Source organism: Miscanthus floridulus, chromosome 12 (assembly GCF_019320115.1).
Source record: "Miscanthus floridulus cultivar M001 chromosome 12, ASM1932011v1, whole genome shotgun sequence".
Taxonomy (NCBI): Eukaryota; Viridiplantae; Streptophyta; class Magnoliopsida; order Poales; family Poaceae; genus Miscanthus; species Miscanthus floridulus.
The window spans coordinates 867,942-940,030 of record NC_089591.1 but is presented as its reverse complement, the minus strand read 5'-3'; the positions used below and the strand labels follow the sequence as shown (position 1 = coordinate 940,030).

The window sequence follows — 72,089 nt, the reverse complement described above, 5'->3', positions numbered from 1 at the left end:
TATGGTCGGATAAATGTCAGACAAACTTTGAAGAGCTAAAGAAGAGATTGACTACAGCTCCAGTATTAATCTTGCCCGATTTAAGCAAGAACTTCTCTATATATTGTGATGCATCCCGTTTGGGTCTTGGATGTGTGCTTATGCAAGAAGGAAGAGTGGTTGCATATGCATCTAGACAACTAAGGAAGCATGAGTTGAATTATCCTACTCATGACTTGGAATTGGCAGCTATGGTTCATGCTTTGAAGATCTAGAGACATTATCTAATTGGACATAAGAGTGATATCTATACTGATCATAAGAGTTTGAAGTATATCTTCACCCAATCAGATCTGAATCTGAGACAACGTCGTTGGTTGGAATTGATCAAAGACTATGATTTGAAAGTGCATTATCACCCGGGAAAGGCAAACGTCGTAGCAGATGCACTTAGCAGAAAGAGCTATGCTAATGGACTTTAGATGACATCTATGTCAGTAGAGTTGTGTGCTGAAATGGAGTATCTCAATTTGAGCCTTGTCACTAATGCAATGGAAATGGTGATAGAGCCTACATTGGAGCAAGAGATATGCAAAGGTCAATTGGAGGATGAAAAACTTAAGGAGATAGCAGAGAATGTAGTGCTTGGAAAGGCACCAGGATTCAGAATGGATGAGAATGGCACTCTTTGGTTCGGAAAAAGGATATGTGTACCTGAAGTGAAGGCTATCCATGATGCAATTCTATAAGAGGCCCATGAGTCTGCTTATTCTATACATCCCAGAAGTACCAAGATGTACTTGGATCTCAAGGAGAAGTATTGGTGGTATGGTTTGAAGAGAGATGTGGCAGAATATGTGGCTTTGTGTGACATTTGTCAAAGAGTGAAAGCTGAGTATCAAAGACCTGCAGGGTTACTACAACCAATGAAAATTCCTGAATGGAAATGGGAAGAAGTTGGTATGGACTTTGTCATAGGATTGCCCCACACTCAAAGAGGCTATGATTCAATATGGGTAATAGTGGATCGACTCACAAAGGTTGCCCACTTTTTACCAGTCAAGACTACCTATACTGGTGCAAGACTAGCAGAGTTGTACATGGAAAGAATAGTGTGCTTACATGGTGTTCCCAAAAAAATTGTGTTGGATAGAGGCACTTAGTTTACATCGCAATTTTGGCATAAAGTACATAGATCTTTGGGGACAAAGTTGAATTTTAGTTCTGCTTACCACCCGCAAACTGATGGACAGACTGAAAGGATCAACCAGATTTTGGAAGATATGTTGAGAGCTTGTGCCCTTCAGTATGGTGATAGTTGGGATAAGAGTCTGCCATACGCAGAGTTTTTGTACAACAACAGTTATCAGAAGAGTCTCAAAATGGCACCTTTCAAGGCGTTGTATGGGCGTAAGTGTAGAACGCCTTTGTTCTAGAATCAGACTAGAGAAACTCAAGTGTTTGGACCCGATGTCCTTAGAGATGCGGAAGAACAAGTGAGAATGATTAGAGACAATTTGAGAGTAGCTTAGTCCCGACAGAAGAGTTATGCTGATACTCGCAGAAGAGAGCTGACTTTCGAAGTTGGTGATTATGTGTATTTGAAGGTGTCACCAATGAGAAGTGTGAGAAGATTCAATATGAAGGGAAAGTTAGCACCAAGGTATATTGGACCTTTTAAGATCCTAGAGAGACGTGGAGAAGTAGCTTATCAGTTGGAACTGCCTGAGAGTTTGTCAGGTGTGCACGACGTGTTCCATGTTTCCTAATTGAAGAAGTGTTTGAGGGTACCGGAAGAGCAAATTCCTTTGGAAGAACTTGCTATCAAGGAAGATCTTACTTATGAAGAGTATCCGATAAAGATCTTGGAAACTGCCGAAAGAGTTACAAGAAGCCAAACTGTAAAGATGTGCAAGGTGCAGTGGAATCGATATACAGAAGATGAGGCTACTTGGGAAAGAGAAGAGGATCTGAGAAAGACTTATCCCCAACTGTTTGAGTAAGCAATCACCCAAATCTCGAGGACGAGATTCATCTTAAGGGGGGTAGAATTGTAACATCCTAAAATTTGCATTCTTTTAAAATTAGTAAAAATGATTTATTTATGCAAATCTGTGTGCATTAAAAGATAGGGAAATAATAAATTTTGTGGAATTAAAATTTAAAAATAAGGTTAGAAACTTTTTGATGCATACATGCTGCTGCATATCATTTTGTGAATGTTTGGAATTTATTAAAGATTTCAAAAAGAATTGAAATTTGAATTTAAAAGGGATTTGGAAAATTGTAGAAAAAAAGAAAAAAGAAAAGAATCATTTTTCCCTCCCTTCTTGAATTTCGGCCCGCAGGCCTTCTCTCCTCACCGTGCCAGCCCAGCTTCCCCCGTAGCCCAGCGCTAGCCACCAGCCCAGCACCGCTGCCGGCCCAGCACTGCTGCCGGCCCAGCACAGCCGCCAGCCTAGCCACCGCGCCTTCCTCGCGCCCGCAGCCGCTGACCGCCTGGCCCCACATGTCGGCGCCGTACCCTTCCCCGCGTGGCTCGGCAACCGCCCGTGCCCAGCGTCTGAGCAACCGCCGCCCACGACGGGCGTCGTGGGAGCATCCACCCCCCCCCCCCGCTCCTCGGCCTTGATAAATAGCAGCCGAGCCCCCCGCGCGCCCCCTGCTGCTCCCCCACACCGTTTTCTCTCGCGTTCACGCCTCGGAAGCCCCACAACCGCCACACGGAAGAGCTCGACCGGCCACCGTCCTCGCCGTCCACGTCGCCGCCTTCTCTGAGCCTCCCCGTCCTCATTTTTCCCCACGGTGAGAACCCCCTATCCTCCCTCTACCTTCCGGTACCGTTAGTTTTGATTTTCTTGGCTTCTAGAGCCCTGGCCGCATGCGTCCGCAAGCTTTGGCCGCCGGCCATGGCGTCCACCATGCTACCCGCGTCCTCTGGCCGCCGTATTGGCTTGGGCGAGTTCCCCTCCTCCCTAGCTTTCTCCCGGTGCCTCCGGATTTCCGAACCGTGGCCCGTAGGCCTCTGGCCGCGTGCTCCGGTGACCTCCATGCCGCCGGCAATGGAGTCTGCCATCGGCGTCACTGTTCCGGCCGGCCACCTCCTTCTCTCTTCCCCCGGATCCATTCCTGGCCACTCGTTTCTAATCCAACGGCCGAGAACATCCGATACCCCTTCGCGGGTTATTTTTCTAAAGAGACCCTCAGTTTTGGATGAATAGAACCTGCAGTCCAATGCGTAGTTCCCCGAATGCGCATTCTCGTTTTGAAAACGTAAACTTCACTGCTTAAGTCAAAAATACGTTTTCAGTATTTACAGAAATGCCATTTGAACTGTTTCGCTTATAAAATTGTCGTTTTAGCTCCGAATTGATCCATTCAAATCGCGTTAGCTTCGTAATTCCATAAGCTACATGTTAGAACCACTGTTAGTCAAGTTTGGAACATTTTAATTTCCTGGTTAGATTTAATTAAATATATGGCTATAGGAAAACCCGTTTAAATCATAACTTTCGCATTTTAGCTCCGTTTTTCGTGAACTTCGCGTTGACGTGATCGTAGCGAGACATAGATTATTTTCACAAACATTTTATCTTGTTTTCAATACTGTTGGTGTACTGTTCTAATGATAGGAATGTTTGCCTTGCATGAATGCTTTTGGAATGTTGTATGTTGTCGTGTTGGTCGCGTTCAGACGGTGAGGAGAACGTTGGAGATCAAGAATTGTTCGATGACCAGCAGGACTAGCACTGAGTTTGTGAACCAAGGCAAGTATATCATGGGCCTACCTTGATGTCCTATTTCACTTTAATCAATTACTCATTTGCATGTGTCTAATTTTGATACCCGTAAGGACATTCTAGTGATTGATTATCCTGTTCCTTGTCTCCTATGGGTTAAATGCATATGGGTAGATTGCTAGTGCTCTAACTAAACTTGATATACATGATGATGAATGATTCTATGGAACTAAGTGTTTAACATGATTTATAATAACTGTTCCATAGGGCGAAGGTGCAAATGACCTTTCTTCATGTTGCTCTCGGCCCTCCATAAGGACTTATCTGTCATCAAAAGCTGGGACTGACAGTGCAACCGGGAGAGTCATATGGCTCTAACTTTAGCTCAGTAATAGGACCTTTTCTAGCTAGTTAGAGGTTACCTTTTTGGCGCAGAAGGGGCTTGCCACGTTGGGTATAGGGCTGCCTCTGTTCCTATGTGTATAGCCGCGATGGATGTGTGCCATAGGAAAGGGGGGTTCCTACATCTGCCTACCAAGGAAACCTAGCGGCCCTAACTTGTTAGTGAAACCTATGAAATGGCTTCATAGTGTACCCTGCCCGCTCACCTTGGCAGTGACATGGGAGTAATTAACCCGGGCATATGGGGATCACGACTCGCGGTGAATGTGCACCACCTCTGTAGAGGGTAACAAACTGTTATAACAGCCGTGCTCACGGTTACGAGCGGCCCGGAAAACTCACAGAATAACTGGATACTTGTTGATGATCATTTAAGATGTTCTATGATATTATACGATGCACTTTACCCTGATATATGTTCTTATGGGATTAAATGGGAGCTTAAGCATAATTTGATAATATCTGATAATAAAAGCTTGTCATACTAAAAATGCTAACTGCAGTAAACTAGAGTCAACCCTTTTTGAGCTTCATAACCCCATGTTAGCTTGTTAAGTACGGGATGTACTTACACTTGTTTATTTTCTTTATTTGGATAAAAATCCTGGATGGGTAACAGATGACAACGGGTACGAGGAATTCCCGGAGGATTTTTAGGCTTGTGGTCAACCAGTTGACCTTCCCTGTGATGAAGCCCATGTGAGTTTATTATCTTTTTATTTTCCACTGTGTGATGTAAGACTAAGTTGTATTATAACTCTGATGTATGAGACACCGTGATGATACTTTATGTAATTTGTTAGCTTGTGTGTGTGATTGATCCCTAGGCACACACGAGTTTCGTGCATTCAATTTTATCCTTAAAATTGGGTGACATTTCTCCAAATCGCCGAGCATGTTTTCCCCACATCGCCAAAACATTCTTTGATCGGAGAGCAACATCCTTTCTTTTATGTTCTCTTCGAAGATGACCCAGTCTCCGATTTCTCCCTACACGTGCTATGGGCTTCGTGCTCTGCGTTATGGGTGGTCGGCTGTGGTCCCTTGGTCACACCTATTTTTCCTACATGTCTATGGGCTCCGCGCTCGATGTTATGGACTATGGGTTAGCCAAGGCCAAGAGTTCAACATAGAATACATTGCTCGGACGCCGCTTATGTTGCTTTTATCTCCAAGTTCGTATAACAACTGCTGACCAGAACACGTTCTGCGCTATTTTTTATGGAAAAGACTCAGCCACTGATTTTTCCCTACACGTGCCACGGGCTCTGCGCTCTATGTCATGGGTGGTTGGCTGCGGTTCCTGGGTCACGTCTGTTACTCCTACACGTGCACGGGCTCTGCGCTCGATGTTATGAACTATGGGTTGGCCAAGGCCATAGGGATCAGTAGCAGACCAACTGGTCAGATGTTATTTGAACTATGCATAATCGTGTTAGGTTTGAAACTATGAAGATTATTTCGCCGAACTACAAGCAAACTGCATATATTACATATACATGCACCTTATAGCATTTATTCGACGAATAATTGTTTCTTGCGCTTTCGCGCTTTCTAATTACACTGTTAGGCCTTTACAGATGATAATCTATGAGTTGCTTACTGAGCCTCACCGTTACCATCCATTTCACCAAATAGGTCTATATCGCCGGCCAGCATCTTCGCCGCGTCCTCCACTTCGTCCGCCAGCTGCTATGTCCCCACGTCGTCCAGTCCTTCAACGAACCCACCCCTATCGACTGAAGGTCGATGGTAGGGTAATGGGACCGAACAACCACGAGGACATGGGTAGCGACGGTCATAATGGCATCGTGGTTGAAAGTCTTGAAGTTCTCCCATGCTGCGTTGCACCTCTGGATTATGGTGTCGGGACATTGACGCCTGTCGTCGTGCTGAGTAGCCGTTTCTAGATCGACGCAGTCAAGCACCGGCTTAATTACGGTGATTACAGCATCGAAATTCTCCTTTTGGACCTTGGCCTCCTGCACCAGCACGTCAAACTGTGCTTTGGCTTTATGACGATAGCCTACGAGAATAATAATGATCCATTATACAAGGAAGCTACTCCAACAATAATTCCGACTAGGAGGAATTCACCTTTCAGCTCCTCAGCAAGTTTGTCCGCCCGCTCTGCTTCTTTTGCTTTCTCTTGGCGAAGTTGATTGATGGCCTGGCGCATCTGTCCGAGCTCAGCGTCTTGCTCTACAAGAACAACAGTTGTTAACAGAAGTGCGGCTGTTCAGCAATGCCAAAGTACATTCGTTGATGTACCTGCTTTTTGTTTGGATACACTATTGAGCTATTCACTTTTCCTCTCCAGCTGCTTGGAAGCACTTCTTAGTTGGTCAGAGACAGCGGCCAGCTGCTTGGACTGGCTCCGCACTTGGTCGGACATGGCCTCTAGCTTTTCAGTAAGAACCCCATTCTGGTATTCCAGGTCCCGCGCGTTCGACTCTGCAAGATCTCGTTCGTGTTGGGCCCTCTAGATATTTTTCTCTGAGAGGTTCCTGGCCTCTTTGAGTTTTTCGTTCTCCACAGCAAGGGGCTCCATTCGCTTTATCAGCTGGCGGCGCTGCTCGGCAACTTGAGATATCTCCTGCAAAATGAATGATGACATTATAGTTAACCAATTCCAATAAACAACCAGGATCTTTCTAGATGAAGTATTCACCTTAATCTGTTTCATCACACCACTAATAGAAGTCTCCAGTCTCCTGAACTCCTTGGTGGTGTCCTCTTCGACAACAACTATTTCATCGCCGTGCTTTCGAAGAATTCGGACTGCTTGGGGTCGAGGTTCGTCACACACAATCTCCTCCACCTCGTCTTCTTCCATTGTAGCTAGCGGGACCACCTTGGGGCTCGGTGGTCGGATAGCAGGTCCGACCACACCCTCCGAAGTATTGGGGATTGCCGTTTGCTCCTTTGGCACTGGAAGCTCTTCCACTATTGATTCCACTATTGCCGAAGGCGCTGTCGCCGACTCGTTCGCCGTAGTAGGCATTCGCTTGCAGTTATCAAGCCCACCAGGGGCAGCAATTGGCTCCCCCATGTGCTCCCGAACACTCGGGGACTCCTAGATGTGGTCTACTGGCGTCTCCACCTCTCTAGGGCCAGTTTCTGGTTACTGCTCAGTCTGAGTGGGCAGGGCTATATCAGTTGTTGGCTTTGCACTATACCAAATCAGTTATTCAGTCACAATAGAAGTAAGGGAAATACAACAAAGTAACATCAACACAAGGACACTTACGGTTTGGTCTGACGGTTCAATTTCTTGAACCGACGGTGTCGGCCTGAGCCTCCGAGCACAGCTGCGGGGTCGACTCCTGTGCTTGGCGAGGGAATTCTTAGCTCTTCCTCGGTCGGCCTTGGTTCCGCCTGCTACTCCAGGGCTGTTGCCATTCGTTGCACCGGGATCTCCGTTGCCCGCTCTGCGGGGATTTCTAACGTCTACTGCATAGCAATTCCCTCCGCTTGATGCTTAGGGGCTCTCCTTGTCGGAGCCTCACGGACTTCTTCGCCTACCTCGGTTTGTTGCTCCACGCATGGGTCGCACGGAGGCTTTTTTGTGCTCGGGAGAGGGTTCGTGAGAGTCTCATCATCATCAGACCAATCGAACACTGTGGTTCTTTGTGTTCGATTGGTCTAGTCATCATCCAAAGAGATCCCGCCTGGTTTGCGGGGAGCAGTCGTGGCTGTTTTCCTCTTCTTCTGGGCCAGCTCATCTTCCGCCGGCCTCTTTCCCTTAGTTTTCGCCAACACTAGGGGAGGACTCTCCGTCCGACCAGTGTCCATTCCTCTGAATTCCGAGGAGACACCGACAGAGCTTTCTTCAATTTGAATAGGTCATCGTGCATCTACTGACGGCGGACAATCGTTTCTCGGCACGCCCAAGAAATACACCGCCCTATCCTGCGAATGGATCTTCACATAAGTAGGATCAGTTTATTGCTCGGCAGTATAAATAAACTTCTCAGAAACATATAGTTAGGACATTCACCTGAGGAGGCAGATTCTTGCAATTGAAGGGCTTCATGTACCCTGACAGCCTGAAGGAGGATAGCGAAGTGAACAGCTCGACAGTTCGCTCTTTGACGTCGCTCTTGGATAGTATTTCTGGCCTCTCTCGAGTCCCGTCGGTCTCCCCTTTGAATTCAAAGCCTGTGTGCGCCCTCTCTTTACAGGGTTGTATGAGGCGCACTATGAAACTCACCGCTACCAATCTACCATTGGTCTTCACACCCTTTATCAAGCCAAGGAGTTCATTCACTTGCTCCATGTTGTCCTTGCTCGGTAGCTCCGACCAACTCCTCTGGCTTTCTAGGATGTGGTCGGCATTACAACGCACTGCTGGGTGGCTTTGTCTCATGTAGAACCATCTGGTGTTCCACCCCTTCAATGACGTGTTCAGTGGTATGGTAAGATATTCACTCGCCATCCCATCCTAAAGCTGGAGATACACCCTGCCGACCACCTTGGAACCAGCGCCGCCTCTCTTCTTTAGCCAGAATAGGTGATGGAAAAGGTTGAAGTGGGGTAGGATGCCAAGGTATGCCTCACAAAAGTGGATGAAGATTGAGATGTGCAGAATGGTATTGGGGTGGAGATTGCACAGAGTAACCCCCCAGAGCTCCAACAGATCCCTTAGAAATGGATGCACATGAAACCCTAACCCACGCCAGAAATAGTCTTCGAATACTACTGCTTCGTTAGTGTGAGGCATGGGAAAGGACTCACCAGAAGCTGGCCGCCATCCAGCGGTCGCACAGTCGGGGAGAACACCGGCTTCCACCAATCGGTTCAGCTCAGCTTCTCCTATTCATGACGGCACCCACTCCTCGTCGCGTCTTCTTTGGTTTCATAGCTCCTCTCTTTGGCGCCATCTCTCAGATTTGGTTAGCTTTTCGGCGGTGGAGGAAACTATGGTTGAGGATTCAGTGGCGCGAGAGATGAGGAGGAAGATGAAGTGGAAAAGGTGGGAATGGGGTCTGCGGCGGCACTATTATATAGGATCTTCCCCACCATTCCACATTCAAGGGTTTTTTGGGAACTGTTCCCACGATCTGCGCCGCTGCGATTTCTCCGATGCGGTAAATGGGCCATTACCTAGGCTTCCGCGTAACCGCAGCCCATGGCGCTCATTTATCGCTGCCTTTAGTTGCTCCTCGCTGAAATATCGCCGACATCTCCGCCATTTGTTGAGGCTAAGTAACCGACATTATGTGGCTGTTACGCCAGTTTTTCCTCCATGATTCATTTTCTCCGATAACTTCACCTGCAGCTTGGGGACTGGCGGTCTGTTCCATTGGTCTTTGATTGTTTTTATGTTTCTGACCCTGGCACCATGTGACTACACCACCTACTGTCAGGCTCGGGGACTAAGTGGGCACACTTCACCTTGCGGTGAATGTGCTTTTGTCTCTTTCTGGGACACACCTGGGGACTGGCTTCTTGCTCGGCTAGTTTTCTACTATTCTTCAAGTTTCTGACCCTGGCACCACATGACTACATCATCTGCTGTCAGGCTTGGGGACTAAGTGGGCACACTTCACCTCGCGGTGAGTGTGCGGGGTTTTTCTCGAAGACTACATGCTTATAGAGGAAGATTGACTCCTACACCTTTCTTTTGACCCTAAGTGGGCACATTTGGTACACTACGGAGAAATTTTTGATTCTAAACTTGAGCTCCTTACACCCTTATGGCAAGCCATACTTTGGTCACTCTGCTCGGCGATGGTTCATGGTGCTCGGCGATAGGTCGCGCTGCTCGGCGATAGGTTATGCTGCTCGGCAACGGTTCACACTGCTTGGTGACAGCTCACGCAGCTTGGCAGTTCAGCATGGTGGTTGGACCATGAGCTTGACTACTCGATGTTGTTCGCACCTACTCGGACAAGCTTAATACGACATTGCACAATGGGTACAAGGCGCTTGGGGACTAGCTGTGGGGTGTATGACCCTGGATACCCATGGTAGACCACATGGGCTACGCCCCTAGGGGTGGCCCAGCCCATAATAAGAAGCCTTGCAGGGCACGAGTCTGCTTGGCGCCTTTCGTAAGACATTGGGAAGATATCCTAAAGATACTACGAGATCTGTTAGGATATGTATGATCCCAAGATTCCTATAATTAGTTATTACTTTCTGGTTATCTCTCAGATCTAACCAACTTGTAACCCTGCCTCCCGAACTATATAAGGCGGGCAGGGACACCCTCTAAAATCATGGCATATCATACGATAGCTAATACAAACCAACAGACTATAGGAGTAAGGTATTACATCGTACTGACGGCCTGAACCTGTATAACTCGTGTGTCTCTATTGCCTTCTTGTTCTTGATCACGCGCTCCTCTGCTGATCAATCTACCTTCATGGGATACCCCTCGGAGGACTACCGACGATATTCTATCAATAGTTAGTTATAATAAAATTCAAAGATTACATTCATATCATATCAGGAGGACAAGGACTTACAGGCACCATGTGTGAATTAGATTTATCTCCATTGCTCTGAGGTGAAAGCATGTCTGCATGTCATTGAAGTCAAAGACAATTTTCCTGGCTAGGCTTCCAAATGTGCCGGTGGGGAAGCATGCTTGTATGAGGTCTATGCTCGTTGGGAGAACATGCAAGTACTAATCATGGAACCTTCTCATTCCAAGTGGTAGGCGCTAGATGTCCTAGTTTAGTAGGAAGGGCTTGCCTCTTTCATATGTTTTCGGGCAATCCTTTGACCATTTGATGGCATCAACATTTGGATACTGCTTTGCTATTTGGTGGAGTTTGCTAGTGATGGCCTCCTCAGAACCCCGTGATGTGACTTTTTTAACTTGGTTCTTAGGCTTGAACTGTTCATGGGAATACCACTTGGACACCGATGAGACGTCTTTCATTGGAACATAAATTGGTCTTATGGTGATTGGATGCTTCTTTCGAAGTTCCCATTCAGGCACGTCCTCGTCTTCTTGTGCATCACCTTCTTTAGGAGGCACTCATTGTTCATGTATCGGCTGTGCTTGTTGAGAAGACTATGGCATCTCATCATGCACTTGCTCGGTATGAGCTGGAGAAGGTTGTGGCTTATTAGGCACATGCTCGCTAGGAGCTAGGGAAGAATGTGGCATCTTAGGAATGTGGTGGTCACGAGACGGTGAAAATATCTCCCTGACCTCAACAACTCGCTCCAAATTTGGGGAGAGGGGGATGCGGCGAAGAAGTAGTCAATATAATGTCCCATTTGTGCTAGAGGATGAACTGCCCCATAACGTCTCTGAGTAACACTAGCCCCTCTAGAGTTGCGTAGTCTATCCTCCACTGCATGAACTTGGGCTTCACGATATGCACCTCAACCCTAGTGTAGTCCGGTGGTCTCTTATTATTGTGGTATAAGCCACCGGGAGGATGTGCCACACCCGTTGCCACCTCCATCACAATGTTCTGCCGGCCACTGAGAAACACCAAGGTGCAACTAGTTGGTTCCCATATGCGATCGATGGGGGTTGTGGCTGCAGTGGAACCTTGGTTGCTAGGAACTTTCGGAGGGCTACCAACTAATGCCAGTTCTCCCGGTGGCGTCATTAATATCCATGGCTCCGTAGATAGTCCTTGCTCCTCCAGTGCCTTCGCAACTAGAGCCTTCACTTGGAGCTTAAGACTAGTCTCCCAGTCTCTGCCATGTTTCTTGTACATGTGCCTGTCCTCTTTGAATCCTTGCTTCCAGGTCGTCCTTTTCCCTAGCCCCCTGGTGCGGCCTATGTGCTCCTTGTTTCCCAAGCCAAGGCTAAGCTCGTTCCTCTCTTTGGAAGGATTGAATGAGCCCTTCTCCTTGTCTTTAGCATATTTCAGTATCCTTAATACTGCCTCTTGGGTCTCTGGCTTATCAAACTTAAGATTACCGCCGGATGATTCTGTACTCCTCACATATATCCAATTCCTTGAGCGTACCTTCAAATTCATCACATTGATATTCCCAACAGCTACGACCTCTTCATCCATCTTCCTAAACTACTCTTCCTTGGCATAGTAGCCACCGGGGCCTAGATGATGGTGGTGTTTGTTCCTCTTCGCCAGCTCGGTGTTATGGGCACTAAGCTCCAATGCCTTTGGTGAAGTCTTCTGAGCCACGAGCTCCTCCCATTCACTAGGAGTTATGTTGTCAAACTCGTTGAAGGGAGTTAACCCCTTTTGGATATACTTCTTATTAAGCTCTGACCTCCAACGTCGGAATGACTCTCCCATCATCCTGAAAGCATTTTTTTACCAGTTCTTGCTTACCCTCCGGAAATCTAAAATTGAGCTTCAGCTACCTATCCCATAGTTCATTCTTTTTGTTCTCTGGTTCCTCTTTCTAGTTAGGGATTGCTAGGTTCAATTTATCTCTTACTAGGGCCCCAATCCCATTACGAAATCGTCCTCTTAATTCCTTCGTCTCTAGGATCTTTCCTGCTGGCCCGACCTCCATTATCACATAGCATGCCTTATTTGGATATTGATTTTCTTTTCTATCCCCTCGTTTCCTCTTAGGCTTGGTAGTTGTGGTTGTGTCTTGAGGTTGTGGAGTAGAGGCATCGTGATCTATCTCTGTGGCTATTGCCTCTGCTTTCATTTCCTCTACTCTGTCTTGTCCAGCGAGATGTCAAAGTGTTAACAGAGGTAACAAAGCCAAAGTGTTAGCAGAGGTAACACAGCCAAAGCTTTAGCAAAATTTACAAGCTAAGGCTTTTTCCCTACCTCCTCGTTCGGGTCAAAATCCTTGTCCAAATCTTCCTCCGTTGGCCTCCTTCTGGCTTCACATGGGAAAGGATCCTTGGCACTTACATATCCCTCTTCTGAGTCATCATCATCATCATCCTCTTCTTCTTCACCTTCAGCAGCCTCTCCTACTCTTCCTTTTGCTCCCCTTCCTCCTCGTCACACTACTCCTGAGTAAGCATCACTTCTAGATCCTTTTCTAACTCATTATCGAACTACTCCTAAGTAAGCTAGTCCTCTAGTGCTTGCTCCTCATAGGTTGGCTGCTCATCATGCTCGGGGCATTGGGCTACACTGTCTGGTGTCCATGACATTATTTTGCGCTTTGTTCTAATAGATGCAAGAAAGTGTGCTTTAGGTATGCGAGAAGGTATAAGAAATAAAAAAGGTCTATAAACCAAAGTAGTCCTATAAAACAACAATATATAAAAAAAGAGTAGTAGCAGTAGTAGAGGCCTCAGAAACATGTCAATCATCATCTGATCTTGAACTTGGAGCATCAAGGTATCATAACAGAGAAGAGAGGAGAAGGTAATGTAGGGGCGGCTGCTAATGATGCCAAGTTCCTCACAAGTTCTTGATCATCAGCTCATATTCCATATAATCTATGGACTTGGACAATTACATCATCGGCAAAACAAAGGAGAGGAGAGGAGAGGGGAGATTTGGCAAAAAAAAGCAACAGCTGTTTAACAAACATAGAGAGGAAAAGGTGTAAACAAAGCAGCTACTGCTTCCCAAACATAGAGGATAGGAAAGCAGGAGGACCCATTCGATCATCATGCCAATTTTGGTCCTATTGCATAGTGGGACTAGAAAAGAGCAGCCTTGTCCTAGAAACATGACAGTGACTCAACTGTCTTAGCTAGCAGGAAAATAAGAAATATCAAAATAGTATTAGTAAAGAAGTAGTAGACAGAAGTAGAAGTAGTTGACATAAGATAGAAGTAGTAGATAGTAGTAGTAATGAAGTAGTAGAATTAGTTGAGAGAAGATAGAAGTAGTAGACAGTAGTAGTAGGGAAGTAGTAGACAGAAGTAGAAGTAGTTGACAGAAGACAGAAGTAGTAGACAGTAGTAGTAGGGAAGTAGTAGAAGTAGTTGACCAAAGTAGAAGTAGTTGACAGAAGATAGAAGTAGTAGTAGACAGTAGTAGTAGGGAAGTAGTAGAAGTAGTAGACAGAAGTAGAAGTAGTTGACAGAAGACAGAAGTAGTAGAAGTAGTAACAGTAGTAGTAGGGAAGTAGTAGAAGTAGTTATCATGATAATAGAAAACAGAGTAGTCCAAGAAAATATCACAAATATAGTTATCATGAAAACCATAAACTGTATACATTTGAAGATGGAAATGAAAAAGGTCAGTGACAAGATTAAGGGCAAGCAGCAGCATATAGCACATTTAGAAAGGCAGATTAAGGGGAAGCTTGACCAGTTAGAACATAAACCGGAATATTATTTGCAGTCAATTAGTTTTCAATTACTTTGTCTTTGAATTGGTACATATTAACTGTTGCAATGATTTTCTAGTCTCACACTAAGCTACTAGAGCAGGTCAATGAGAAAGCATTTGAACTTGAGGTACTGAAACTCTTCTCAGAGCATGCATTTTCTTATGTATTTTTATATTGGTTTATTAGGAAATTGGATCTAGAACGATAGAGTGTCAGGCATTACAAGAAGCAGTTGCCCACTTACACGAACAACTTTCCCAAGCTCTCAAAGCTAATGACTTATTGTTAGAAAGCATCATATTTCAGCAGTACACAGACATCAGCCTTCAAAATGGATCACAAGTTCACAAAGAAAATCCAGCATCTATAGATGTCTCTGATGAGCTGCATCAAAAAGTAGAGCAGGTTTGCCTTCTCTCTGCACTATGGTTCAAAATCATTTTGGTCAACTATCGTTTTTTGTTGTAGTAGCTATTGTGCTAGACTTGAGGAATTTGAATTGGTCCAACATGACTATGTGAGACAGTGAGAGTATTAGTATTATAAGTTTGGGACAATTGGCCACAGGACATGCCAAATGAGCACCGACGGTTGGTGGACACCGCAAATGCGCCAATTTCCTGTTGGCCACTGTGTTTCCACTTTGAGTTGCCAGAAGACACCGCGCCCCGGTTTGAGCCAAGAGAGGAGAGAGAAATATTCATTTTGGACATGTGGTGCCCTCGAGCCAAAACGGCAACCTGGTCTAGTTCGACCACATTTAACCGGCCCGACCCGGCAGTTAGGGTATCGACGCCCTCCTGCCTTCCCTCTCTTCCCCATCCCCTTCTCCAAGTCGGCGGCGGTGGCGATTTGGTTGACGGCGGCGGTGGTGCAGGCTTGGTGGGCGCGGGATTGTCAAGCGGCCTGGTGGGGGCAAGCAGAGGCCTGAAGATGGCGACGGGCTCCAGCGCTTCCTCCTCGACAGGTTCACGCGGACCGAGTCGACAGCCGCCGACGGGTGGGCAGCCGCTGTGCCCTTTCTGCCGGACGGCCACCATTGTGGAGCGGACCTCTAGAACCACAAACAACCCAGATAAGCAGTTCTACACTTGCAAGAATCAGGACTGGGTGAGTTTTTTGTACTTCATGTTGTTCATTTTTGTCAATGCCAACTCCAGATCTAGGGTTCATCCGAAATCTCTGCTTGAACAGGGCAACAGCAAGTGCACTTTCTTCATGTGGAAGCTGGTGAGTGATGGCATCGATGCTGCATCATTGACGGCCGGAGTCCAGGCATTGGAGAAGTCTCTGTTAGCCCTAGGCAATTTTGTTGAAGCTCAGAGTCTCCATGTTAGTAGAATAGCTGGGCAGCAGAGAGTGGATAGGTGGTTGAATGTGGCCAGTGTGTTTGTAGGAGTTGTGTGCTTTGTTGTCTTGTGCAGTTGTCTTGTGCATCTTAATGCAGAAGCAAGATTAACTTTGTAATGGCTTGAGAAATGAATGGAAGACAGTTATCTTGCAATCCCAAGTTTAATACAAGGAAACTGAGCCTCAGATGGCCATAATACAATACCAAGTGTCATAATACAATACCAGTCCAAGTGGAGCCTCATATGGCCACAATACAATACCAGTTTACACATTACATAGTTCATTTGCCAGAATTCAATACCAGGTGTCATACATAACCTAGACCAAGTTTATATGGCCATAGCATCCTTAAACTGACAGAGAAGTTCACAAAATCACATAAATCCATCATAAAGAGGAAGCCATGTTGCTTGCACACTCCTAGACTTCCATCAACCTCTTCTTGCTCCTAGTGCTAGCGCTGGGACTTGCTGATGATGTACTTAGGCTCCTTGTCACTGCTCCTTGGCTGGCCTGCTTCCTTGTCACCAGGGAGTTTGAAACCCTGCATAGTTATACACATGTTAACATGTAGTCCCTAAACTAACATAAAAACTGAAGGTAACAGATGGATCACATACTGTTTAGCAGGTGTGGGCTCTGCAGGTGTGGGCTCTGCAGCTGTAGGAGTTGCCTTCTTTTTCTTGTTGGGTTGTTTCCCCTTGGTGGAGGCCTTCCTCTTCTTCTTAGTACAAGGATCTTCTGGGTTTTCTGTAACCCTGATCACTTTTGGCTTGGAAGTCCTCTTCCTCTTCTTGGATGGATCTATCGTGGTTTCTATGATCTCCACCACTTTTGGCTTGTAAGTCCTCCTCCTCTTTGGTGGTGCAGGTGGTGGGGCATCAGGATCATGGATAGTTTCATTGCAGGTTTTCTATAGGTGACCAAATCCACCACACCTTTTACACCTTCTCTTACCTCTACTGCTTGTCCCACCTTCTTCAGAGCCAACTATCCTTCTCTTTCTTGGCCTACCTACTGCTCTATAGCATAAAGGAGGAAGTAGCTTGAAGCCAAGGTCCACCTTCTCCCATTCTTCCTTGTCTGGCATTGGAGGCACAGCAGATGCATATGCTGTTATGAACTTTTGCACAGAGTAGTAAGGGTGCACAAAATCCTCCAATAGGACCCTTCTTGTGCCAATGAAAGCTATGGCATGCACACAGGGGAGTCCAGTGAGCTGCCATCCTCTGCATATGCACTCATGGTTGTCCAGATCAATAATGAATCTCCAAGGAACTAGGTCTTTATTCACTCCTCCTACTTCTCCAACCATTGGGCCACTCCTATGTATGCTATAGTTAAGGGATCTGCTTTTCTCATGCAGAACCTTCATGACATGAGGCAAAATCTTGAAGCCTGACAACTTTGAGGCCAGGTCTCTCCTAGTGTAGAACCTCTCCATGATCAACTGCCTTATCTTATCCATGAGGTCTAGAATAGGTAAGGACTTGTGTTCCCTGATCCAACTATTGAATGTCTCAGCAATGTTGTTGGTGACATAATCACATTTGCTTATTGTGTTGAATTTGGCCCTTGCCCATAGCTGCTTGTGGTTCTCCAGCAGCCAGTTAGTTGCCTTTGGGCATGCTTTGTGCATCTCATTCCAATGCCTCTCATGTGTTGTCATTCTGTAGCACCTTGATGCAGGCCACAAGTTCTTCTCAAATACTTCTCCTCTAAACCTCTTCTAGAAATTCTTGACAAGATGCCTCATGCATTCTCTGTGTTCTACACCATTGCTGAAGATTTTGGTAACTGCCTTATCAATTCCTTTGCCTGTCATTAGGAAACAAGAAAAGAACCAGAAAACACTGTCAGTCATTAAGAAACAAGAAAAGAACAAGGTCTGCTGAAATATGTTGAAATAAGAAAACTAACCTGCATCTGTTGAAATAACTAGACCATGTGGAGAACCAATTGCCTTGTGCAGCATCTTCATGAACCATTCCCAGTTCTCCATGGTCTCATTGCCAAAGACTCCATAGGCCACTGGGAACATCTAGTTATGGCCATCAACACATATAGCTGAAGCTAACTGACCCTTCCACCTTGCTGTCAAAACTATAGAATCAATCCCTAGGTACGGTCTATAACCATTAAGGAAGCCATCAATGCATGGCTTCAGTGCTACAAACATCCTACAAAACCTTCTCTTCTCATTCACAAGCTCCCATTCAATCTCTACAACTCTACAGTGTCATGAGCATTAACATCTACAGTGTCATCAGGCTTAGTATTTCCAGAAGGACACTCAGCAGTAGGAGCTTGTAAATTATCAGGGTAAATCACATCTAAAGGCATAGCAACTTCAACATTTTCATCATCAGCAAGATTATCATGCTCAATAGGATTAGCATGCTGAACAGGATTAGCATCAACACGAGCCGTGTTCCAAGGAGTTGTGTCAATAACATCTACAGTTAGTGGCAGCTTCCTACTATCCAAATAAACATCAAATGCATGCAGCAGAGCACTATCAGAATTTATGTGGACTGTCTCATTCTTGGTTGTGTCAAAGAAGGAGACATGGAGATCTTGATCCTAACCATGAACTATCTCCTCACTGAGCAGCTGACGAAAACCCATCTAGTTGAAAATATCCTTATCCACCACACGCATGTAACTCTGAGTAACATGATAGTCACCGAGCCATCTGGTCTTTGCTCTACATAAGCAGGAACTCTAATCGCCAATCTACACGCTGAGCTCGGATCCATGCTAAATCAAAACAAAGTGAAACCAAAATCAACTCTAATCTAAATCTGCCACGTTTCTAACGCATCCGTAGGCAAACAAATCGATCGACAAGCAGAGAAGATAGATATCATACCCTTTTTGAAGCCATTTCAATTGAGAAACCCTAGGCGGAGACCCAGGGCACTGCGCGGTCTTCCGGGTTGGGGATGGCATCTTCGGGTTCCTGATGGGGGATGACATCCTCCTCAACTCCACATGGCGGATGACGCCTTCGGCTCGAGGTATAAGCGGCGGGGCTCAATGGATTGGACGGCGGCGCGGCGACGAACAATGGAGTGAACGGCGGTGGCAGGCGAGAAGGGGATGGGAAAGAGAGGGAAGGCGGGAGGGCATCGATACCCTAACTGCCGGGTCGGGCCTGTTAAATGTGGTCGAACCAGACCAGGTTGCCGTTTTGGCTCGAGGGCACCACATGTCCAAAATGAATATTTCTCTCTCCTCTCTTGGCTCAAACCAGGGCGCGGTGTCTTCTGGCAACTCAAAGTGGAAACACAGTGGCCAGCCGCAAATTGGCGCATTTGCGGTGTCCACCAGCCGTCGGTGCTCATTTGGCATGTCCTGTGGCCAATTGTCCCTATAAGTTTTTACATGTAACTAGCTTAATTTTTATGTGTTGCTAATGGGAAGCTGTAGCCACTAGGTAGGTATTTGGCACATAATTGGATTTGTACTGTATCTTATGATAAGAATTGTCTGAGATGTTGATCATAAAATTTTGGTTTAGGATTACAAACTAATTTTATTTGGCTTATGAGTGTTATTGTTTTAAGCATTTGTGTCCTGTAATAATTTTGGTCTGATTTCTCGCTTGTGAGGATAAAGCTGGTCTTCCATTATCTAAAAAAGTTGTCTTGCCAATTGAAAATTTTGCTAAGCATGTTTTTTCATGATCCATTTATCTAATATCATCACCCCAGTTGACTGATTTGTTCAATTATATCACTTATTTTGGTATTTTAACTAACTAGATTAACATTATCTATTCTCTCGTCAGTCAGATATTGATGAACTGAAGCAAAGATTGTGTGAGCTCACTGAGGCCAAAGCTCAACTAGAGGCCCACAATCAGAAGTTGCAAGAGGAAAGCATGTATGCAAAAGGCCTGGCCTCGGCTGTAGGTGTGGAACTGAAAGCACAGTCTAGGGAGGTCACCAAACTCATGGACCACAATGAGAGGCTCACGAACGAATTAGCTTTAGCAAGAAATTCAACACAATGATATAACAGATAGCGGAGGCATACCTAGAGCAGAGAGCGGGGGCGTTCAGATCAGCTCGCTTCACCAGGAAGTCATGGACTGAGACAGGACGTGGTCACTAGGGGAGTTCACGCCACTGGGAAGTTGCAGGGGCCAGGCTAGTCCACGCCGCTAGGGGAAGTCACGCCGAAGACAGCAGGAGGGGATGCTACCAGCCCGTCTTCCTCAGTGCCGAGAAGGAGAAGCCAGAGGGGAAGGCGGCGGGCGACCTTCACTGCCATCGCGGATTGTGAGCTCTCGTGCAAACCCAAGCTGCCGTGGCGGCCAACCTAGGAAGGCGGCATTTGGGGGAGGAAGCGTGGTGGGCGACGGAGGCTGTCATAGGAGGACGGTGGAGGTGAGAGGAAGTAGCGCAAAGAGAGCGGTGGCTAGGGCACGGAGACGGTGGCGGCGACGAGACACAGTTGGGCAGCCTGACGACGTCAGGAGGAAGAAGAGAGCGCCCAACACTTGTTCACCCGAGCGCCCGTGGTTTTATACCCAGGATGATTTGTAGGGGCGGTTCCTGATCCAGTCGCCCCTACAAATGCATTTCTAAGGGCGGTTCCTCATCCAGCCGCCCCTACAAATGCATTTGTAGGGGCGGTTCCTGATCTAGCCGCCCCTATAAATATTTTCTATTTTATTAAATTATTAATTCTATATTTTTTATATCACAAAAACACAAAGTAAATGTATATAATATTTTGTATTATTCTATATATGCACAAATGTATATAAAAATAATTGTAGTCATAAAATTTATAAACATAACTCAATCTTGTCATGTGACTACAATTTGAATTTTAAAATTTTGAATTTTAAAACTTCGACTATAATTTTAGGACATTAAATGACCTAAAATGAAAATGTTGTAAACATAAAAGTTGTATAACTCATCAACATATACAACTTTTATTTTGGTCATCTTGTCATAAAACTTTGTTTGAACGATTCAAAATTTAAAATTCAAACAATTTCAACTTGAAACAATATTTTGAAAGAGTAAATGATTTCAGTTGAAAAACTCATGAATACCAAAGTTGTAGAACTCATCAATATGTACAACTTTTATTTTGATCATCTTTTCATTTGACCAAATTTGAACAGTTGAAATTTTGAATTTCAATAAATGGCAACTTCAAACAAGATTTTGAAACCTTAAATGATTTCAACAATAAAACTCGTGAACATAAAAGTTGTTGAACTCATCACCATCTACAACTTTTATTTTGGTCACTTCTTCATGTGCCAAAGTATTAGTAAACATTGTTTACAAATTCACATATAACTCATAGTTTCATGAACTATACGAGAGACATGTTGATTTGTGAACAATGTTTACTATCACTTTGTTAGATGAAGAAATGACCAAAATAAAAGTTGTAGACCTTGATGAGTTATACAACTTTGGTATTCATCACTTTTTCAGCTGAAATCATTTAATGGTTGAAAATCTCATTAGAACTTGTCATTTTTTAAATTTGAAAATTTGAATTGCTCAAACTTTGTCAAATGAAAAGAATGACCAAATCAACACAGTAACTTGATAGGGCATGATTTTAGAAAATTATAGGAAAAAAATCATCACATTTGGAGTTAGTATGAGGGAGAAAGACTAGTTACAAATTTGACCCAGAGATTAAAAAGAAAATTCACAACTATTCATGATGATCAATGATGAACAAGTGTGATTTCTCTTTCTAATCTGTGGCTGAAACTTATAACTAGTTTTTCTTCCTCATACTACAAATTTGATGGTTTTTTTCTAAAATTTTCTAAAATCATGCTCTATCATTTTAGTCTAGTCATCTATCTTTGTCACTAATTTTGAACAATTCAAAATTCTGAATTTCAGAAAATGATAGCTTTAAACCTGATTTTCAACAACTAAATAATTTTAGCTGTAAAGGTGATGAATATAAAAGTTGTTGAACACATCACTATCTATAACTTTTATTTTGGTCATCTTTTTATTTGACAAAATTTAAACGGTTCAAATTTTGAATTTCAGAAAATGACACCTTCAAACCTGATTTTCAACCACTAAATGATTTTAGCTGTAAAGGTGATGAATATGAAAGTTGTTGAAATACATCACTATCTCCTACTTTTATTTTGGCCATTTCTTCATTTCATAAAGTGTTAAGTGATTTCATGAAGTTTTAGTAGTAATAGAGTGGATGTTGAAATAGATTCATCTGGATATTGCAAAGGGTAGTCTCACACACATGCATAAATGTAGTCTCACACACATACATAAATATATAGTCTTACACACATACATAAATATATAGTCTCACACGCATGCATAAATGAAGTCTTACAAACACACACTTACACAAACACTCCACGTTCAACAACTAGCTAGCCCGCTGTAACGACTTTCCCCTTGACACCTTTTCATTCCCATTGCAATGTGTCTTTGGGTAGGTTCTTTTCCACAACACTGATCTTCTTAGGAAAGTCTATGAATAGCGGTATCTCATCGTAGTTATTGTAAGCTTCAACATTGTCCATGCCATCAACTCTGATAATGTGCTGTTTCCCGGAGGCAACCACGTGCTTTGTCTTCTTCTTTGGGGGGAGGTTACTTTGTGGGTTAGACATATAGAAAACTTGTGCGACACATGAAGCGAGCACCTAAGGGTCATCTTGATAGCCTAGATTCTCGAGGTCTAGGACTCTCAATCCGATCTCGTTCAGTTGGTGTCATTTGATCCAGCGACATCGAAACAGGGCCACCGTTATATCCCTACCATAGTCAAGTTCCCATATCTCTTCAATGATGCCAAAGTATTGGATCTTTCACCCCAATCCATCGAGAGCCTCTATTCAAACGCCGCTGTTTTGGTTCACATATTTACTATCCTTTGAGTGGGTATAGTACATATACCCATTGATGTCATAAGCATTCCAAGATGTCACTTGTCTCGATGGCCCCTTCGCTAACCTACTGATGGTAATAGTCTATGGTTTCTCTAGGCGGTATGTTTTGGTCCTTCAACCATGTAGTTAGTCGTTGCTTATGCTGTTTCATGACCCAATCATCCGAACGACCATTTCTCTCTGCCATAATGATAGCCAAGTGTTCACCAATGTACGATTGCATCAGTTGTGTACTCTGCAAGACACTGTAATACGCCTGACTCACCTCTTTGTAATCATGGTCGATGAACACTTTTCTACCACTAGTGCCCTTCCCAGCTAGCCTACCCTTGTGATGAGAATCGAGTTTACCAATCCCTTTTTGTACTTTTAGATACTCTTGACAGCACTCGGCGACTTCTTCAGTACTGTAACCCTCTATCATGGAGCCCTCTGGGTATGCTCGATTATGCACGTATCGACTTAGAACCGACATGAACCACTCATAGGACCACATTTCATGCAAGTAGCAAGGGCCCAACGCCTGTATCTGATGAACCATGTGAATCATGAGATGTGGCATTATATAAAAAAAGCAGGAGGTAAACACATCTCTAGTTGGTTTTGTGTCTCTACCACAAATTCATGTAGGTCACTCAACTCTTGCTTGCCAAACGTCTTATGTGAGATCGTCAAAAAGAAGTAGCACATGTGGGTGATGGCCATTTTCAAGAACTCTGGCTTTATAGCCCTGATTGCAATAGGTAGAAACACTGTCAGCATCACATGACAATCATGAGCCTTGCAGTGTGTTATTGACAAGTCCTTCATCGGTACTAGCTTCTTCACATTTGCTGAAAACCTAGTCGGGACTTTGACCCCCCTCGGGAAAGTGCATATAGCTCTCTTCTCGTCTGGTGTTAGGTTGAAGCATGCCGTGGGCAGAGTGTATTTTCCATTAGCCTCAGGTACCAGGTGAAGCTGTGGCATCATGTTTAGCTACACCCTGTCTTTCCGTGCTTTTAGACCATCCTTTGACTTGTCTGTGTCCATCAAGGTAGCAATGAGACTCTCAAAGACATTTTTCTGCACGTGCATAGCATCAATGGCATGGGGGACCTCCAAGTCTGGCCAATGAGGCAGATACTAAAAGAAGATCGATTGTTTCTTGAAAGGTACACCTTCGATAGGAGGTGTGTTTCTATCTCTGTTCGTCCCATCTGGATTCTTCTTTCCATAGACGACGCGTATGTTTTTTCACCATTCTATACACGTGTTCTTCGTTATGACGTCTCTCTGGAGGGGGTTCAATCTCTAGGGTGTTGTCATAAAATCTAAAGAACAATTTGCTGTGGTACTTGTGACTTGTCTTTAAGAAGCATTGGTTCCTTAGGTAAACTATCTTCTTGGATGCATCTAGGTACACCCATGTAGTACCATCCAAGCAAACCAAGCATCCCATCTTCCCTTTGATCTGTCCAGACAAAGCAAATAGCGTGGGGTAATCATTGGTAGTAACAAATAGTATTGCTCTACATATGAAGTCCTACTTTCAGAACGCATCGTACATCGGCTCCCCATGCCTCCATAGCCTCTCCATTTATTGCATCAAAGGCTTGAGGAACACATCTATATCAATGCTTAGTTGTTTAGGGCTAGAAATAAGAATAGTGAGGAGAAGGTACTTTCTCTTCTGACACAACCACGTTGGGATGTTGTACATGGTCATGATCACTGGCCAATTGCTGTGGTCACTCATCCTCTCATTGAAGGGATTCATTCCATCGGTGCTCAAGCCAAATCGTACATTCCTTGGATCATCGCTGAATTCTTTATGCTTCTCATCGAACCTTTGCCACTGACTACAATCAGTCGTGTGTGCAATCTTATCATCATCCACATTGCACTCATCATCCCACCATGTCATGAGTGTGGCTTCTTTAGGGTTTAGGAAGATACGTCTCAAGCAGTCGGTCATTACCAAGGTAGGAATTCTTCTCTGCTTTGCATCGTTGCCTAATGGAGTGTCCTCTGGGGGCTGAGATTCTTGTACCACCTTTTTTGTACTCTTCTTATTCCTCTTTTTCCCCATGGAGGCTTTGTCTCCACCACAAAGGTCATTGTTCTTGTACCGGTTGGCCCCACACCGGGGATATTTATCTAGTGACTTGAACATTTCGCCACGAAAAAGTATACAGTGGTTGGGGCATGCATGGATTTTTTTTCAGCCCCCATTGTCAATGGACTTATGACCTTCTTCGCTTGGTATGTGTTGGCGGGAACTGAGTTTGATTATGGCAGCACCCATGATAGGAGATGCAATAGATCATTGAAACTATAGTCTGACTAGCCGTACTTAGCCTTCAGGATGAGTAGCTCAAGCACAAAACGTAGCAATGTCCAATGTGTCGGACAACCCTTTTCAACACCATACATAGTCTCCTTCGATGCTTTTGTCACCCTTTCCAAATATTCTAGACCTTTTGAGCGATTTAGTAAAATCTTTGGTCCAAGGGCTCGAATCATGTCCTCCAAATCATCTTCATCCCCGACACATGCTACACCGTCATTATTGGCACCACCTTCGTCGTTACCATCCCAACCACTAGCATCACCACCTTGTTCATTGCCAAACTCGAAATCCATTCGTGCATCAAGCTCTGCTGAATATTGGGACAGGGATTCTAGGGTTTCATCGTCGTATTCCTCCTCATCCTCGTTGTTAACAATAACCATTTCACCATGATGAATCCACACTATGTAGTCCTAAATAAATCCTCGCATAATCAAATGTGATCTGATGATAGTCATATCTGTCCATGCCATACGATTCTTGCAATCTTTATAGGTACAAATAATTGTATCCTTATTCTCTGTCAATGTCGTTGCATGCTTCTTTGCGGCTTCAATAAATTTATCCACCTCTTCACGAAAACCCGCCTTGAACCTTAACGAACCATACATCCAAGAGTTCATGTACTCCATCTTTTACAACAACAACAAAACAAACATTAAAGGACTACTTATTCAGATATATATAAAAATGACTCAAATTAATAATTACTTGAGAATAATTGTATATACTTTAGATATATATGAATATAAATCAAATATAATTACATGAAGCATACAAACACACCATGGTAGAGGAAAATTAATTAATGGCCCATTTATCCATAAATAATTAAAATACATATTTGTTGATTACAACAAATAATTTCAAAGACAACAATTAGCAACAATTATATTTTACCCAATATCTTTCATACAAATCCTAGTCCAAATTCATCAAACATAAATTTACAAAAACAAAATTAATAAAAAACCAAACCCTAGATCTAGATCTACATGCACATGAAACATCCATAAAATTAACTAATTGTTCACTAAAATCAAGAAACATGGACCAAATAAGGGTATGATCTTGTTCCTCTACCTAATTTACCCTAGTACATTCAAAACTTGGGTCTAATTTGCTTCATAAGTAGCTCAAGCACCATAGAAGAGAGAGAAAAACAAAACTCTAATTACTCACTAACCAACCATTAAAACTTAAAAAAAAGTGTGGAATAGCATTTTCTTACCTTCTACAATCTCTCCACCAAAGGATTTGAGACCAAAACCTTTCCCCCTTAGTAGAGCAATTTTTGGGAGGTGCCCAAGGCCTCCCCACCTTTCTTTCATGGGTCGGAGTGACCCAAGGAGGAAGAAGGTGTTGTAGTTTTTTTATACGTGGGTCATTTATAGGGGTGGCTAGTGATTGAGCCGCCCCTACAAATAGCAGGTAATTATACGTGGGACATTTGTAGGGGCGGTCCAATCACTAGCCACCCCTACAAATAGAAACACCGACGGTGGCTGGTGAGTGAGCTGTCCCTACAAATCAGACCCATTTATAGGGGGGCTCATATCACTAGCTGCCCCTGCTATTCCATTTATAGGGGCGGCTGGTCTCTGGGCTCCTGAGCAAGCCACTGTAGGGGCAGCTCCACCACGAGCTGCCCCTACAAAAAATTTGTCCCGTTGCTACAAACCGTTTTTCACGTAGTGGTTGTTAGGTTCCCAAAAAAAGAAAAGGCAGCTTGAAACTATAATAAAACAACAGCAAAGTAAACTACAGAACTAAGTGTAGCAAAATCATTGGATTCCCAGTGTGTAATGACTAGCTATAACCATGGAATACTGGGGGTATTTTATAACCAAAAGTGTGTAATTATGTATAACTAGTGAACTATTACCTAGTACCATGGCCTCCCGTGCTGCCCTTGGCAACTGTCGACGAAGCCATTGGCCGGTGATCCATCCGCTATTGTGCCCTTGGCCAACTGTGTTGTGCCCTTGGCAACCGGTTGAAAGCCCTAGTTTGGTTTTGGATAATTGATGAAACCTAGGACTAATCTTTGATCTAAGTGTGTGAATTATATATGGTAGTCCAATCCAACTGATGGAGCTAGATGATGGTCATGGTGAAGGTAATGGCCACAAAAGAGATGATCAAGTGCTTCACATTTGGAAAAGAAGAAAGAGAAAATACCAAAAATGAGCTTAAGGCAAAGGTATAATGATAGGAGCCATTTTTGGTTTGCACTCAAGACACCATAGAGGGTGTGAGTGATTTTGGATCGATAGTCGTACTATAAAGAGGGAAAATCTTTGGCTAAGCGGTTATCGAGTGCCACTAGGTGACATGATTCTTGCATATGCATTAGGAACCTAGTGTGCTAACATTTAACCCATGTAAAATGCTAACACACGTGCACACAAGTTCTACACTTTATGGTGAGCAACTTGGAAGCAAGGGTGAAGAGGTTGAAGTGTTAGAAAAAGAAAAGGAGAAGTGACAGGGGCATCGGACCCTAGCTCAGAGGGCGTTAGACCCTGGCTGGCTAGGTTTGACGGTCTGCCCGAGAGAGAGGATTTGGGTGTGGCAGCGTTGGACCCTGCTGATCAGCTACGTCAAACTATATGCTAGCACTGTTCTTTTCATGCGAGAGAAGGCAAGGTGAGCACGGGCATGACACGTGGCACTATTGGACCACCCTTTGGTTTGATGAGGGACATCGGACCGGCGTCCGATGTGTTTTGCACTCCCTGGTGCTCTCTAGACCATGTTAGACTCACCCTGTCAAGGGTCCCACGGTGGGTCCGAGGCTCAGTCCGCCAGCAGTGTTGAGGACGTGGTAGAGGACTGTTGGGCGCATAATGGTCGTTCGAATTCAACTAGGACACATGGCAACACTAGAGTGGCCACGGTAGGGCATCGGACAATGTGTCGGACAGTCTAACACCCCTGTAGGGATGGTCCGATGGTCCTCCCCAAGGCATAACGACTAGTGGAGCCTTGAGGGCTCTATAAATAGACTTGGCTCTGCTTTGGCTCACTCTCTTGCACATTTTGATTAGTGAAACATCCTTGTGAGCCTAAGAAAACACCTCCCACTCATCTTCATCATTGATTCATCATCATAGTGAGATTGGGAGTGATTCCTATTGCATTTGCTTGAGTGATTGCATCTAGTGGCACTTGGGGATCATTGTGGCTACAGATTTCTAGTTACTCTTGGTGGTTGCCATCACCTAGATGGCTTGGAGCAGTAGAGGAGCATCGTCACTAGTTGGTGATTGTTCGTGGTCGTCTCCAAGTGATTGTGAGGGGTCTTGTACCTTCCCCGGCGGAGAGCCCAAAGGTAACTCTAGTTGATTGCTTGTGTTATTGAGTTACCTCACTTGTAGTAGGTTCTTGTAGTGCCCTTGTGGTGGGCTAGGTGTGTGATACCTATTAGCCGCCAAACCACCAAGTGTTTTTTGACACAACGGGGACTAGTGTGTTGGCAAGCACGTGAACCTCGAGAGAAAAATCTTGGTGTCCATTGTGATTGGAATTCTACCAGTGATTGATTGGCATTCATATTGTGATTGGTTCATTCCTCGACATGGTGGTATAATCACCCTACTCACTCCCTTACTTTCTTTCCAAACTAGTTGTGTAGTAAGCTCTTTAGTGTAGCTAGTTTTGAGAGCTTACTTGCTAGTTTAGTTTTAGCTAGTGGAGCTCTTTAGTGTAGCTTTATTGAGAGCTCTTAGCGAGTAGTGACTTAGCTCTCATGTGCCTAGTGATCATAGCAACTAGAATTGTTGGGATAGGTGGCTTGCAACCCTTGTAGAGCTAGAGCAAAATTACATTGTGCCATTTAGTGTACTAACCAATTGCTATATTGATTTGTAGAGAATTTTTATAAGATATTCACACATCCTCTAGCCATTTAGGACCTTTCAAGTGGTATCAGAGCCATGGTCACCATTTGATTGAAGGCCTCGATGTCAAAAGATGGATCAAATAGTGTTCAACCATGTTGGGGGCAAACCACCACACTTTGATGGCACATGCTATGATTATTGGAAGAGAAAGATGAGGATGTATTTGGGTTCAATCAATGACAAGGTGTGCGATGTGACCAAAAATGATTATGTGATTCTTGATCCCACTAATCCTACCCCAAGAGAGTTAGAGAAAAAGCAATGCAACATAATGGCACTCAACACCATCTACAATGCCATTGATTCAAAGTTGTTTGAGCAAATCAAGGATCTTGATAGAGCAAGTGAAGTGTGGAAGAGGTTGAAAGAGACCTATGAGGGCACACCTGCGGTCGAGAGTGCCAAGCTATACATTCTCAAGGACAAGTTGATAAGCTTCAAGATGAAGGATGATGAGAGTATCCCAGAGATGTTCCATAGGCTCAAAATAATTGTGAATGACTTGAAGGCATTGGGTGAGAAGATCAATTATGATGATGTCTCTCATTGGTTCTTGATGTGCTTACCTCTAAGATTTGAGACATTGAGATTGATCATAATTAGAGGAGGATTGAAGCAATTAACCCCCAACCAAGTACTAGGTGATGTCATGACACAAGAGACATACCGTGTGGAAAGGGAAGGGGTTGATCAAGATGAGAAGAAGGATGAAGGCAAGAAGAAGAAGAGTGTAGCATTCAAGGCTAGCTCATCATCCAAGAACAAGGGCAAGTCCAAGAAAGAAGAATCAAGTGAGGATGAAGATGCTAGTGACATTGATGATGAGGCCATGGCTGTCTTTGTGCACAAATTCAGCAAGTTCATGAAGAAGAAGGGCTATGGTGCAAGGAAGAGAAGAGACAACAACAAGAGCAAAGATTATGTGAGAAGATGCTACAATTGCAAGAGCAAGGATCATGTTGTAGTTGATTGTCCCTACAGAGTGATAATGATGAGGATGAAAAGAAGAAGGAAAAGAAGGAGAAGAAAGAAAATAAAGAAAAGAAGGAGAAGAAGATGACATTCCAAAATAATAAGAAGGGTGGAGGCTATGTGGTGACATGGGATAGTGATGGGTCATTGGAGGATAGTGACTCTAGTGATGATGACAAGAAGTCCAAGAAGAGGGCACTTGCAAGCATTGCTATCAACAAGCCTTCTCTCTTCGACACTCCATCATGCTTCATGGTTAAGTCCACCAAGGTACAAAAGGATGAGAGTGATAGTGATAGTGATGAGGAGGTAGATCTCATGGACATGCTAGAACAAGCTCATGAATGTCTTGAGATGAAGAGGAAGGAGTGCAAAGAGTTGTAGAAAGAGATCAAAGCTCTCAAGCAAACCTTTGATGAGCTCAATGCCTCTTATGAGAGTCTAAAGGAAGACCATGAGGAGCTTGGCAAGGCTCACACAAAGCTTGAAAAATATCACTCCTCCCTCCTTGATCAAGGCAATAAGGAGGTTGTTCTAACATGTGATGTGGGTTCTACTTGTGATCTAATTAATGAATCTTTCTATGATCCTATCATTGTTGCTCCCACTAACCCTTCTTGTAGCACTTCCAATTCTACTTCACCTTTGAGTGATGGTTTCACTTGTGATGCCTCACTAATGGTGGAAAATGAGACCCTCAAGAAGGAGGTGAATGAGCTCACTCGTGCCTTAGGCAATGCCTATGGTGGAGATGCCCGTTGCTAAAGTGCTTGGGTAGCCAAAGATTTTCTCTCAACAAAGAGGGATTAAGCTATACCCCCAAGAAAGGCAAGGCGGCCTTTGTCACTCACAAGACTAGTTTTGTGAAGAGCAATGGTCAGTTTTGCAATAGATGCAAGCAAGTTGGGCACATAGAGCAATATTGCAAGAACAAGAACAAGAATGCTAATGTATCCTCAATCAAATTTGATTCTTGTTATATGCTTACCAAGGGTGTGAATGGTGTGCATGCTAAGTTCATTGGTGCACAATTGTGGGCTCAAAGAAGAAAGCCATTTGGGTGCCAAAGACCTTAGTTACTAACCTCCAAGGACCCAAGCAAGTTTGGGTACCTAAAAAGAATTGATCTTCTTTTGTAGGTCAATTATAAAGCTAGAGGAAGGCATTGGGTGCTTGATAGTGGGTGCACACAACACATGACCGGTGATTCAAGAATGTTCAATTCAATCAACACAAATGATAGCAATGGGGTTGATAGTATAACATTTGGTGATAATGACAAAGGCAAGGTCAAAGGGCTTGGTAAGATTGCAATATCAAATGACTTGAGCATTTCCAATGTGCCACTAGTAGAGAGTTTGAACATCAACCTATTGTTGGTAGCTCAACTGTGTGATCTCAGTTTCAAGTGCATATTTGGTGTGGATGATGTAGAGATCATAAGTGTAGATGGCTCTAACTTGATATTTAAAGGATTTAGATATGAGAATCTATACTTAGTTGATTTTAATGCTAGTGAAGCTCAATTGTCAATATGTTTGCTCACTAAGTCTAGCATGGGTTGGTTATGGCATAGAAGGCTTGGTCATGTTAGAATAAAACAATTGAACAAGTTGATTAAGAATGATCTAATAAGGGGATTGAAATATGTCACATTTGAGAAGGATAAACTTTATAGTACATGTCTAGTCGGAAAGCAAGTTGGAAACACACATCCTAAGAACAGCATGATGAGTACATCTAAGACATTTGAGTTGTTGCACATAAACTTGTTTGGACCAACCACATACACTAACATTAGTGGAAACAAATATGGATTTGCGATAGTGGATGCTTTCACTAGATATACTTGGGTGGTCTTTCTTGTTGACAAGAGTGATGTGTTTGCAACCTTCAAGACATTCATCAAGAGAATTCACAATGAGTTTGAAACAACCATCAAGAAAGTGAGAAGTGACAATGGTAGTGAGTTCAAGAACACAAGAGTTGATGAGTTATGTGATGAATTTGGAATTATACATCAATTCTTGGCCAAGTACACTCCACAATCAAATGGCCTTGTTGACAGGAAGAATAGAACCTTGATTGACATGGCAAGATCAATGCTAAGTGAGTACAATGCGAGTCATTTACTTTGGGTTGAAGCAATCAACATGGCTTGCTACTATAGCAACTGCCTCTATTATCACCCAATGATGGAGAAGATACCATATGAGCTCTTGAATGGAAGAAAGCCCAATATTGCATACTTTTGGGTTTTTAGTTACAAATGCTACATATTGAAGAAAGGCACTAGATTGAGCAAGTTTGAGAAGAAATGTGATGAAGGTTTCTTGCTTGGTTACTCCACTACTAGCAAGGCTTATAGAGTTTGGAATTTGGCTAGTGGTACTCTTGAGGAAGTGCATGATGTTGAATTTGATGAAACCAATGGTTCCCAAGAGGAAGATGAGAATCTAGATGATGTGAGAGGCACTCAATTGGTCAATGCAATGAAGAACATGGACATTGGTGACATAAGGCCTAGAGAGGTGATTGATGTTGAAGATGATAAGAATCAAGTGCTCTCTAACTTAAATGTGCAAGCTACACTACAAGGTTTTTACCCTAATCCAACCACTTGTATTCGCAACGCCATAAATTTAGTTGCAATAGGAGGCTCTATTGCAACATGGACTATAATTGGTTACGATACATGACACTTATTGCATCTAAATTATTGGGTTGTGTTAGTCCTAACCTTCATCATGATAGGTGGGTGTTATGGCCATGATTAAACTATGGTTGCAAGTGCATGTAAATATTGCAACAAATTAAGCTACGTTGTGTTAATAATAAATTTCGGTTGCGATAACACGTCATTGTTGCCACCATTCGAACAGTGGTTGCGAGTAGTTTTCAATATCACCACGAAATAACTATGTTGCCTTAATATTGTCCTATGTCGTAAAAGGTCATGCTATATTGCATCGAAAAAATGGTTCGTTGCATGGCATAATGTTCTATTAATTGCTACTCATAACATATGTTGCAATAGTATAGTACATTTGGTTGCCAATTAATAGTCATATTGCCACACAAATTTGTTGGTTGCCCAAACTACTCTGACACGTGGCCAAAGGCTTTGAATGCATGGGCCAAAGTCAAAGGTTTTGTTGACATAGAATTTTGTCCCGTGTCGAGGACACACGCAGCAAGCCGAAAGGGTCCGCTCGATGGAGCAGATCCGCCTAGTTTCAGCGCAGGGGTGGTCGATCCTACGCAATCCTCCTAAGGCGTGCCAGTCAATTTGACCCTATAATTGACAAGGAGAGAAAGTTCATCAGTAATTAAGGGTGGAACTTGCCGGTGTTGCCAGACAGTCCTGAATGTATGGCTATGTGAGCCGATATGAAAGGAAATCGGCTAAATAGCCGATTCTAGTATATTCATGAGAATGAGTTAGTTAGAGTTCATGGGGGTGCATAAGAAGAATCAGTTATCATTCATGGTAAATATAACTTAAACAAATATTAATCAATGGCAATAAGATATCAATGATGATCGATTCATACTAAGCCAGTGATTATGAGTAACCAAACTCCTTTTATATAAAGAAACAATTCAACACCACTTAACCATTTAATAAAGATAAATCTAATGAACATGTTAGATCTCATCTATCACCATGACCAGTGGGGCATGAGGCAGAATCATGCAGGCCATAGAAACAATAATAGACTCGACGACCCTAACTTATTGCTAATATCAGTGGGGCATGAGGCAGAATCATGCAGGCCGTAATACAATAATAAGATCGTGGGGCTAACATATCTTTCAACTTACCTCTACTTCAACGGTCTTGTGATGTGAACTATTCATAAAAGCGCTTGATATTGGCTAAACAGTCAATTCAGGCATATCGCACAGTTAAGGTCGTGCTCTCTCAAGAATAGATGTACTAACTAACGATCCCCACTCCACGATGCTAACAGTGGGGTGAGAGGCAGAATCCTATAGGCCAAGATAATGGGCCATGGAACGGTTCTCGCTAACCAATAGATCTACTCAGGATTGAACATGCCTTAACCACACACTAGCATAATTAAGATTGATATAAAATAGCCGATAAAGACATAACTCATCGTCTAAGATGTAGATTAGATCAGTTTTAGATTAGTAAACGATGGGTTAAATAAGATATAAGGCCAATCCAGATCAATCTCAATCAGGCAGAGTGATATTGCTATAATTAAATAAACAATGAAAACAATAAGCAATATCAGTAACTTAATGAATCTACCAAAGACTGCCATTCAAAGATAGAGCCGGTAACTTGACCTCGATCTAGTTCAAGCAGTGGGGTGTGAGGCAGAATCACACAGGACATACTTGAAATAGGCAAGAGTCGATAACTAGCCTATACCAGAGTCGTAGTGGGGGTCGACCGGATCGATGCAGCCATACGAACAGAGGTATAAACCATGATGGTACTTACAGAGAAGCAATGGAGGTCAACCGGATCGATGCAGCCATACTCGCTGAAGAACTCGCCGAGATCTACTCTACTCCTACTCCTAAGGGGTGGCCGAAGCCAAAAAAAGTAAATTGACTTGTATTTGATTGATTGTTGTTCTTTACAATAGCCGGGGTTTGGTATTTATACCTAGGATCTAAACAATGAATCCTACTTGATCACAATTTGCTACAAATTTAGGTACGAAAGAGAATATTCCTAATTTAAGATAACTTGGACTCTAATATTTCCTTTTTTGTAGAGTCCAATATGTATTTTCCCGGTGCCAACTATAGTTTATCATTGCTATCTGCTGACGTCACCCTAAGATATCTGATTCCAGAGTTGTATTTGAATTGGTTAACATCGGTCTTTCTTGACTGGCACAACCTTGAAGGCCTACGAGTTCTCGCGTCCTTTCTCCCAAATTTTGGTGCAAACACATGCCCCCCAATTTTGGGATAAAATGGTTTTATCCCAAAATTCCGACTTATTGGTTTACCGCACCGTAACCGTCCTTATCCAAGAAATACGGATGACTCCTGACTTTTTGGCCTAAGCCTCGCATAACATCAATAGTACCCCTTTCGATGCACTCGGCCTTTTTGCTTTCCCCTCTTTCTGGAGCCAACTTTGACAGTCGGCGCCGCCGTTGCCGGGGACCCAAACCCTAGCAAATCCGCCATTCCGTCGAACCGTTTACTCGAGCTATCTTTGTTAGATCTGAACTTGCCCCGGCTGTGATGGCGACCAATGATCATGTTCCTGAGGTATGTTTCCAGTTTCCATTCTCCAGGTGTCGGCCGTTACCCCATATTTCTGCTCCTCTTGAATTTATTTTATCTGATTTCTAGGAAATGAAGAACGAGATCTTGATTCCATCGGCTGTTGTCCCCAACACTTACTTCCTTGGGCTGATGGGTGACCCTGATCCATCTGATTTTATCTATCAAGAAACCAACTAGATCCCTTTTAAAAGGTCCATAGTGGACTTATCTTCTTGGAACAAAACTCCCTTCAAAAACTGGACTAAAGCGCCTAAGGGATGGAGAGACTGGTTTTGTAGGGTATCCGCGAAAAAGGGTGGAGACTAGGAGCTTTACGATTTGAACAAGTGTCTGACACTTTCGTTGTCTGAAATGGAGAGGAACGATTCACTTCTGATCTCTGCTTCTTATTTTTGGTCCAATGCTCTAAATGCTTTCATTTTTGGCCATGGCCCGATGACCATTACCCTGGCCGATATATACATGTTGACTGGCCTTAGAACTACTGGATCAATGCAACCTTATGAGTACTTGAGTGCTGGTTCCAAAAGACTGGCCAAGATAGTAGACTATACCAGATGGGCGAGTTACATTCTGAATCATGTTGAGGATGGATCATCCATCAACGAACGAGAATATGTGGCCTTTCTGAATATGTGGTTGGAGAAATTTATCTTTAGCGGGTCGTCTTGTGGCCCGAGTTATAATCACAAACTTATGGCAGAACACCTGGCATTAGGCAAGGATATCCCTCTTGGAAAATATCTGCTGGGAGCTGCTTATCATCAAATGCACTAGGTGGTTGCTCAATTATTGAAGAATGAACCAATACAGACTATCAGCAGCCCTTGGTGGCTGATACAATTGTGGCTCAATCTGTACATGCATAAGATGGTAAGGCCTGATCTTAGAGATCTGAATTTTCCCTCTTCCAATTTTGATGAGGAATATAGAGGTGAAGAAGGAAGAAACCGACAGTGTATGAATTATGGTGAGGCTGCATCGGCCATAACCATCGACTTCGATGTTGGCCACTTCTTTAAAAAGATTTATAGAGGGTTTGATGCAGCCTTCCTGACTTGGCTACCTTACAAGGAGGATGATGAACTAATCTTTCCATTCAAGTTCCGATTTGAGTCTGGCTGCTCGGATGAGATAGCGGCCGCAATCTTTAATACCTTTATCAAGCCCTATGTTCTACCGGCCGAATTTCGTCATGGTCATGGCAAAATGGTTAAAGGCTCCTCCACCCCAGGCAATCCTCCGTCCTATGAGTTTTACAACCCTTCTTTTGTGGCCCATTAGTTTGGCCTTAGCCAACTTCCCCCTCGCCTGTTCTTTAAGAACATCTTGAAGCCGAGAGAAGATGTCAGCGACGTGCTGGAAGCTTCTAGAATCTTTCAATTGGGGTCAGACCTTCCTTCTTTTTCCTTGCACGACTATGTTGTAGCCAGATTCTCTTCCAGCCTCTTCGACTCCTAGTGGCAAGAATGGCGTTCCCATCTCTTCTGTGGGCTAGTCCACCCTTTGTGTATAGCTCTAGATAGGGAATTTGCTTCTAGTAGTGAGGTAATCTTTTATTTCCCTTTTCAGATAGAACACATGGCGAATCCTTTTGCCCATCATTCTAACCGATCCTTTTAGGATGTCGAATTCAACCCTCCAAGCTTGGACAGGAGAGGGTGTCCCATATATTACCAACCCTCATGCCCAGTTTCAAGGATGGGGTCAGCCGCACCTTCCTTGAAGAGGTTGATGAGAACCCCTGCTACTCCCACGATTGTGACACATCACTCCCCAAAGCGCAAGGCATCTCCAGGGACAACTCAGAAGGCTACTACTGGGAAGAGACTACGTAGAATGAGACCATCAGTTGTTTAGGTAATCAATTTGTCTCTTCCTCGGACTGGTGTTTAACTTTCTAATTTTGTCCCTCCACAGTCATCGAGCATTGTGTCGCAGTCTACTTTGGGCGCGGGGCTGCTATCCTAGGCATTTGGTTCAACACCAGCAGAACCTCCATCGGCTGATCCACGAATGGAGCCGATCTCGGTTGAAGTAACCGATACTCCCATAACGACAGAAAATGTAAGTTCCATCTCTGAATTTTATTGAAGCATCCTTTTTGACTCCTTGATTCACTATTATTCCCACCTCTTATTTGGCTATTTATCACACCAGACATCCTTCGATGAAACATTTATGCAAGAATAGGAATCTAGTAATTCACCTATTGGCCATGATCCAGTTGATGTTGGGAATAATCCTGTGGTTGGTGTTCAGACTGCCGATCTCCCAATCCAGCACACACCTGATGGTAAGGAAGCTATACGTTTTTTCCATCATGATGATCATGAACTAAAAATTTTCCTTGTCATTGCAGATGCTAACGCTAGAAGTTTAGAGCCGACTCAACTAGATGTTATGGGAGCATCATCAGTTGTCCCTTCCCCTCCGATATAGGTCGCTATAGAGAAGGTGCTATATCTTCTTTGTGGTCCACTTTGTGATAAACCGAGTCAAACCTTTTGACCAAGTTTTCTCTCATACGTAGGCCTTCAATCTTCCAGCCCAAAGCCATTCTCTTGATTTTGAGGAATATTTTTATGAGGATGAAATCAGATCGTCAGCTACTTCTTCTAGCGAATCCCTGTCGGAAGAGACCAAAGATCGGCTAAGACACATATTGCTAATGCTTGAGAAGGACATAGCCGATCTGATCCAAGACACCGACTCGATGCAGAGAATCTTCTTAGCTATAAAGGGTGATCCATCTCCAACCCTCTCTAGAGTCTTGTTATATTTGTCTTCTTTTGAAGATCAAGCTCTGAAGGCAAAAAAGATTTAGAGAAACCTGTCCAACCATGAAGCTTTGATGGCCCAGGATAGCTCCAACAAGCAAGAGGCCAAAGAGTTGATGCGGCAAATTGATGATATGAAAAATTCCTCCTCTGGGACCGATCCAGAGCTTTCCCAGCTGGAAATCAAACGTGCTGAACTTGAGAAGGAACTGGAAAGCGTGAAAGCTGCTATCGACCGTCGTAGGTTTACTCTGGCCCAAATCCCTGATGCCATTAAATAGAGAAAATAGGAACTGCTGGCCAAAGTGAAAAGAAGCAGAGCCATTCGTAGCAGTCTTGAGAGCACTCCTGGAACAGCCGAAGAGTACGAACAAAAGATTGCAGAAGTCGACGTCATCCGATGTAACACCTCGGGTGTTTAAATACTAAAACCTGCCATGTCATCATATGCAGTGCACATCATTCATGTGTTAGTGAAAACTTTGATATGCATACACTAAAACAAGTTTACCTTTATGTATATGTGTTGACTTGCATGGTTTGAATCAAGTTCAAAATCTTTGTATTGCTTTGGAATTTCCGAAAACCCTAATTTTCAGTGTTTAAATTCTACCCTAAAAACCTAATTCAAAATCTAAGCACATGTTGGGGTTGAGCCTAAAAGCAAAAGTGTAGAGCTTGTCTAGTTGTACAAAGTTTGTTTTTGGAGTTTTCAAAGTTGTTATATAAAATTTGAAGTAATTTGAAAAGGCGAAATGTACTTAAAGTGTCCCTTTTTTATTTTAAACTTGCATTTCAAAATGTAGACCGAATTAGAGTATGGTTATTAAATCAAAGTTGTAGAACTTTGAATTTGGAACAACTTTTATTTTTGGAGATTTTTGAGTTACTATCTAAATTTGGGAGTAAATTGGGAAAATAGACGAGTGGCAATTTGGTAATTTCTGTGAACAGTGTCTTCGAGCGACACCTCACCGCCGGCGACCTTCCTCTGGCTTCCAGGCGCGCTCGTGGCCATGTTGGGCTTCGCGCTGGCGTGGAGAAGGCCGTGGCATGGCTTCTTCTTGCTTCCTGGCCACGCTATAAAGCTCGCGACGTCGCCATTCTTCCTCTTTTTCTTCTCCCCTGTTTTTCCCGACGTCGCCGCCATAGCTCCGTCGAGCTTGCGCCGTCGCCGTAGCACCAACCAGTCATAGCAAAGCCCGTCATAGCTCCGCTTGCTCCTTGTGCACCCAGCCAACCAACTCTTGAAGCTTGACTCCACCGAGAAACTGTTGTGTGCGCATTCCTTCCTCACGGCCGGCAGCACCACCATCGTGTGCGCGTCGCCATGGCCAGCAATCCTCGGTGCGTCTCTGCCCTTGTTTAGCATCCCTTCAGCTTTGCCTTGCTGCCATGATGCTCTGTGCTTTGTTGGGTGACCATTTTGTCCACCGTAGCCACCGGAACACCATCGCCGACGTTGTTCGCACCGCCGTGATTGCTGTGACCGTCGACGAGCTTCTTCATTGCTCCTCCAGTCCATCCTTCTGCTCGAGCATGTTTGGGGTGAGCTCCTGGTGCTTCCTGGGCCTTTTATTTAACCGCTACTGGCCTTGTTTCGCTGGTGTAGCGCAGCCGCACCGCCGTGTCTACCATACCCGGCATCGAGCTCGAACCTTGCTGCAATTGATCTAGCTAGTGCCACCAATCGGTACGCCTTGATGTGGTGATCACGTTGATACCCTGGCCGTTGCCGTTGATCTCACTGACGGTGAGAAATCGTTGGTCAAAGCACGGTCATCGCTGTTGAGAGCGGGAGGAAGACGCTGACAGGTGGGGTCACCTTGTCAGTGACTCTGAGTTTGAAAATGGATTTTTCTATTTTGCAGAATTGAATGAATAGTGCTGTGATTTGTTATTTTTGTATAGAATTATTTAGAGCTCCAAAAATTATGAAAAATTTTGTGTGACCTCTTTGTGATGTAAACTATTTAGGAAAAATATTAAATGTTGATTTTCAGTACATTTTGAATGTGATAAAAATTGCTCTAATTAATTAATAAATGAGCTTCCATGATTTTTCTAGGCTTTATTATTTATCCAAAAATTATGAAAACTGTTTTGCCACTTAGTTATCATGTGATAAGCCTTCATAAAAATTTTGAGCTCATTTGGAGAAAGTTGATTTATTTCATAATTTGGAATTAAATCATTAATTCATAAAAGCAAATAGTAAACCTTAATGACTTAGGTTTTGTTTGAATTTTGGATTGAGTGATGACCTTGGGTCATTAGTATAAAATAATTCTTGATACTTAAAGTAAGTATTTTGGTTATGAAAAAGGTTTAGTTAGTTTTGGCTTGTAACTGTACCGCGAAGGAAAGTTGTATTCAAGTTGTTAATTTTGCATCCATCGTCATGCATCATGTTTTACATCTCGCATCATCTTAAACATGGCAATGTTATTACGTGTAGTGAACAAAAGTGAGAACATGGTAGTCAATCAAGTTGAGGAGGAGGTTAATCCGTCTATTGAGGTCGGGTTTGATAATTGTGGAACGTCTCCGGAACCTGACTTTTCTGTTAACCAAGGCAAGCCCCAGATGCATTTAAACCTACCTTGTGTTTTACAAATTATATTGCTTTTGCTTTCAAGTACTGCATTAAGTGATTAGGAGTTGAGTGAAAACCTAATTGGTGCATTACCAACCTTGTTTTTCAATGCCAACCTTGTTAACCGTTTTAATCCGAGAATGTTTATTTATGCTTAGCCATGCTTAGAACGATAAAAGTTGGGTGATCACCGGTCACCCGTGAGATATAAATGGTTTCTTTGTTATGACTGGTTATTTATGTGATCATGAGATATGAGCATGTGGAGTAATAAATCTAGACCGGGCGGACTCGGTGTATGGGAGCCACAAGACATGGAGGTCTTGTGAGCAGGTTCTTTCCGCCTGTGTCGATTAAGACACGTCCATTGTTGAATTGCATGAGGTGAGACTTTGTAGTACTAGCCACATACTTCGGTAAGCCTTAACTTGGCTATTCTATTATGAGAATGGCTACTCGCGCACTGGAGTGGAGAGATGGCGAGAATAGCGTGTACCCACGTGGCAATGGGCTGGATTGGTGGAGTACTATATTCTCGGGTGGCGCGGACCCGTTCTTCTCTTAGAGGATCTGAGGGTAGGTTGGTATATGTAGGTCGGGGACCTGCATATGTCGTGTGGTTGGGAATCCCCAGCTAGGTTATAATTGGTTTGAATCGTCGTTGCTCCTCGGTTATGGAGACTCAACTCACTGTTCATCATCGTAGTTAATAAATGAAACTTGAGCTGGATTTGAGAAAGGGTTTGATATGAAGTTCATGATCTCATTACGGATCATGGCAGATTCATATATGATTTTGAGACAGATTTACATGTTGAATAAAAGAATCTTGTTAGAAAGCTTTTACGCAAAAGAACTTTGTTTATTGCTAAAGCCATACCTTGAATCCCTGAGCCTGCATTCCTGAGTCTGATCAGTTTTTATTTTAGTTAAGTCTTGTTGAGTACTTTTGTACTCAGGGTTCGTTGACCCTTGTTGTAGGTGAGCCTCATGAGTAGGTCTATTTTGGACCATGCTGCATGACTATTGTTCAGATCGATGATGATAAGTAAATGTGTGGTCCTTGGGCAAGATACTTATATTGTGTGTTTGTATTATGTTACTAATGTCACTCCACTACTATGGTTTGTAATAATTATCGAACTTAGTTCGTAAGGTTTGAAACAACTGGTTTGTAAACTAAGTTATTGTAAGACTTCTGCTATTTTACTCTGATGTAGATATTTGAATAAATATTGTAATACTGCAATGACTCTGTAATGGGATCCTGCTCAGAAATCGTGGATGATTCAGGGTTCTCTGAGGACACCCGATAGTCTTCTTAAGTTACCAGGAACATATGCATAGTCGTCAAAGGTCATTGGACAGTGACAGGTGCATGTGGGCCCTATAATTTAGGAGGTTCTGCCACATCTAGCTAGAGCTATTGAAAATTATCCAAGATGTCTTGAACTTGTAATTCATAAGTTGATACATGTATGATCATACTTTTCTATTGTCTTGTTGTACCTTTTGTTTCAGCTAAAGAGCCAATTTAAAACAACCAATCTTGGACTTCTGGTATTAATTCAGTTGAGTCTGAAAACACGGCTTTCATCAATAGAGTCCTCTGATTTCCCTCCCTCAGTTGCTCGGTGCCTTTGTGCATGACTGCTCTATCTTTTGTTTTTTGCTCTACAGGCGATACATATCATATCGGCTTTTATTGTCTTTGAAGATTTTCATTTTTTGAACTAGAGGCGATACCCTTATGGTACCAGCTATTAGAGCCGAGAATGAATCGGCCATTGAATGTTGCCTGGGTATCAGGATAATGTACCATAGAACTTTCACATCAAAAGTCGAACGAGCAATCAACCCAGGTCGAACATCCTGTTAAGTGAAACATAACTTCTTCAAATCCATTAACTCCAAATTCACCGCCTTATCTAGCATTCATACATCGGCCTAAACCTCATAACTAATGTTTGTTTTCCTTTATTCCGATGGCCGATGTGAAGCCGTAACCTTTTTTTTACTAAAATAAACTCTCAGAGCCGATCGCTTGCATCGGCTGTTGGCTTTCATTGCTGATCTTAATGAAACCTCCTTCCCATGACTTGCCAGAAAAACACTCAAAATCTCCTAATTCCCAAAAGACTGGATCGGCTGTTGCGATGCTTACAGACTCATCAGCACGAACTAGTTCGACATCATCTCCATGCCATTGAATCAAACACTGATGCATGGCTGACGGTATGCAGCAATTCGCATGAATCCAATCACGACCGAGGAGTAAACTATATGATCCTTTCCCATCAATGACAAAGAACATGGTGAGCAGAGTTTTACTCTCGATTGTCAGTTCGACGTTTATTGCCCCCTGGGTCTTGGATGCATTTCCTCTGAAGTCTCTAAGCATCATGTTGGTCTCAAGCAAATCTCCTAGACCCATGTCAAGCTTGTGGAAAGTGGTGTATGGCATAAGATTGATAGAAGCACCTCCGTCCACCAACATCTTGCTCATCGGCTTCCCATCAACAAAACGTTTCATGTACAAAGCCTTTAAGTACCGATGCTTGACTGGCTTATCAAATATTGCTTGCTGCACAACCGTTAACTTGGCAACCATTTCTTCATACTCTGATTCATCGAAATCTGAATAAACTTCTTGATTTGCCAGAGCTCTGAACTCTGATGGCAACAGAAAAGCCATTTGGATATTAGCCGATGGTTGCTTCCTATTGGCTATTTGCTTGGAACGCCATACTTGAGGTTTACCGGATACTTGAGGTTGTTCCAACTCTTTATTCCTTAGGCGTTGCACCCTTCTCTTCTGGCTTCTTGTCAATCTTCTGGGGCACCATTGGCCTTCCTGCCAGACATGCTCCCTTTGGTTGCTTCCTTCTTCATGATCAGCCCAGTCTTGGTCAACAGTTCTTTTTCCTAGCCAATCATGGATATTTTTATTTTTTAAGTGCCGATCCATGTTATTATGATAATATGCATCCTGGGCATGGATAGACCGGCGGTTGGTTCAAGATTGCCTATACTCCTGATATTGATTGCTACATTCTGGACAGTCATGTCTGGTAGGCAACTTCAAACCTTTATTCCAGCAATGTCTAAAGAAGGGACAATTCCAATGTAATTCAGCTTGTTCCCTTTCATACCTCTCTTCTTCCAATTGATGCTGGTATGCTTGATCCTTTAACCAACACTGATAATCCTTTTCCTTCTGTCGCTGCCATTTATTCAACAAAATCTGAGATGTGACCTGCAGCTTTGTTGTCTCTGCTTTTGACGTCTTCCCCTACTCGTATTGGCTCTTTTGTTTGGCACAACGTCTTCTAATCTCTGTACTCATCAGCCAATATTTGCATCTTGGGATCGACTGTTCCTAGCTTCTCTTGATTTGGTTGATGTTAGGATCTTGGTTTTTTCTTTAAGCAGCTCAGCATCAACCATGTTCTGATCTCTTGGGAAAGGATTATCATCAACTTTCATCTTCCGAGGCGTATCGAATTTGAGCCTCCCTTGCTGAATAACTCTCTGTATATGCTGCCTGAAGATTCTGCATTCATTAGTGGAATGAGAAGTAGCGTTATGGAATTTGTAGAATTTCTTGTTCTTCAACTGATCAGGGGGCAACATGACATGACCATTGGGCAACTTGATTTGCCCCTTCTCAAGCAAGAAATCAAAGAGCTTGTCCGATTTGGTAACATCAAAGTCATAACTCTCCTCAACTCCTCTTCCCCAAGGATTTGGTACCATCACTGTCTTCTTGTCCCAATTCCATTCAGCTGCAGCAACCTCTTCTTCTTCATCTTTATAGCTGTCATCGACTGAATATGGATCGTAAACTTCGGCCATGGAGGTACTCTTCTAGAGTCGGGTATCCTTGCGTATGCTCTGGAATTGGCTATTAAGTGCTGCCACTCGTTGAGCCAATTGACCCAAGTTGTCAAATTCCTGTCCCAGTAGTTTCTCTTTCCACATCGGCAGCATTCCTTGGATGGCTAAAGCAGCTAACTGATCATTGGCCAAGCTCAATGAGAAACATAGATTCTTAGTCTCTCGGAATCTCTAAAGAAACTCAGTGCCCAATTCATTAGTCCTCTGTCTCATGGTTGTCAAATCGGTTATTTTCTTTTCTCCAGTCCCAGTGTAGAAATATGTATGAAACTTCTTCTCTAGGTCAGCCCAATTGGCAATGGAGTTGACCGGTAGTGATGAGAACCAAGTGAAGGCCGGCCCTGATAGGGACAAGGAGAAGAAATGAACTCGATGGGCATCCTCAACTGATGCTTCGCCCAATTGTGTAAGATATCGACTGATATGTTCTATTGTGCTTATACCGTCTTGACTAGTGAACTTGGCGAATTCCGGGAGCCTATAATTTGTAGGAAGAGCGACCAAATCATACCACTCTAGATATGGGCGTTTGTACGAAAAGGTTAGCCCTTTTGGCTTCAGGCCGAACTGATTCTTCATCATCTTGGTCACCTTTAGTAGCAACTCGTTAGCCTATGGATTTGATTTCTCGGTACTTGCTGACCCATCTGTGGATTGAAATCCTATGTGCCTTGATATCCTAGATTTGGTATCATGTGGAGGGTGTTATAATCCATGCCATAATGATAGCCTTGTGGAATCTCAATCTATTGGGTCCTTTGCTGGCTTGCTGCTTGAAGTCTTTGATTATAGACATAAGGATCTATATCTCTATGGATCCTCTGAACAGATGGTGCTATCTTCTGAGCCGACGATGGTATGTGGCCTAATGTGCCAAAATTGTTCATCTGGTTCTGACTTTTCCCCACCGGCTGTTGCACATGCTGTACTGGTGGTCTAGGATTGTACTGTATCTGATTCATAGTAGTACCTGGAGTTTGTTTAGATGAACCTTGAAGTGCCTGGACTTCACCATTACCAGCTGGTACTGCTTCTTGATGGCTGGTGCCAACTTGATTAGTCCCTTGGGTTAACGGATCTAGAATGTTGTAACAAGTCGATCCAACCTGACTAACTAGAATTCCATAAATTGCCTCTTTCATGGCGTTGTGGAATGCGTCAATGAAAGCTTCATTGCGGCTTGATAGGGCATCACAAACAGATTTGTCTATGATTTCTACAAAGAAACGCATGTCTTCAGCTTCAACTGTATCTGTCTATCCGTGTAGTAGAACTCTTGGTAGTGGAAATTTCCGAATAACTATGCTGTCACGTGTTTTGGTGTAGGACAACAAACACTTCTTCTGAAATTCTTCCATAGCTTTGTTGATGGTATCCTTATCTTCATCAGGTAGGTCTTCATAATGTCCCATAAGGATGTTGACATTGTTGTGAACCGCCATGACGATTGTGGTGTCCCACCGGGCGTGCTAGAAACGTGTGTCGACACAGAATTTTGTCCCGTGTCGAGGACACACGCAGCAAGCCGGAAGGGTCCGCTCGATGGAGCAGATCCGCCTAGCTACAACGCAGGGGTGGTCGATCCTGCGCAATCCTCCTGAGGCGTGCCAGTCAATTTGACCCTGTAATTGACAAGGAGAGAAAGTTCATCAGTAATTAAGGGCGGAACTTGCCGGTGTTGCCAGACAGTCCCGAATGTACAGCTATGTGAGCCGATATGAAAGGAAATCGGCTAAATAGCCGATTCCAGTATATTCATGAGAATGAGTCAATTAGAGCTCATGGGGGTGCATAAAAAGAATGGTTATCATTCATGGTAAATATCATTTAAACAAATATTAATCAATGGCAATAAGATATCAATGATGATCGATTCATACTAAGCCAGTGATTACGAGTAACCGAACTCCTTTTATATAAAGAAACAATTCAACACCACATAACCATTTAATAAAGATAAATCTAATGAACGTGTTAGATCTCATCTATCACCATGACCAGTGGGGCATGAGGTAGAATCATGCAGGCCATAGAAACAACAATAGACTCGATGACCCTAACTTATTACTAATATCAGTGGGGCATGAGGCAGAATCATGCAGGCCGTAATACAATAATAAGATCATGGGGCTAACATATCTTTTAACTTACCTCTACTTCAATGGTCTCGTGATGTGAACTGTTCGTGAAAGCGCTTGATATCGGCTAAACAGCCGATTCAGGCATAGCGCACAGTTAAGGTCATGCTCTCTCAAGAATAGATCTACTAACTAACAATCCCCACTCCACGGTGCTAATAGTGGGGTGAGAGGCAGAATCCCATAGGCTATAATAACGGGCCATGGAATGGTTCTCGCTAACCAATAGATCTACTCAGGATCGAACATGCCTTAACCGCAAACTATGCATGATTAAGATTGATATAAAACATCCGATAAAGACATAACTCATCGTCTAAGATGTAGATTAGATCAGTTTTAGATTAGTAAATGATGGGTTAAATAAGATATAAGGCCGATCCAGATCAATCTCAATCGGGCAGAGTGATATTGCTATAATTAAATAAACATTGAAAACAATAAGAAATATCGATAACTTAATGAATCTACCAAAGACTGCCATTCAAAGATAGAGCCGATAACTTGACCTTGATCTAGTTCATGCAGTGGGGTGTGAGGCAGAATCACACAGGCCGTACTTGAAATAGGCAAGAGTCAATAACTAGCCTATACCAGAGTCGTAGTGGGGGTCGACCTGATCGATGCAGCCATACGAACAGAGGTATAAACCATGACGGTACTTATAGAGAAGCAGTGGAGGTCGACCGGATCGATGGAGCCATACTTGCTGAAGAACTCACCGAGATCTACTCTACTCCTACTCCTACTCCTAAGGGGTGGCCAGAGCCAAAAAAAGTAAATTGACTTGTATTTGATTGATTGTTATTTTTTACAATAGCCGGGGTTTGGTATTTATACCCGGGATCTAAACAATGAATCCTACTTGTTCACGATTTGCTACAAATTTAGGTACGAAGGAGAATATTCCTAATTTAAGATAACTTGGACTCTAATATTTCCTTTTTTGTAGAGTCTGATATGTATTTTCCCGGCGCCAACCATAGTTTATCATTGCTATCTGCTGACGTCACCCTAAGATATCCGATTGCAGAGTTGTATTTGAATCGGTTAACATCGGTCTTTCTTGACTGGCACAACCTTGAAGGCCTGCGAGTTCCCACATCCTTTCTCCCAAATTTTGGTGCAAACAGGTTTCATATACCGAACGACAAAAAAAACCAGTCACATTGCTAGCTTTGCTAAAAAATGCATCGCCTCAAATCCCCATTGCCCGATAAACCCTACAGCAGCAGCTGCTGCCACCATCACTGCCCTTCAGACATCCTTTGCTGCCAAGCTAGTGTTGGAAGATCATGTTCATGCCTTCCCCCGCTGCTTGTTCTTATGGCCCTTCATGCCCTTTGCTACTGGCGCTGCAAGGCCATGGATTTCTTCTCCACATCCAATAAGTTTGTTCGGTAGTGACATCTTGTTGTTTTTTGTGAATCACTCAGTAATCAGGTAGAGCTATAGCTACCAAAGTGGGTTGTGGCCCCTCCTTCCAGGGGATTCCCCTCACCACGCTCATGACTTTTGCTCAAAAAAACACACTCGTGACTCTCTAGACTCCCCAGAGGCTACGGCGACGGTATCGAGACCCATCAAATTGCATATGTCCATGAATTTTATTCAAGTTAATGTTCCTCATGTAAATGATCCTAGAGACTCATGATGTAAATGATCCTGCTCAGAACTAACAAAGTGCAAACTCTATTTCAAAAAAGGACTGCTAGCACTACGATGGCAGGAACAGGTGCATATATTCACAACTATTTGTATAGATAAATATGTTATTTTGTTTTAGAACAAGCACTAGCCATAGGTGCTACTAGTACAAGCAGCAGCTGTAGAACTAAGCATTTGGCTATAGCCATCAGAAGAATATTTAAGAATTTCCTAGAACACAAATTTTTTGTCATGCTGCTGCTGAAGAAGCCACAATTGTTTATGCAGAGTGTAACACTCTAGTGTTAAGCATTGCATTTGACACTTGCATTTCATGAGCACAAGCATCATCCAAGCATTCATGAGCATGAGCATATGAAGTTTTATTTCATTCACCTTATCCTTATCACATGTAATGTTGATCATATACATGTATATGCTTGTGATCATGTGTGACCAATGCAAGGGATGCTTGTGAGGTCACAAAAACACCTTAGACACATCTAGCATGGAAAATGGAACAATATTTGTATTCATGACATGGGCCAATTTTGCTTCTAAGTCCTAGTTTACTCAAAACTTCATTTTTCATGATACTACTTTGACTAGAGTAGAACTATAGCCTAGAGTGTTTGCATGACAGTGCAACCTTAATAAAAGTTGTAGTTCTTGACATGGGTAACAAACTTTATTTAAGGGTCATGAGCTAATTCAGTGCCTAACATGGTCAACTAGGGCCCACAAGAAGCAATCAAATGTTGTTTAGGGACTTAAGAAATTTTCTAAGTATGGGAACTGATTTCTAGTTGCAAGGTACACCACTTTAGAGCATTGTAACCTGTAAACCATGGTGAATTAGATCATACACCCTAAAGCAAATTTGTAGATCTCATGTAGCTCTACAATTTTGATTAATGGACTTTTTGCTAACTCGGACTGTATTGGGAGTTAAGGAGGCACGAAGTCGGCTCGTCAAACGGCCTGAATCGGCCCTTCGCCGCGCCGTCGTGGCCGACTGGCCATAGGCCGTGGCCACCGCTTGGTGCCCATACCTTGGGGTTGGGTCACGTCGTGGCCAGGCATGCGCTGAAGTGTGCCGCGCATCCATGTTCGCACCACCCATACGCTCACTTGCTCCCCCTCTCGTCTCTCTCGCTTGCGCACGCCAGAGCCAAGCCATGCCGCCGTCGCCATCACCACACCTCCACCATGCTCGCTCTCCACCACTGCCACACCTCCGACCAATCCATCTCACCCATAGCTCCACCACCATCTCCTCTACCTCCTGGACCCACCATTGTCGCCTCTCGAGCCAAGGTGAAGGCCCTTGGGCCATTGTCGTTGCTGCCATGGCCATGGTGTGCTGCTGAGCTTCGAGCTCCCCCATGGCTAGCCATCTCCACTACTCCTTCTACCTTCCTCTCATTTGGTCCATCGTCACTTTAGGTCATAGAAGCTCACACCGTAGCTCATTTAAACGCTACCGCAATAACCGTGTGGGAACGTGCATCCGAGCCGTGTGCCTCCGCCATGGCCGTGAGCTCAAGCTCGCCACAGCTGGCCCTGGCTGGACCCTATCGTCCCCCTCTAGCATGTGTTTTAGTGTCGCCGTGAACCCTAGCAGCTTTTCCCATGACATAGACCTGCCACCGACCACCATCTCATCAGAACGAGGGGCACCGCCGCCATGCGCTCGTGCCGCCGTGCCACCATGCACGTGCCCGGAGCTCACCGCCACTTCACCGTAGCTCTAACCTAGCCCTAGAGCTCTACTGGGACCTCCTAACGTGGTTGCCCCACTCACCTAGCCATGTCGTCGCCGGAGACAGCGAGTCTTCTACCGCGTGCTGCCGTCGAGCCACCATGCTCATCGGCAAGGTAGCTCTGGCAATCCTCCCGGCCAACTTAACCCATCAGTCGACGTGCGAGGATGTGTTGAGGTTGACATGTGGGGCCCATTGATCATGGGACCCAGCTGTCTGTCTCTGGGTACACTGCAACCAGGTGCACGTAGCGATTTACGTTTGAAATGTTTTTCTCTATTCTTTTCAAAAATGAATTCAAACTTTAAAAACTCATATCTAGAGCTAGGAGTGTCCAAATTGAGTGAAACAAATTTTGTTGGATTCATCATGAAGGGTACTATTTGATAAAAATGTAAAACCTACTGTTTGGGGTATTTTTATAGGGGAATTAAATTAATATAGTTAAGTGCTTTTAAAATAGTTTCTATCTTATAAAATGCATAACTTGGGCTAGGGAAGTGCCAAAAATGTGATTCCAATTTTGTTGGTCTTGTGTTGACATGCTCTAGATAGGAAAAATACTAAACCTATAGTAGGCATAATTGAAATATGGTCTTGCAATTTAACCTTGATTAATTGCTAGTTTCTGGTGAAATTCATCGGAGTAAAAATACATAACTTATGATCATGAAATTTTTTACACAATGTTCTTGTGCTAGGATGAAGGTAGGAAAAATGTGAAATATGTTGTTTGACACTTTTCACTAGGTTAAACTATTTTTACTAAAATAATCCTATGCAACTTGCCATTTTTGTAGAGGTGACTATACTCATCCAAATGGAATGACATTTGTACAGTAGACTACTGGGATCATGTGTAAGCCACTATAAATTTCTCAGAATTTATTATGCACTAGAAATATTTATCCTTTAAATCACTATATTATGTGAGTAAAGTAATAATTGTATATAAGTAAATTATTTGGGCTTAACCATGATGTTTTCTATGATGCTTGTGATGAATATAATATGTTGATATGAGTAGTTGTGCTCAAAATTAATTGGTTATAGGCAGTTAGTTAATTATTGCTTTATAATTCAACTAGATGGTTGTATGAGTAGATCCTATTGTGGTGACAACTTCATGATGAATATGATCTTTTTTGTGAAACTTATCAATAACAAAGTTGTAAACAATTTTATAGGCTTTCTAGAAAGTCCACAATCACATTGTTTGGGTGTGTAAAACTCCAGTTATGGGCAAAGCAAGTGACTATTGTCTTATAGTCGAGAAAATGCTTTAATTAGATGTTTGTTTAAGTTACTAAAGAAGAGATATACACCTACTTAGTAAAAGAAAGTTAATCTTGTTATCACCCTAATAACTTGCTGCTAAGGACATTTATGATTATGCATTTCATCAAGGGGAAATTGTCTGTTGGACATCCAAAGTGATGGTCATTTGCTGGCGGACACCCACTTTGGAGCATTTTGCCAGAAGACACTCTGGTTCATTGAAATTAGGCCATAGGACACCATGGCCTGGTTTCAGCCGGTTGAGGAGAGAGAATAGCGGTGAAATGACATTCTTGCCCCTACCGCTTTCTTCTTCCTCTCTCCCTTTCTCTTTTTTCTATTTCCTATTCCTGGGCGACATTGCCTTGCACCTCCTGGGTATACCTCCAGCCTCGCTCACCCATGCTCTGCCACGCCGCTCATGGCCTCGGTCTATAGCCACCCACGTCTACCTGCAGGTCATGCACAGGTCCGTAGCTGCCCCCCACTGGTCTGCAGGTCACCCGCATCCACAGCAAGACTTAGTAGCATACGTACTCTCTCCCTCTCACTTGTAAGGCCATCTCCTTCATCTATAAAAGGGGATGCGCTCTCTCCCAATAGAGCGATCGATAAGTTCACTAGGACACAACAACAGAATCACCAGGTTCAAACCACAAGCACACACTCAAACACTTAGCACACAGTAGAGGTCCTATCACTCTTGGCCCCTCAGACCAGAGTTCGACTGAACCTCTTGTACCCCCCATCTTTCTCCCTATTGTTTGTAACCCCACTGCAAACTTTGAGCACCTGGGCTCAAGAATCAAGTCACCGACTGAATCAAACTAGACGTAGGGCACATTGCCTAAACCAGTATAAACCCTGTGTCATTGAGTGCTAGGCCACATCCGATGACAACATATGGCAACACTACAAATATTTACATGTTGGTCACTTTCTACAATGATAGTTGGCGCCATCCATGGGGAAGACGTTGTACGTTCACACTTTTTGGTCATCGGATGGCCCACTTTTCCACCACCTTCACCATGGCGGGCTCAAGCGATATGACTCACTTTGGCTCAATGGAGTTTCCCGCACTCCCACCTATGGGGATGTGGGTTCTGCCCATCTTCAAGCCATCCTAGGCCTTCCTCTTCATAAACCTGGACTTCGTCGCCGATCGGCTCAGCGTACTACACCTCTGCGAGGAGGCACTCGTTCCGACATCCATCGGAGGGGCACCCTTCATCGGCTCTGGGACACACGACGACTTCAACGATGAGGCACCTACGCTTCATTCCAAGCAAACTCTCTGCTCAAACCCCACTGTGAGTAATGTGCATACTGTTATTTACTCTCTATTTACACCAAAATTTGGAAGGAGGGTCACAAGGACTCGAAAGCTCCCAAGATCATGTCATCAAGAAATCAATTGCATGATCAGAACCAGCTGATTGAAATGCAAGAACTGGAATCGACTTTCTTCAGATAGCACCAGCGGATAATGACAAAGGCTATGATCGGCGCTAGGACGAGACATGTTGGACTCTACAAAAAAGGAAAGATTAGAGTCCAAGTTATCTTATATTAGGAATGTTTTCTCTAGGGTCAAAAATTATGATGAGTCATGCTTAGACAGGAGTCATATGCAGGTCCCGGGTATAAATATCAAACCCTGGCTATTGTAAAAAGACACACAATCAATCCAATATACAAGTCATTTACTTTTTCAGCTCTGGCCACCCCTTAGTAGTAGGAGTAGAGTAGATCTTGGTGAGTTCTTCAGCAAGTATGGCTACATCAATCTGGTCGACCTCCACTGCTTGTTGTAAGTACCATCATGGCTTATACCTCTGTTCGTATGGCTGCATCGATCCGATCGACCTCCACTGCGACTCTGGTATAAGTTAGTTATCGACTCTTGCCTAGTTCAAGTATGGCTGCATCGATCTGGTCGACACCCACTACATGAACTAGATCAAGGTCAAGTTATCGGCTCTACCTTAGAATGGCAGTCTCTGGTAGGTTCATTAAGTTACCGATATTGCTTATCGCTTCCATTATTTATCTAAATTAAAGCAATATCACTCTGCCCGATTAGGATTGATCTAGATCGGCCTTATATCTTGTTTAGCCCATTGTTTGTTAATCTAAAACTAATCTAATCTACACGTTAAACGATGAGTTACGTTTTATTGGCTGTTTTACATCAATCTTGATCGTGCATAGCACACGGTTATAGCATGTTGCGCCTTGAGTAGATTTATTGGCTAGCGAAAACCGTTCCATGGCCCGTTATCAGGGCTTGTGTGATTCTACCTCACACCCCACTGTTAGCACCATGGAGTGGGTATCGTTATTTGGTAGATCTATTCCTGATAAGGCATGACTTTAACTGTGCGCTATGCCTAAATCAGCTGTTTTAGCCGATATCAAGTGCTTTCACGAACAGTTCGCATCATGAGACCGTTGAAGTAGAGATAGGTTGAAAGATGTGTTAGGCCCATGATCTTATTATTGTATTATGGCCTACATGATTCTACCTCATGCTCCACTGATATTAGTAATGAGTTAGGGTCATCGAGTCTGTTGTTATTTCTACGGCCTGCATGATTCTGTCTCATGCCCCACTGGTCATAGCGATAGATGAGATCTAACATGTTCATTAGATTTATCTTTATTAAACAGTTAAATGGTGTTGAATTATTTCTTTATATGAAAAGGGGTTCGGTTACTTGTAATCATTGGCTTGGCATGAACCAATCATCGTTGACATCTTATTGCCATTGATTAATATTTGTTCAATTAATGACATTTATTCTGAATGATGACCGATTCTTCTTATACAACCCAACGAGCTTTAACCGATTTATTCACACGAATATGCTGGAATCGACTGTTTAGTCGATCTCCTTTCATATCGGCTCTCAGAGCCACACATTCGGGACTGTCTGGCAACACCAGCACGTTCCGCCCTTAATTACTGATAAACTTTCTCTCCTTGTCAATTACAGGGTCAAATTGACTGGCATGTCTCGGGAGGAGTGCACAGGATCGACCATCCCTGTGCTGAAGCTAGGCGGATCTATAGCTCCATCGAGCAGACCCTTCTAGCTTGCTACGTGTGTTCTCGACATGGGACAAAAATTTTATGTCGACACATGTTTCTAGCACGCCTGGTGGGACACCATAATCTTCATGGCGGTTCACAACAACAACGACATCCTTATGCTGCATTAGGAAGATCTACCTGATGGAGATAAGGGTATCATTAGCAAAGCTATAGAAGAGTTTCAGAACAAGTGTTTATTGTCCTACACCAAAACACGTGACAACATAATTGTTCAGAAATTTCCACTACCAAGAGTTCTACACGGGCAGACAGATACAACTGAGGATGAAGACATGTGTTTCTTTAAGGAAGTTGTAGACAAATCTGTTCGTGATGCCATATCAAGCCATAACGAAGCTTTCATGGACATATTCCACAACGCTATGAGAGAGGCGATTCAAGGAGTTCTAGTTGGTCAAGGCGAACTGGCTTATTACAATATTCTAGATCCGTCGACCCAAGGGACTAATCAAGTTGGTACCAGCCATCAAGAAGCAGAACCAACTGGTAGTGGTGATGTTCAGACAGTTCAGGGTTCATCTGAATAGGCTCAAGGGACTACTACAAATCAGACATAGTACAATCCTGGACTATCAATACAGCATGTGCAACAGCCGATGGGGCAAAGTCAGAACCAGGTGATCAATTTTGGCACATTAAGACACATACCATCGTCGGCTCAAAAAATAGCACCATCAATTCAAAGGATCCAAGGGATATAGATCCTTATGTCTAAAATCAGAGACTTCAAGCAGCAAGCCAGCAAAGAACCAATAGATTGAGATTCCACAAGGGTATCACTATGGCATGGATTATAACACCCTTCACATGATACCAAATCCAGGATACCAAGGCACATTCAATCCACAGATGGGTCAGCAGGTGCAGAGAACTCTAAATTCAAATGCTGATGAGTTACTGCTGAGGGTGACCGAGATGATGAAGAATTAGTTTAGTCTAAAGCCAAAAGGGCTGACCTTTTCGTATAAATGCCCATATCCAGAATAGTATGATTTGGTCGTTCTTCCCACAAATTACAGGCTCCTAGAATTTGCTAAGTTCACTGGCCAAGACAGTACAAGCACGATAGAACATGTCAGTCGATATCTTACACAATTTGGTAAAGCATCAGTTGAGGATGCCCATCGAGTTCGTTTCTTCTCTCTATCCTTATCAGGGCCAGCCTTCACTTAGTTTTCATCATTGCCAATCAATTCCATTACCAATTGGGCTAACCTGGAGAAAAAGTTTCATACATATTTTTACACTAGGACTGGAGAAAAGAAGATTACCGATCTAACAGCTATAATATAGAAGACTAATGAATCAAGCACTGAATTTCTTCAGAGGTTCTGAGAAACCATAAACCTGTGCTTCTCCTTAGACTTGGCTGATGATCAATTAGCTGCTTTAGCTATTCAAGGAATGCTGCTGATGTGGAAAGAAAAGCTGCTGGGACAAGAATTTGACAACTTGGGTCAATTAGCTCAATGAGTAGCAGCGCTCAATAGCCAATTCCAGAGTGTACGTAAAGATACCCGGTTCTAGAAGAGTACCATAGTAGCTGAAGCTTACGATCCATACTCAGTCGATGATGACTATGAAGATGAAGAAGAAGAGGTTGCTACGGCTAAATGGAATTGGGGTAGAAAGACATTGATGGTGCCAAATTCTTGGGGAAGAGGAGTCGAGGAGAGCTATGACTTTATTGTCACCAAATCAGACAAGCTCTTCAATTTCTTGCTTGAGAAAGGCCAGATCAAGTTGCCCGATGGTCATGTCATGTTGCCCCTTAATCAATTGAAAAATAAGAAGTTCTGCAAGTTCCATAATGCTACTTCTCATTCCACCAATGAATGCAGAATTTTCCAGCAGCATATACAGAGGGCTATTCAATAGGGGAGGCTCAAATTTGATACGCCTCAAAAAATGAAAGTTGATGATAATCCTTTCCCAGGAGATCAAAACATGGTTGATGCTGGGTTACTCAAAGGAAAGACTAAGGTCCTAACACCAACCAAATCAAAAGAAGCTAGAACAGTCGATCCCAAGATGCAAATATCGGCTGACGAGTACAGAGAGATTAGAAGATGTCGTGCTAAGCAAAAGAGCCGATACGAGCAGGGGGGAACATCAAAAGCAGGGATGACAAAGCCGCGGGTCACATCTCAGATTTTGTTGAAAAAATGGCAGCGGTAGAAGGAAAAGTATTATCAGCGTTGGTTAAAAGATCAAGCGTACCAGCATCAACTGAAAGAAGAGAGGTATGAAAGGGAACAAGCCAAATTACATTGGAATTGTCCTTTCTTCAAACATTGCTGGAATGAAGGTTTGAAGTTGCCTACCAAACATGACTATCCAGAATATAGCAATCAATATTGGAGTATAGGCAGTCTCAAACCAGCCGCTGATCCATCCATGCTCAAGATGCATATCATCATAATAACATGGATCGGCGCTTAAAAAATAAAAGTGTTCATGATCGGCTTGGAAAAAGAGTTGTTGACCAGGACTGGGCTGATCATGAAGAGGAAGACAACGAAAGAAAGTATGTTTGGCAGAAAGGCCAATGGTGTCCAGGAGGATTAACAAGAAGCTAGAAGAGAAGGTGCAACGCCTAAGGAATAAAGAGATGGAACAGGCTTAGGCATCCGGTAAAGCTCAAGTATGGCGTACCAAGCAAATAGCCGATAGAAAGCGACCATCGGCTAGTATCCAAATGGTTTTTCTGTTGCCATCAGAGTTCAAAGTCAATGGTGAAAGCCAACAGCTGATCCAAGTAGTCGGCTTTGAAATTTTTTATTAATGGATAATCCAATAGATGGTACAGATGGCAAACTAGGACATGGCTTCACGTCGGCCGATGAATTAGAAGAAGTAGATATTGGTCCTAGAGATAGACCTAGGCCGACGTACATAAGTGCTAAGTTGGATCCATAGTATAAGTAGGAATTAATTGATTTATTAAAGGAATTTAAAGACTGCTTTGCTTGGGAATACTATGAGATGCCTGGTTTAGACCGGTCAGTTGTTGAACATCGGTTGCCAATCATACCTGGATATCGGCCATTTAAACAAGCTCCGAGGAGATTCAACCCGAACGTGCTTGATGATATCAAAAAGGAGACTGAAAGGTTACTGGAAGCAAAATTTATCTGACTGTGCCGATATGCAGAGTGGATACTGAATGTTGTCCCTGTATATAAGAAGAATGAAAAATTGAGAGTTTGCATTGATTTCAGGGATCCAAACAAAGACACACCTATGGACGGTTATCCGATGCCGATAGCTGATATGTTAGTAGATGCAGTAGCCGGGCACAAGGTTATTAGCTTCATGGACAGTAATGTAGGATATAGCCAAATTTTCATGGCTAAGGAAGACATAGCAAAGATCGCTTTTAGGTGCCCCGATGCAATCGGTCTATTTGAGTGGGTCGTGATGACCTTTGGTCTGAAGAATGCTGGTGCAACTTATCAAAGGGCAATGAATTACATTTTCCATAAGTTGATCGGCGGGATTGTTGAGACCTACATCGATGAAATCCAAAGGGTACAAAGAACACCTGGCTAACTTGCGTGAGACTCTAGAATGCACGAGGAAGCATGGTTTGAAGATGAATCCTAATAAGTGTGCTTTTGGAGTATCAGCCGGGCAATTTTTAGGATTCATGGTCCACGAGAGAGGAATCGAAGTTGGTCAAAAAAGCGTAAAGGCAATTAATGAAGCAGTTCCCCTGACTACCAAAATAGAGTTGCAGTCTCTACTTAGTAAGATTAATTTCATCAGAAGATTCATTTCAAATTTGTCAGAAAGGATCCTACCGTTTCTCCCTTGATGAAATTGAAAAATGATCAAGAATTCAAGTGGACTAACATACAGCAAAGGGCGTTTGAAGAGATAAAAGAATATATGAAATGTTCACCTGTGCTGGTCCCTCCTCGGCAAGGTAAGCCATTTAAGTTGTACATATCGGCTGATGACAAGACAATTAGATTGGCCCGGATGCAAGAATTTGAAGGAAAAGAAAGAGTTGTTTTGTATCTGAGTAGAAGACTACTAGATCCAGAAATGAGATATTCTCCCACCAAAAAATTATGCTTGTGTTTATATTTCTCTTGCACTAAATTGCGACACTACTTATTATCGGCTGAGTGTACAGTTGTTTCCAAGGCTGATGTGGTTAAACACATGTTATCAATGCCAATACTGAATGGAACAGTGGGAAAGTGGATTCTTGCGTTATTGAAATTCGACTTGAAGTACAAATCGGCTAAAGTAGTCAAAGGACAAGTAATGGCCGATTTTATCACCCAGCATCACAAGCCAAGCATTAGTTATGTAGAGCCGATGCCTTGGACGCTATTCTTTGATGGGTCATCATGCAAGCAGGGTGGTGGCATTGGTATTGTTATTATTTTGCCTCGGGGGGCAAGTTTTGAGTTTGCTTTTCCAACCAAACCAATGATTACTAACAATCAAGCGGAGTATGAAGCTATTCTCAAGGGACTTCAACTTCTTCACGAAGTAAAAGCTGAAGCAATTGAAGTATTTGGAGATTCACAATTAATTATTAATTAGTTGATCGGCCTGTATGAGTGCAAAGAAGAGACTTTCAAAGGATACTATGATGAGTGCCAAAAGTTGCTCATGGAGTTTCTTCATATCTCTTTCCAACATATTTCGAGAGCACAAAACCAAGAGGCTAATCGTTTAGCTCAAAGTGCGTTAGGATATCGAATGTTTCAAGAAGTCTTGAGTAGTGAAAACTCAAGTGATGATTGGAGAGTTGAAATAGCCGATTACCTTAGAGATCCATCTCAGAAAGTTACCAGAAAGCTAAGGTATAGATCGGCTAAGTATGTTTTGTTGGATGATCAATTATATTATAAAATAGTCGATGGGGTATTGATCAAATGCTTGAAACAAGAAGAGGCTAAGGTGTTGATGGGTGAGGTGCATGAAGGGATATGTGGAGCTCATCAATTGGCTAATAAGATGAAATGGATTATTCACAGAACTAGATATTTCTAGCCAACGATACTGGAAGATTGTTTTGAATATTACAAGGGGTGTCAGGACTGTCAACATTTTGGTAATGTCTAGAGATTGCCTGCATCGGCCATGAATCCAATAATCAAACCATGGCCGTTTTGAGGTTGGGGAATTGATTTAATTGGCCAGATTTTTCCGCCTTCAAGCAAAGGACATAAGTTCATATTGGTAGCAATAGATTACTTCACTAAATGGGTTGAGGCAATTCCTTTAAAGATGGTAACCTCAAAGAACATGATTGATTTTGTTAGGGAACACATTGTGTATCATTTTGGGATTCCTCAAACTATAACTACTGATCAAGGGACAATGTTCACATTAGAAGAGTTCAGAGATTTTGCTGCCAGTATGGGAATCAAGCTACTAAATTCCTCACCTTACTATGCTCAGGCTAATGGCCAGGCAGAGGTGTCCAACCAGATTATGATTAAGCTGATCAAGAAAAACATCGAGGAACAGCCAAGGAAGTGGCATTCGACGCTAAATGAGGAATTGTGGGCATATAGGATGGCCTATCATGGATCAATTAAAACAACACCTTATGAACTTGTGTATGGCCATAATGCAGTTCTTCTTTGGGAAGTTCGGACTAGATCAAGACGTGTTACACTGCAGAATGATTTGTCAGCCGAAGTCTACAAAAATCTTATGATGGACAATTTGGAAGACTTGAGTTGTCTTCGGCTGCGTGCTCTTGAAAATATCAAAGCCAATAAACTGAGGGTTGTGAAATATTACAATAAAAATGTCAAGATTAAGCAATTCTCTGAAGGCGACTTGGTCTAAAAAGTGAAATTGCCGATCGGATCAAAGGACAGTAAATTCAGCAAATGGTCACCTAACTGGGAAGGACCTTATCGGATCAAACGTTGTGCCCCTGGTAATGCTTATATTTTGGAAACACTAAAAGGAGGGGAAGAATTTGGCCAAGCAATCAATGGGAAATATTTAAAGAAATATTATCCTAGCATTTGGATCAATACTTAAATAAGCGATATGTTCAGTCAATGGCCTTAATAGCCGATATCGGAAAGGTATCGTCTCTAGTGCAAAAATGAACCCAAAGGAGTAAAAGCCGATACAATGTGTATCACCTATAGAAGAAAAGCAAACACGGACAAGGTGATGGGTATGAAGCACGAAACAAAGGGAAATGACTCAAGGCAAGGAAGTTGTTTGCTAAACGCCACCTATTATAAGCTACAGGCTGGAAAACACTTTGCCTACTATATCATCAGCCAGGATATTGAAAGCTACAGAGTTGGCAACACTCATAAAATCCTCAACCAAGTGCTCATACTCCCCAGGGCATGCTACATCCAGAAAACCATGGGGAAGAAGCCGAAGATTATGGCCCGAACGGGCTTGGGCAGCAGCCAACGTAATGGCAGCGCCATGACGAATGCCATGAAGAGCGACCTTCCTAACATGATTTGTGATGTCATGTAAGCGAACCACCAGAACGGCGCCCCTGGCATTGACAAATCCCGCCGCGTGATCCGTAGCTAATCGAAGACTCTCCAACTGAGCAATTAAATCTAAAAGATTCAAGAAAAGAGTGATCAAAAATCTTGAGGGCAAAATGAAGAAGAAACTGAAACTTATGGTAAATGTCTCACCAGTAATTCTGGCTTCAGCCTTGGCTAGCCTCTCTCGCACTGGGTTGGCCTCAGGAGGTGATCAGCCCTAAACTATGGCAAGAGCCGACTCCGCAATAGAGAGGCAGTCGGCAAGTTTCTCGCTGATCCGGTCAATGGAAGTGATTAGGTCATCGTTATCTCTCGGCCTCCTCGGATAGCAGGGGAACTAGCGACAAATTGGTGCTGGGGATGACCCCAAAGGCTGAGCAGAGTTGACCCCCTGCTCCGAAACAACAGGAGCGTTGCAAGTTGCACCCTCTTGACGATGGATGCGTTGGCACAATGATGTAGATCCATCGAGGCCCTCCTTAGCAGACCTCTTGCTGTTCTCCATGATCTCAAACCTACGGAAAAGCAGGAACTATACTAAGGATGTAGAAGGTTTGAGGTGAAGTGGGTTGCTGTTAGATCCACAGTCATGGCCTGTATATATAGCCTAGGAAGGCGAGAAGATAGCTTTCGCCGGGGATATGAAATTGGAATCAGAAGCGGAACAACACTCCGAAAATTCAGGGGACGGATAACGAAGAGATAACAGACTTGAATTTATTGCTTCCCAGATTGCAAAATATCATGGGATGGATACATTGACCAGAGATTAACCCACCAAGACTTCTTTGGCTTGAAGGGAGTCCGAATCTCGACAAGGCCAAAACTCATTGTGAACCGGTCACATTGGTCCATCGATAAAATTGTACCAGAAAAGAGGAAAGGTCGCCCGCCTAACATATGCTCAGCAGATTCCTTGGTAAATTAAGGAACTATGGGAAAGAAGCCTGAGGCTTTCCCAGTGGGCGTTTGGAGGAGCAACAAAGGGAAGGTGTCTGCACATTCTAGCCCTCACAAAACACTAGAATAGCTTTGTGAGCATGGAGAGAAGACTCAGGTGATATCACAAGAATTCTTCTAACCGCAAAGGCTGGTCTTCTTGATCAACGAGGCGCTAGAATAAGTGACACAATCACCCTATGCACAAGAATTCTTCTAACCGCTTGAGATATTCATAAGATGGACCATGGAGGGTCCAACGGAGTCAGGAGCATTCGAAGAGGCAGATAGAAGAGAAACATGGCTGATTTGTTGAGTCGCTCTCACCAGGGTCGGATAGACATTTTATAGCTGGCCTGGAAGGATGAATCCAAGTGCCCGTGAAGCAATGATGCTCTCATAAAAGTTTTGAAACATGGGCTCATGAGCTGGCATAAAACGACGACAAATAGTAGACCCTAGATCAAGATTCTTTACCCATGACTGTGGACCTATCGGGGACACAGACGTGATAATTTTGGAATAAAATTTCTTTTATCCCAAAATTGGGGGGGCATGTGTTTACACCAAAATTTGGAAGGAGGGTCACAAGGACTCGAAAGCTCCCAAGATCATGTCAACAAGAAATCAATTGCATGATCAGAACCAGCTGATTCGAATGCAAGAACTGGAATTAGATTTCTTCACATAGCGCTAGCAGATAACGACAAAGGCTATGATTGGTGCCAGGACGAGACATGTTGGACTTTACAAAAAGGGAAAGATTAGAGTCCAAGTTATCTTAAATTAGGAATGTTTTCTCTAGGGTCAAAAATTGTGATGAGTCATGCTTAGACAGGAGTCATATGCAGGTCCCGGGTATAAATATCAAACCCTGACTATTGTAAAAAGACACACAATCAATCCAATATACAAGTCATTTACTTTTTTGGCTCTAGCCACCCCTTAGGAGTAGGAGTAGAGTAGATCTCAGTGAGTTCTTTAGCTAGTACGGCTACATCAATCCAGTCGACCTCCACTGCTTGTTGTAAGTACCATCATGGCTTATACCTCTGTTTGTACGACTGCATCAATCCGGTCGACCTCCACTGCGACTCTGGTATAAGTTAGTTATCGACTCTTGCCTAGTTCAAGTATGGCTGCATCGATCCAGTCGACCCCCACTGCATGAAGTAGATCAAGGTCAAGTTATCAGCTCTACCTTAGAATGGCAGTCTCTGGTAGATTCATTAAGTTACCGATATTGCTTATTGCTTCCATTATTTATCTAAATTATAGCAATATCACTCCGCCCGATTAGGATTGATCTAGATCGGCCTTATATCTTGTTTAACCCATCGTTTGTTAATCTAAAACTGATCTAATCTACACGTTAAATGATGAGTTACGTTTTATCGGTTGTTTCACATCAATCTTGATCGTGCATAGAGCGCGGTTAAAGCATGTTGCGTCTTGAGTAGATTTATTGGCTAGCGAAAACCGTTCCATGGCCCATTATCACGGCCTGTGTGATTCTGTCTCACACCCCACTATTAGCACCATGGAGTGGGTATCGTTATTTGGTAGATCTATTCCTGATAAGGCATGACTTTAACTGTGCGCTATGCCTGAATCGGTTGTTTTAGCCGATATCGAGTGCTTTCACGAACAGTTCACATCATGAGACCATTGAAGTAAAGTTAGGTTGAAAGATGTGTTAGCCCCATGATCTTATTATTGTATTCCAGACTGCATAATTCTGCCTCATGCCCCACTGATATTAGTAATGAGTTAGGGTCATCGAGTCTGTTGTTATTTCTATGGCCTGCATGATTCTGCCTCATGCCCCACTAGTCATAGCGATAGATGACATCTAACATGTTCATTAGATTTATCTTTATTAAATGGTAAAATGGTGTTGAATTGTTTCTTTATATGAAAAGGGGTTTGGTTACTTGTAATCATTGGCTTGGAATGAACCAATCATCATTGACATCTTATTGCCATTGATTAATATTTGTTCAATTAATGACATTTATTTTGAATGATGACCGATTCTTCTTGTACAACCCAATGAGCTTTAACCGATTTATTCTCACGAATATGCTGGAATCGACTATTTAGTCGATCTCCTTTCATATCGGCTCTCAGAGCCGCACATTCGGGACTTTTTGGCAACACCAGCACGTTCCGCCCTTAATTACTGATAAACTTTCTCTCCTTGTCAATTACAGGGTCAAATTGACAAGCACGTCTCGGGAGGAGTGCGTAGGATCGACCATCCCTGCGCTGAAGCTAGGCGGATCTATAGCTCCATCGAGTAGACCCTTCTGGCTTGCTACATGTGTCGTCGGCATGGGATGAAAATTCTGTATTGACACTCTATTTACTATCTCCCACCGATTATTCGGAGGGACCGTATTGTCCGCACCGCAAACACTGTATGACCGGTTCCCCTATGGCCTCGCATCCCCCATGGACACGTGCGCTCGAGGGCTCTGAAGGATGCTAGCGCCACCCCCTCTCACATCCGAATTCGTGGGAATGGTGAGCTTTGCTCCCACCACTTTCCATGGACTCCTAGATGACAAGATTGAGAGCGACGGCTCCAGCATCGGTGACATGGCACCTAGCCACCATCAATCCCAGGAGTACACTATGGCGGATGCTCTAGGGTAGCCACCAATGGTTGCAGAGTCTGTGCAGACTCACACCCCTCTAGACCCACATGTAGGGGCTCTCACGCTTGCACAAGAGCACGCCGAGGAGCTACGGTGATGATGGCAGAACTAGCCACCACCAGTGCCCACACGCTTGGTGCAGCACATTGTGCCCCATGCACATGACCTGGTGGGTAGCGCTTGGGGGTGCACCCACCAGGTCCAGCGTGACATCATGAACGAGGGGAACGACCCCCATAGTTTGCCTAGGCTAGCCAGAACATCACCGATGTGGCAATGCTTCTACGCGGCGTTCCCGAGCCCATCGACCCCTAGGAGCGGGCGGTCTACCAGAACCTCCAGACGCTAGTAGATGTCGCCGCCGTTCAACAGGCGAAAAGCTCCGCATCGTGACTCCGACATGCGCCCTCTCTCCCCACTGGGGGAGTGGGGACGCACGAGATGGATCGCTCCATCCGCTCACTGCTATAGCCACCAAGCGTGGCTCGAGAGGCCGTGGCTGCACCACGGTCCGACCTGATGCCTGCTACACACCGACCACCAGTACACGAACGCCTTGGTCCGCACCACAATGCTCACAGCATCATTAGCAACCGGCATCAGGCCTAGCATGACGATGACGTCCACTGGGCGCCAAAACGGGCAGGCGACATGGGCACCGGCCGAACCATTGAGGGGAGCGGTGAAACGTGCCCCAGGCATGGTTGTCGACTAGATGACTGGATCCCAGCCCTGAGGGCCTAGGACCATGGGCCTTTGGCCAGCGTATCCAAAGAGCGCCATTCCCATAGCGCTTCCAACTACCCACCAACATTGCCAAGTACACCGAGGAGACGAATCCCAGTATTTGGCTTGAAGATTTTCAGCTCGCCTACCGAGCTAGAGGGGTGGATGATGACCTTTTCATCATTCAATATCTCCCCATCTACATGGGGGAACATGTTCGGGCATGGCTTGAATTCCTCCCACACGACAGCATTCATGACTGTGTGGACCTTAAGAGGGTCTTCGTTGGAAATTTCTTGGGGACGTATGTCTGCCCTGGTAACTCCTGGGACCTCAAGAGCTGCCAGTAGGAGCCCAGCGAGTCCCTGTGGGATTACATCCATAGGTTCTCCCAATGATGCAACTCCCTCCTTGATGTCGTCGACATGGACGTCATCAATGCATTCCTCTCTGGGATGACTTGCGAGTCCCTAATCCACAAGCTTGGCTGCCTAAAGCCCCGTACCACCTGTGACCTGCTCGACGTCGCCACTAACCATGCCTCCGGTGAGGAGGTAGTCAAAGTGGTCTTCAACGGAGGCCAGGACAAAGGAAAGGCCAAGCGCACAGACCAAGACAAGGGCCTCACCACATAGAGGGGCAAGAAGAACTAAAAGGATCGACGCCGACCGGACAACACCGCGTTGGTTGCCGTAGCTGATCGCGTAGGCAAGCAGCCCCAATAGGGCCTGCCTGACCACTTCAACAAGCTCATGGATAGCCCATGCACCAACCACACCTACCCCGTCAAACACCTCTACAAGGACTGCGAGCTCCTCAAACGTTTCCTGCGATAGGTCGGCGGGCCAAAAGAAGGAGATGGCAAAGAGGCGTCAGCTAGGAAAGGAGGTGCGGCGGGCAAGGATGAAGATGGCTTCCCCGACCCTAAGGAATGCATCATGATCTTCGGTGGATCCAAGACCATCTGGTCCAAGCGCCAGCACAAGGTGCACTATAGGGAGGCATGCGCCACCGAGATGGCTGTCCCCTCCTTCCTTAGCTTGTCAGAATCTCTGATCACCTTCCATCAGAGGGACCATCCCTCCCACATCGCGAGACCGGGATGCTACCCCCTCGTTGTCGACCCCATCGTCCACAAGAAGTGTCTCACCAAGGTGCTGATGGACGGAGGCAGTGGCCTCAACATCCTCTACGTCGACACCCTTGACGCCATGCGCATCCCCCAGTCAGAACTCCACCTAACAGGCTCTCCCTTCCATGGGTGATCCTCGGAGCGCAGACATACCCACTTGGGTAGATTGACCTGCCCGCCACATTTGGCAACTGAGCCAACTTCCGCTCGGAGGTCCTCACCTTCGAAGTAGTGGACTTCCCAGGTCCTACCACACCATCTTGGGGTGGCCATGCTATGCCAAATTCATGGCAATCCCCAACTACACCTACCTCAAGCTAAAGATGTTGGGACTAAATGGCGTCATCACTGTGAGCAGCTCCTTCTCGCATGCCTTCATGTGCGACCGCGAGCATTTTGAGCTCGCCACCATGGTCATCAACTCGTCCGAGCTCCCATGGCTCGGGGAGTCGTCGACCCCAGTAGTCCTAGACTACAACAAACCAACCTCCTCGATGGCCTTCCACCTGCATGAGGAAACCAAGGTGGTGGGAATCGACCCCATCAACCCAACCAAGATGGTGCGGATCGGGACCTAGATCCTGGCCAAATAGGAATGCAAGCTCATTGACTTTTTGCATGCCAATTGTGTTGTCTTTGCATGGAAGTCATCTGACATGCTAGGCATACCACGGGACATCACCGAGCATGCACTGCGCCTCATCCCAGGCTCAAAGCCCGCTAAGCAATGCCTATGCCGCTTTGACGATGAGAGGCATAGGGCCATAGGCGAAGAGATCGCCGAACTCCTGGCAACAGGATTCATAAAAGAGGTATTCCACTCCGACTGGCTTGCCAATCCCATTCTTATTACGGCCGGTGTGATTCTGTCTCACACCCCACTATTAGCACCGTGGAGTGGGTATCGTTATTTGGTAGATCTATTCCTGATAAGGCATGACTTTAACTGTGCGATATGCCTAAATCGGTTGTATTAGCCGATATCGAGTGCTTTCATGAACAGTTCGCATCATGAGACCATTGAAGTAAAGTTAGGTTGAAAGATGTGTTAGCCCCATGATCTTATTATTGTATTATGGACTGCATAATTCTACCACATGCCCCACTGATATTAGTAATGAGTTAGGGTCATCGAGTCTGTTGTTATTTCTATGGCCTGCATGATTCTGCCTCATGCCCCACTAGTCATAGCGATAGATGAGATCTAACATGTTCATTAGATTTATCTTTATTAAACGGTAAAATGGTGTTGAATTGTTTCTTTATATGAAAAGGGGTTCGGTAACTTGTAATCATTGGCTTGGAATGAACCAATCATCGTTGACATCTTATTGCCATTGATTAATATTTGTTCAATTAATGACATTTATTTTGAATGATGACCGATTCTTCTTATACAACCCAATGAGCTTTAACCGATTTACTCTCACGAATATGCTAGAATCGACTGTTTAGTCGATCTCCTTTCATATCGGCTCTCAGAGCCGCACATTTGGGACTTTCTAGCAACACCAGCATGTTCCGCCCTTAATTACTGATAAACTTTCTCTCCTTGTCAATTAAAGGGTCAAATTGACAGGCACGTCTCGGGAGGAGTGCATAGGATCGACCATCCCTGCGCTGAAGCTAGGCGGATCTACAGCTCCATCGAGCAGACCCTTCTGGCTTGCTGCATGTGTCCTCAGCATGGGACGAAAATTCTATATCGACACTCTATTTACTATCTCCCACCGATTATCCGAAGGGACCATATTGTCCGCACCACAAACACTGTACGATCGGTTCCCCTATGGCCTCGCATCCCCTATGGACGCGTGCTCTCGAGGGCTCTGAAGGATGCTAGCGCCACCCCCTCTCACATCCAAATTCATGGGAATGGTGAGCTTTGCTCCCACCACTTTCCATGGACTCCTGGATGACAAGATTGAGAGCGACGGCTCCAGCATCGGTGACGTGGCACCTAGCCACCATCAATCCCAGGAGTATGCTATGGTGGATGCTCTAGGGCAGCCGCTAATGGTTGCGGAGTCTGTGCAGACTCACACCCCTCCGGACCCACGTGTAGGGGCTCTCATGCTTGCACAAGAGCACACCGAGGAGCTATGGCGACGATGGCAGAACCAGCCGCCACCAGTGCCCACACGCTTGGTGCAGCACATTGTGCCCCATGCACATGACCTTGTGGGCAACGCCTGGGGGTGCGCCTGCTAGGTCCAGCGCGACATCATGAATGAGGGGAACAACCCCCATAGTTTGCCTAGGCTTGCCAGAACATCGCCGATGTGGCAATGCTTCTGCGTGGCGTTCCTGAGCCCAGGGACCCCTAGGAGTGGGCGGTCTACCGGAACCTCTGGACGCTAGTAGAAGTTGCCGCCATTCAACAGGCGAAAAGCTCCACATCACGACTCCGACATGCGCCCTCTCTCCCCACTGGGGGAGTGGGGACGCACGAGATGGATCGCTCCATCCGCTCACTGCTATAGCCACCAAGCGTGGCTCGGGAGGCCGCGGCTGCACCACGGTCTGACCTGACGCCTGCTACACACCGACCACTAGTACATGAACGCCTTGGTCTGCACCACAATGCTCACAGCATCATTAGCAACCGGCATCAGGCCTGGCATGATGATGACGTCCACCGGGCAGCGAAAAGGGCAGGTGACACGGGCACCGGCTGAACCATTGAGGGGAGCGGTGAAACGTGCCCCAGGCATGGTTGTCGACTAGACGACTAGAGTCCCAGCCCTGAGGGCCCGAGACCATGGGCCTTTGGCTAGCGTATCTAGAGAGCACCATTCCCACAGCGCTTCCAACTACCCACCAACATTGCCAAGTACACTGAGGAGACGAACCCCAGTATTTGGCTCGAAGATTTTCAGCTCGCCTACCGAGCCAGAGGGGTGGATGATGACCTTTTCATCATTCAATATCTCCCCATCTACGTGGGGGAACATGTTTGGGCATGGCTTGAATTCCTCCCGCACGATAGCATTCATGACTGGGTGGACCTCAAGAGGGTCTTTGTCGGAAATTTCTAGGGGACGTATGTCCACCCTGGTAACTCCTAGGACCTCAAGAGCTGCCAGCAGGAGCCCAGTGAGTCCCTATGGGATTATATCCGTAGGTTCTCCCAATGATGCAACTCCCTCCCTGATGTCGTCGACGCGGACGTCATCAACGCATTCCTCTCTGGGATGACTTGCGAGTCCCTAATCCACAAGCTTGGCTACCTAAAGCCCCGTACCACCTGTGACCTGCTCGACGTCGCCACTAACCATGCCTCCGATGAGGAGGTAGTCAGAGTGGTCTTCAACGGAGGCCAGGACAAAGGAAAGGCCAAGCGCATGGACCAAGACGAGGGCCTCGCCACACAAAGGGACAAGAAGAACTAAAAGGATCAACGTCGACCAAACAACACCGCGTTGGTCGCCGTAGCTAATCGCATAGGCAAGCAGCCCCAACAGGGCCTGCCTGACCACTTCAACAAGCTCATGGATAGCCCGTGCACCAACCACACCTACCCCGTCAAACACCTCTACAAGGACTGCGAGCTCCTCAAACATTTCCTACGATGGTCGGTGGGCCAAAAGAAGGAGATGGCAAAGAGGCGTCAGCTAGGAAAGGAGGTGCAGCGGGCAAGGACGAAGATGGCTTCCCCGACCCTAAGGAATGCATCATGATCTTCAGTGGATCTGAGACCATCTGGTCCAAGTGCCAGCACAAGGTGCACTATAGGGAGGCATGCGCCACCGAGACGGCTGTCCCCTCCTTCCTTAACTTGTCAGAATCTCTGATCACCTTCCATCAGAGGGACCATCCCTCCCACATTGCGAGTCTAGGATGCTACCCCCTAATTGTCGACCCCATCATCCGCAAGAAGCGTCTCACCAAGGTGCTGATGGACGGAGGCAGCGGCCTCAACATCCTCTACATCGACACCCTTGACGCCATGCACATCCCCCAGTCGGAACTACACCTAGCAGGCTCTCCCTTCCATGGGTGATCCTAGGAGCGTAGGCATATGCATTTGGGCAGATCAACCTGCCCGCCACATTTGGCAACTGAGCCAACTTCTGCTCAGAGGTCCTCACCTTCGAAGTAGTGGACTTCCCAGGGTCCTACCACACCATCTTGGGGTGGCCATGCTATGCCAAATTCATGGCAATCCCCAACTACACCTACCTCAAGCTAAAGATGTTGGGACTAAATGGCGTCATCACCGTGAGCAGCTCCTTCTCGCATGCCTTCATGTGCGACCGTGAGCATTTTAAGCTCGCCACCGCAGTCATCAACTCGTCCGAGCTCCCACGGCTCGGGGAGTCATCGACCCCAGTAGTCCTAGACTACAACAAACCAACCTCCTCAATGGCCTTCCACCCGCACGAGGAAACTAAGGCGGTGGGAATCGACCCCATCGACCCAACCAAGATGGTGCAGATCGGGACCTAGATCCCAGCCAAATAGGAATGCAAGCTCATTGACTTTTTGCATGCCAATCGTGTTGTCTTCGCATGGAAGTCATCTGACATGCCAGGCATACCACGGGACATCACCGAGCATGCACTGCACCTCATCCTAGGCTCAAAGCCCGCTAAGCAACGCCTGTGCCGCTTCGACGATGAGAGGCGTAGGGCCATAGGCGAAGGATCGCCGAACTCCTTGCAACTAGATTCATCAAAGAGGTATTCTACTCTGACTGGCTTGCCAATCCTATTCTTATTAAAAAGAAGACCGGGAAATGGAGAATGTGTGTTGATTACACTGGCCTCAACAAAGTGTGTCCAAAGGATCACTTTCCTTTGCCGCGCATAGACCAGATAGTTGACTCCACCTCAGGTTGCGAGATCCTCTCCTTTCTGGATGCCTACTTGGGCTATCACCAGATCATGATGAAAGAGTCCGATCAGCTCACAACCTCGTTCATCACCCCATATGGTTTGTACTGCTACGTAACCATGCCTTTTGGCCCAAACAACGCTGGCGCCACCTACCAAAGGTGCATGCAGCAATGCTTCACCGACCAAATTGACCCGCTCGGTTAGCCTGATCAAGCCAAGCGGCCGAAACCAACAATCGCCATCTATGTTGATGACATAGTGGTCAAAACGGCTCAAGCTTGCGACCTGATCGCAAACTTGGCCGCAACGTTCGTGAACCTCTAAAGGTTCAACATCAAATTGAATCCCGAGAAATGTGTTTTCGAGGTTCCAAAGGGGAAGCTGCTAGGATACATCATGTCCAAGCATGGCATCGAGGCCAACCCTAAAAAGATCATGGCCATCTCCAACATGGGCCCTATACGCAACGTCAAGGGCGTACAAAGGCTCACTGGCTATCTGGCTGCCCTAAGCTGATTCATCTCCTAGCTCAGTGAATGGGGGATGCCGCTCTACAAGCTCCTCAAAAAGATGGATGCCTTCATCTGGACTGAGGAAGCTTAGTAGGCTCTAGAGAGCCTCAAAGCGTCCCTGACATTGGCCCCAATCCTCATCGCTCCTGAACAGGGAGAACCCCTCCTCCTCTATGTTGCGGCCAGCAACCATGTGGTAAGCACCACCCTGGTTGTCAAAATGGAGGAGCTAGGACAACACCTTAAGGTCTAGCGGCCGTATACTTCATCGGGGAGGTACTCACCAACCCCAAAGTCCGGTACCCCTAGGTGCAGAAACTCCTATACACCGTATTGATGGCGACCCAGAAGCTCCTGCACTACTTCACCGACCACGAAGTCGTGGTCATCACTTCATACCCACTCGGGGACATCATCCGCAACCATGATGCCGCGAGATGGATCTCCAAGTGGGCACTCGAACTTATG

The 72,089-nt window shown here is 44.4% G+C and overlaps 1 protein-coding gene across 1 annotated transcript; it reads left to right on the top strand.

The window, feature by feature from the left end:
* The first annotated feature begins 28,909 nt into the window (after positions 1 to 28,909).
* On the top strand, positions 28,910 to 30,195 carry LOC136498284 (uncharacterized). Its single transcript, XM_066494234.1, has 4 exons — positions 28,910 to 29,388; positions 29,695 to 29,761; positions 29,821 to 30,006; positions 30,073 to 30,195. Exons 1-4 carry the CDS (start codon positions 28,910 to 28,912, stop codon positions 30,193 to 30,195), a joined length of 855 nt encoding a protein of 284 aa, XP_066350331.1.
* Positions 30,196 to 72,089: the final 41,894 nt, after the last annotated feature.

Excerpts from the sequence above, each read along its gene's own strand:
- LOC136498284 (XM_066494234.1), top strand. The coding sequence starts at position 28,910 with ATGGATCAAATAGTGTTCAACCATGTTGGGGGCAAACCACCACACTTT. Across the intron at positions 29,389-29,694 it reads TATGATGATGTCTCTCATTG|CAAGTTCATGAAGAAGAAGG; the intron begins GTTCTTGATGTG and ends GCACAAATTCAG. Across the intron at positions 30,007-30,072 it reads ACAAGAAGTCCAAGAAGAGG|TCCACCAAGGTACAAAAGGA; the intron begins GCACTTGCAAGC and ends TTCATGGTTAAG.